Source organism: Carassius auratus, unplaced genomic scaffold, assembly GCF_003368295.1.
Source record: "Carassius auratus strain Wakin unplaced genomic scaffold, ASM336829v1 scaf_tig00216160, whole genome shotgun sequence".
Taxonomy (NCBI): domain Eukaryota; kingdom Metazoa; phylum Chordata; class Actinopteri; order Cypriniformes; family Cyprinidae; genus Carassius; species Carassius auratus.
Genome location: NW_020528434.1, coordinates 326,106 through 398,194, shown reverse-complemented (window position 1 = coordinate 398,194; position 72,089 = coordinate 326,106). Strand labels below are relative to the sequence as shown.

General features: G+C 40.9%; 1 pseudogene; it reads left to right on the top strand.

Annotated features, from left to right (window-relative positions):
* Window positions 1-15,809: 15,809 nt before the first annotated feature.
* On the top strand, window positions 15,810-46,708 carry LOC113097234 (cytosolic sulfotransferase 3-like; annotated as a pseudogene).
* The last annotated feature ends 25,381 nt before the right edge of the window (window positions 46,709-72,089 follow it).

Sequence of the window (72,089 nt, the reverse complement as noted above, 5' to 3'; positions counted from 1 at the left end):
TTGTTGGTTTAGATGATTTAACAAGTTTATACAATACTTCCTCTCCTATAGTACAGAATGAGTGTAACGTTTCCTCAGGGGGTCTATAGTGCACTGATGCGATACTGTAGCTGACGGCTGAATGGTTACAATTTTATCTCTAATAGTATTTATTTTTGAAGTAAAGTAGTTCATAAAGTCATTACTGCTGTGATGTTGGGAAATGTCAACACTTGTTGAGGCTTTATTTTTCGTTAATTAAGCCACTGCATTGAATAAATACCTGCGGTTATGTTTGTTTTCTTCTAAAAGAGAAGAAAAGTAATTGGATCTAGCAGTTTTCAAGCAATACAAAATGCCTGTATTATTGTTTTCCTCCAGCTGCCCTCCATTTTTCGGGCTGCTGTCTTTTGGGTGTGAGTATGCTCATCATACCATGGTTAAAAAGCATGGTGGAAGTGATGGTTCTACCATACTTGTAACAAAAAGTAGAGTTTACAATTTTGGCTATATGAAGTTTGCACAAAACTAAATCTGAGATCTAAGATATCATCACTTGGCTGCATAATTTCAGCACTATCAACATTAATTCCATGTGACAGGAGAGCATAAGTCTAGGAGAGAGTCTAAGTGGATGTCCATGACATGCGGAGTCCCACAAGGCTCAATTCTTGCACCGCTCTTGTTTAGCATGTATATGCTCCCAATAAGTCAAATAATGAGAAAGAACCAAATTGCCATGCAGCTTTGCTGATGAGACCCAGATTTACCTTGCCTTATCTCCAAATGACTACAGCCCCATTGACTCCCTATGCCAATGTATTGGTGAAATAAATAGTTGGATGTGCCAGAAATTTCTTCAGTTAAACCAGGAAAAAACTGAAGTTATTGCATTTGGAAACAAAGATGAAGTTTTCAAGGTGAATGCATACCTTGACTCTAGGGGTCAAACAACTAAAATTAAGTCAGGAATCTTGGTGTGATTCTAGAGACAGACCTTAGTTTCAGTTGTCATGTCAAAGCAGTAACCAAATCAGCATACTATTATCTAAAAAACATTGCAAGAATTAGATGCTTTGTTTCCAGTCAATATTTGGAGAAACTTGTTCATGCCTTTATCACTGGCAAGGTGAACTACTTTAATGGGCCCCTCAACCGCCTTCCCAAAAAGATCATTAGAAAGCTGCAGCTCATCCAGAATGCTGCTGCCAGGATTTTGACAATAACCAGAAAATCTGAGCATATCACACCAGTCCTCAGGTCCTTCGACTGACTTCAAGTTACATTTAGGATTGATTTTAAAGTACTTTTACTCGTTTATAAATCACTCAATGACCTAGGACCGAAATATATTGCAGATATGTTCACTGAATATAAACCGACCACTCAGATCATTAGGATCGAGTCAGTTAGAAATAACGAGGGTTCACACAAAACAAGGGGAGTCTGCCTTTAGTAACTATGCCACCCGCAATTGGAATCAGCTTCCAGAAGAGATCAGATGTGCTAAAACATTAGTCACATTTAAATCTAGACTCAAAACTCACCTGTTTAGCTGTGCATTGTCACAGTGTCTGGTCGCAGAGGAGTGAGTGGACAAGAGGAGATTCAGCATTGCTCTCCACCATGGCCCCCTTTCGACCCGGGGCTCGTGTGGGACGGAGAAGGGAGAGGAAGCGCACGTCGGCCGAGCCAGCACCACTGCCCATGATGGTTGCAAATCCTGCGCCACTGCACAAGATGGCCGACAGCCCAGCGCCATGAGGCAAGATGGACGCCAGCCCAGCGCCACAGCACAAGATGGCCACCAGCCCAGAGCCACTGCGCAGAATGGCCGCCGGCCCAGCGCCGCTGCCCAAGATGGCCCCCAGCCCAGCACCACTGCCCATGATGGCCGCAGGTCCAGCGACACTGCACAAGATGGCCGCCAGCCCAGCGCCACGAGGCAAGATGGACGCCAGCACAGCGCCACAGCACAGAGTGGGCGCCAGCCCAGCACCACTGCAGAGGATGGCAGCTATTGTTGACTTTCCAGAGTCGAGTCAGGTCCTCGTGGACCCTCCGGAGTCGAGTCAGGTTCCCGTTGACCCTCTAGAGTCGAGTCAGGTGCTTGGGGACCCTCCAGAGTCAGGGTTAGTCACCGGTAACCTTCCAGAGTCAGGGCTAGTCAAAGTTGACCTTCCAGAGTCAAGGCTAGTCAACGTTGACCCTCCAGAGTCAGGGCTAGTCATCAATGAGCTTCCAGAGTCAGGGCTAGTCACCATTGACCTTCCAGAGTCAGGGCTAGTCACCATTGACCTTCCTGAGTCAGGGCTAGTCACCGTCGACACTCCAGAGTCAAGCCAAGTCACCGGTGAATTTCATGAACGAAGGCAAGTCACCATTGATCTTCATGAACAAATGCAGGTCACCTATGATCTTCATGAACAAAGGCAAGTCGCCATTGATCTTCATGAACAAATGCAAGTCACCAATGATCTTCATGAACAAAGGCAAGTCGCCCTTGATCTTCATGAACAAATGCAAGTCACCAATGATCTTCATGAACAAATGCAAGTTACCAATGATTGATGACCAGTGACCGCTGAGTGCAATGATTAGACAGAGATCATGGGGAATGTTGTTCAGGAAGTGACAGACACCGTGGGGAAGGAGGACATCTAGTGGTTAACCAGGGGACACAAACCAGACACTGTGACATGCATTTACTGAATGAGCTCTGTGCGATGTCCAAACCGATTGCACTGTATTTTACATATCCACTGTATTTCATGTAAAATCATTTTCTATTTTTAACTTTTAAATTAATTGTAAATAAGTCAATTTTTAAAACATTTCCAAAGTTTTAAAATTGCTTGTTTTTATTTAATTTTTTATTCATGATTATTTTACTTTATTTTATGTTAAGCACTTTGAATTACCATTGTGTACGAAATGTGCTATATAAATAAACTTCAGAGCAGGGGGAAAGATATCTCAAGACTGTTCCTGGAGGTAGCTCATTACACCAGCTACTGGGATGATGCGCTCTGCATGTTCTACAATGCACACCAGCCTTAACACTGTGTGCAGAGTGCCGTCGTCCGAAGATGGCCCTTAGATGAATTCTGACCATCACCCCAATGCAAGCAGCCAAGCCTGAGCCCACCACAGAAGAAGAGGCTATGGTCGCTCTGACCAATGAGCCAACACCCACAGGAGCGACAGAGCTGAGGATCGCCCTGGAGTCAGAGCCTCCAGTGACATCTGACTAGGTAATGAAGCCCTCCATTGAGGATTCCACAGTGGAGCGCGAGAGCACTTTGGAAAACCCTGCCCACTGCACCTCTGCTGAGGGTGAGCTGCTGCTGGACTCAGAGGACTTCATACTGGGAGGCAGATAAATATGTGGACATGCCCATCCTCCTCCCACCTTCCTCTAACTTGCCAGTCTGCCCTGAACTGACTGCCAGCCCTGTTGTCCCCCTGTCTGAAGTGCACCCAGTGCTGGGAGTCATGATTTGGTGTGTGGGGGCAGTGCACACCAGCCCTGAGAGCCCAGAAGGTCAAAAATTACCACCCACCCTCCTGCTCATGCCTCCTCCACTGTTGTTGTCTGGCAGCCCCTCTGCTCACCCTCATCCCTCCATCTTTGCGGTGGAATCACTGCGGGTCTGCCATTCACCATCATCAGTAATGGATGGAAAATCCCTTGCCTCCGCATCCAGCTTCTGCCTTAGGCTCCTCATTGTCAGCCCTTCCTCCACCATGGCTCCTCCCTCCGTTGGCTCTACCATGGGTCGCCTTCATGGCTGTGGCCTGGGTCCCGCCTGGCTCCACCTGCTCCAATTCCTTCATGTCTCCGTCCTGGCCTCCATATTCTCTCCCCTGGGCTCAGTGTCTCATTCTCCTCACGGTTGTCCGTTCTCCTCCTGAATTTCCACCAGTTTTCTTTGCCAGATTTCCTGCCAGTCCTTTGGCATCCCCTGTTTCCATCCCACTTCCACTCCTTTGTCCCCCTCTTAAGTCCCCCACCATCCCACCCTTTGTTGTTTCTGTGGCCAGAGGATGCACCTTCTGGGAGGGGGGTGAACTGTCCCTAGTATGGACGTTTGGTTGTGTTTTCTTGACCCACGTGCTCTGTGTGACCTATTTTCTGTTGATTGTGTCATGTGATTCAAGTTTCGTTAATTTCCCCGTTTACCTATGTACTTAGGTTCTAGTTTGTTCAGTTTGTGTTTGTCGGGTCTACTAATTGTCATGTTCATGTATCACCCACTTATACCTTGTGTTTGGATAAGACTGTTGTTTGATCCACATCTCTGCATCATTCCCTCAGCCACAGTTCATGACAAAACCACTTTGATCTCAATATTTTTTTTTTTTGTAAATTAATAACAGGATTATATTGTTTATCTGGACAAAGTGAGCTTTAGTAATACTTTATTGCACATAGTCAAGTATTAACATTGTGTAGGACTCACAACTGAAGAGTTGATTCATAATTATAAAGCATGCATGGCTCTATCTATCAGAAAATCTCAAAAACAGTCTACTCAAAACGATTTGACAATGCACTATTTAAAATAGGACTTCTTAAGAATAATAATGTCAGTCACTGTCAGTCACCAGTGACAAAAATCATCAGCCAGAGAAAGGGTTCAAAGAGGGCAGTTTTTGTTGTAGTTATTTACTATTCAGTAGGAATAATTAGTTTAGAATTAATTACGAAAGTACATAGTACATAGGGCTGTCTATCATTGGAAGAACTGTATGACTGCTGTTTGTACAGTGTATCAGTAACACTGCAGTAAGGTTCCTTACACACTGATTTTTGTTAACATGAACTAAGACTGAACATTTGTCAGGAACACAACTGGACACAGATGCAGGTTACAGTGTGAGAATTTATTCAAAAAGTCAAAAAAAAAAAAAAAAAAAACTCCCTCCAACGAACAGAAACAGGCCGGAAAATAAGGGAAAAGGGTCCAACAGAAAAATAAGAGACTTCAATGTCCTTGCGTAAACACCTGGCAGGGGGCGCCCGACGGCGCGGCCGCGTAGAGAGTGGAGGGGGGAGGAAGACACGAGAGAGCCGGTAACGGAGCAAACCAAAAACACTGAGGAATGCAGGTGCCCAGTCTAGGAAATGAGGGAGGGGAAAAAATCAAAAACAAAACAAAACCAGTTGCAGCAGACTATGGCACGACATAACAGGACTAGAGAGAATGGCTACACATGGGCTATAATCGAACAACGATCTGGCACCGATTGGTGCGACAGACGTGAATAAATAGAGCAAGAGATGAACAGACATTGAATTCAGGTGAGTGGAGTCAAACAATTAGAAGCGGAAACTATAGTAATGAAGGGGAGGGAGGAACACCACAGATAGGTGCAAAACGAACGATCAAAACCAAAACAAAACACCATGTGCACACGAAATGCAGACATAAACAAAAGCACGCATACACCGAAGAACTGGGTGATCAGACAGCGGACATGACAGTACCCCCCCCCCCCCTGACGGACGCCACCAGGCGCCGCAGGAAGGGGCTCACCTCGTTGCCGGTAGAAGTCCTCGACCAGTGTCCGATCCAGTCCACAAGATATTGTAAGCCCGTCGGACATCTAGCAATTTCCGCACCGTATAGACCAGGGAGCCATCCACTAGACAGGGGGGAGGGGGTTTTGGGGCAGATGGAACAAGAGGGGAATGGAACACAGGTTTAACCCTGGAAACATGGAAAACAGGGGGCACCCGACCAAGCATGGTAGGGAGCTTGAGCTGTACCGCCACCGGACTCAGGACCTTGGTGATCCGGTATGGGCCAATGAACCTGGGTGCCAACTTACGTGAGGCTACCCTGAGAGGCAGGTCCTTGGTGGAGAGCCATACCCTTTGACCACACACATAGCGGGGAGCAGGAGTCCGGTGACATTCAGCCGCTGCTTTAGTCCGCTTATTAGCCTGGGCCAAGGCCGACCCTCTTCCAGGTGCGTCGACACCGGACAAAAGCCAAAGCAGACGGGACCGCAAATGTTGACCGGAAGACCATGACTCTGGAATACGTGAGCAACAATCACCTGAGCAGTCTCTTTGGCTGAGGGGAGCTTGGGAAGGGGAATGAAATGGGCCACCTTAGAGAAACAGTCCACCACCATAAGAATGACGGTGTTACCCTTAGATTCTGGGAGGCCAGTGACAAAATCAAGGGCAAATGTGACCAGGGGCGAGAAGGGATGGGCAAAGGGTGGAGCAGACCAATGGGAGGCGCATTGGAAGTCTTGTTCTGAGCGCACACCGAGCAGGCAGCCACGAACTGCCTGACATTCTTGGCCATGGATGGCCACCAGAATCGCTGACGGATGGCAGCCAGCGACCTCCGGACTCCTGGATGACAGACCAGCCTGGACGAGTGACCCCACTGGATGACTTCAGAGCGCATCTTGGTGGGAACAAACAGATTACCCACTGGAGCCCCCTTCAGCACAGGCCCCTTCAGTAGGGCCTCCTCTACTCATCCTCGATGTCCCAAGAGAGGGATGCCACCACCACCCCTTTGGGCAAGATGGTGTCTTCTGACTCCTCCCCCCCAGGAGCCTTGAAGAGACGAGAAAGAGCATTGGGCTTAACATTTTTGGACCCGGGCCTGTAAGATCGCATGAAATTGAACTGGCCAAAGAAGAGGGCCCAGTGAGCCTGTCGGGAGCTCAGCCTCCAGGCCGAACGGATATACTCAAGGTTTTTGTGATCCGTCCAGACCAGGAAAGGCAGAGCTGCGCCCTCCAACCAGTGACGCCACTCCCCCAAAGCCAGCCTGACCGCCAACAACTCCCGATTACCTATTTCATAATTCCGTTCTGGGGGACTCAGGCGGTGAGAGAAGAAGGCACAGGGATGCACCTTTCCATCCTCGTGCGACCGCTTAGATAGGACCGTGCCCACACCCACATCGGAGGCATCCACCTCAACAATGAATTGACGTTCAGGGACTGGAATAGACAAGACAGGAGCAGAGATTAAACGGGACTTTAATTTATCAAAGGCCTCCTGTGCCCCAGTATTCCACTTGAACCTTAGGAGAGGTGAGTGCCGTTAAAGGTGCAGCAATCTGACCAAAGTTCCGGATGAACCGCCGATAGAAGTTGGCAAACCTCAGGAATCGCTGCAGAGATTTACGAGAGTCAGGAGCTGCCCACTCGGCAACGGCCCTTACCTTACAGGGGTCCGCTTAGATCTCCCCTGAAGAAACAACGAACCCCAGGAACGGAACCGACTGGGCATGGAAGACGCACTTCTCCACCTAGAGCTGGTTCTCCAGCAGCCATTGTAACACCTGGCGAACATGCTGAGTGTGTAACTGCAGAGATGGGGAAAATATCAAGATATCATCAAGATACACGAAGACTCAAAGTGTCCCGTGGGTGTGTTGAAAGCGGTCTTCCACTCATCCCCCTCACGTATGCAAATTAGGTGATAGGCATTCCGAAGGTCTAGCTTGGTGAAGACCTTGGCTCCCTGTAATAGCTCAAAGGCAGACGACATAAGAGGCCAGGGTTACCTGTTTTTAATAGTGATCTCATTCAGGCCTCGATAATCTATACAAGGGCACAAGGAACCGTCCTTCTTCTTGACAAAGAAAAACCCAGCACCTGCAGGAGATGAAGAGGGTCGGATGAGACTGGCTTTGAGGGAGTCATTAATATATTTGTCCATGGCCTCTCTTTCAGGGCCTTAAAGGGAAAACAAGTGACTCTTGGGTGGAGAAGTGCCTGGCAGGAGCTCAATGGCACAATCATAAGGGCGATGTGGAGGTAAGGAGGTGGCCCGGGACTTACTAAACACCTGGCACAGGTCGTGGTACTCCACCGGGACCCCCTTCAAATCAGCAGCCTCCACCTGCAAGACAGGACACACAGACACAGGTAAAGAGGCAGCACCCAAACAAGAGGCAAGACAAAACTTACTCCAAGACAAGACAGAGTTGCTGGACCAATCCACGTGAGGGCCATGTTGCACCAACCACGGGTGTCCCAGAACTATGGGAGCACTCGGGGATTCAAGAAGGTACAGCGTGGTCACCTCACGGTGATTGCCTGAGACTATAAGATTGACAGGAGGAGTAGCATAGGAGACAGTGGTGATCAAAGTGCCATTCAATCAACAGGCAGGAATAGGTTCAGGAAGAGGAATGGAAGGAATTCCCCAACGGATGACTAGAGAGAGGTCCATAAAGTTGCCCTCAGCTCCCGAGTCAACCAGTGCTGTACAGGAGTTAAGGACATCACCAAACTGAATGGAGACAGGAAGGAGAGTGCGAGAGGAGGGGGGATGCAATAAAGGGGTAGCGCTCACCAGGATCCCCCTCTTTACTGGTGAGCCTTGACTTTTAGCAGACAGCCTGCTGCGAAGTGACCTGATTTGCCGCTATACAAACATAGCCCTAGGGCGAGGCATTGCTGCTTCTGTTGAGGAGTGAACCGAAGGTGCCCCACCTGCATAGGCTCAGGCTCAGTGGTTTCTGTGGGGGAAAAAGATGACGACTCCTCAGTCCTCCAGGGTGCACGAACTGCCAGGCGTTGACGATGACGGTGAAGGCGACCCTCGATCCGCAACGCCATGTTAACAAGATCGTCAAAGTCACGTGGCAGGTCCTGAGTGGCCAGCTCATCCTGGATATCATCCTCTAGCCCAGCACGGAACATAGGCAGACAGGCCTCCTCATTCCAATCACAGGTAACTGCCAGAGACCTGAAATGAATTGCATAGTCCGTCACTGAGCGACCCGCTTGATGGAGCCGTGCTAGCTGGTCAGCCGCTTCTTGACCTCTGGCAGAGCGGTCAAATAGTCTCTCCATCTCCTGCAACCTTAGATCTCCCCCTAGTGGACACTCCAAAAGTACACTTAAATCATATATTGATTTTAACCTGTTTTTCCTTCTCTTTTTTACAATCGAATCACATTGATTCCATCATTTGTATGATCATTTTGATCTTTACTCTTTTTAACCTCTACACACTCCCCCTCAAAATTTAGATGTCGTCCCGACATCTTGTAAATGCAGTTCCTTTCCCTTCAACATGAGCTATTCTGCTCTCACTATATCAGTGTTTTCTTATCCTGCATTATGCCACAGTCTATATTTGATATCTGTACATAAGATATGGGTAGGGATTATAAAATGGCACTGAACTTGGCCATGGTGGAAGTGCTTGCTGTCCAAGGTAAGACATATTCTGATACTGCTGAACTTCACCACTACATCTTGTATTATAGCAGGTAGGGTTTCCGAGGTGGTCATAAGTGAACAGGCGAGGGGCTCGTCTTTCTCTCTGTGGTCTTGGATGTCTCCCATCTACTGTAGAATCATTGCATGGCTCAAGTGATACTGTGTGCTCAACGTCAATCTGTTCCTCTACATGGTGCCCTGCAACTAATTGGTCCTCTACTTGAATCAGCTCTTCATCACCGTCTTCACCTGGGCATTCTTCACGTGAAAGCTCAACAGTGTCCACTCTCTCTCCTAACTCCTCACCATCCTTGGTCTGCCCGACCAGTCCACTTGTCTCCCTTTCTAACTCATTAGGATCTCCCTCACTCCCTTCTCCATAGTATTGCTGCTGGTTTGGTGAGTAATAAAAACAGAACTCGTCCTCATCCTCTTCTTCATCTTCATTAAGTTTTACAATATATTTTCTCTTTTGCTTTGTCATCTTTTCTGTTAAATAAGCAGCTGTGTCAGATTGCCCTTCCATTGGCAGGAGATCACATGACAGCAAGAGGTTACGATGCAGGATCCTAGACCTTCCTTTTCCTACCTCTAGCTTCACTTCATAAATTGGGAGATCTTCTTTCATTTGCCTCACAACCGTATGGATTGTCTCCTCCCAGTGGTTGCGCAATTTGCCCGTGCCTCCTCTTGGTGTCAAGTTTCTAACAAGTACACGGTCGCCCGGATATAAGGTTGTACTTCTCAATTTTCTATCGTAGTTTTTTTTACTTCGCACTGCAGCTTTTCCCGCATTCTCTCTGGCTATTTTGTGTGCTTCCTGCATCTGTTCTCTCCATCTCTGCAGGTATTCCTGGTGGCCCACTGTTCCAGTGCTTTCTTCCAACCCAAAAAGTAGATCCACTGGTAGTCTGGGATGCCGGCCATATAGAAGATAAAAAGGTGAGAATCCTGTTACCTCACATTTGGTGCTATTATATGCAAATATCAGTTTATTCAGGGATTCCTTCCAGTTCGTCTTCTGCTTGTCTGTCAGGGTTTTGAGCATTTGAAGCAAGGTCCTGTTGAATCGTTCCGTCTGACCATTCCCTTGTGGGTGGTACGGTGTTGTTCTGGAACTAAGGACACCACAATTCTTTGTCAGCTGGGCTAGAAGCTGGTTTTCAAATTCACCACCTTGATCGTGGTGAATTCGTCTAGGGAATCCAAATCGCAGAGCATAGTCATTAAACAGGCGATCAGATACTGTTTTAGCAGACTTTGATGTTGTGGGATATGCCTGCGCAAACCGTGTAAAATGGTCAACTATGACTAATATGTATTCGTATCCCCCCTTGCATTTATCTAAATGCAGGAAGTCAACAGAAACAAGCTCAAAAGGCTGCGTTGTAATGATATTAATGAGAGGTGCCCTTGTCTCCCTACAAGGCTTCTTTTGCTTCAAACAATGACAGCTTTTTGCAACATAATGTTCAATCTCTTGTTGCATATGGGGCCAAAAGAAACGGTCTCTGATCAGCGATGTCGTGCGATCAACTCCTTGGTGACCCATCTCATTGTGCAACTTCTTCATTACCACTGCCTTGTATCTTTCAGGTAGGACCAGCTGGTGCCTATTAGCAGTCTTCCGCTTTAGGATGCCATTCTCATCCAAGTGAAGCTTCTCCCATTCACGAAGAAGACATCGGCTCTGAGGGGTAAGAGACTTCATTTGTTTGGGGCAAGGTCTCGTATCTGTCAATTTATATTTTATTACAGGCCCGATGTGTGGGTCCTCCCTTTGACTCTGTTGTATTTCCGCCACAAGAAGAGGTTCACTGTCACTCATGTCATGTGAATATGGAGGCGAGTGAGATACTACCCAAGGTGAGGTATCTTCCTGGACTTCTACAGCTTGTGCAGTGGCTGCAATGCAGTCTGATGACATTTCCTCCGTACATTGTTCTATCATCCCTTCAATGTCTAGAGGCAATCTTGATAAACTGTCAGCATCTGCATTCTCTCGGCCAGGGCGGTACTTTATTGAAAAGTGGAAGTCGGCTAACTCTGCTACCCACCTACAGCCAGTGGCATTGAGTTTTGCGCTGGATAGTACATACGTGAGAGGGTTATTATCGCTAAAGACTGTGAATGTAGGTGCGTAGTATAAATAGTCTCTAAATTTCTCCGTTATTGACCACTTGAGGGCGAGAAACTCTAATTTACCCGAATGGAGGTGGTAATTTCGTTCAACGGCTGTAAGGGTCCGAGATCCATATGCTATTACACGGAGCTTACCCCCCTGCTTTTGGTACAATACTGCCCCCAGGCCTTGGTTTGAGGCGTCTGTATGAAGAATAAAAGGCAGTGAAAAGTCTGGAAATCCAAGGATAGGTGGTTCGACCAGATGGTTTATCAGTTTTTCCAAGATCTCTTGGTGCTCTTCCTTCCAAACTATTGGTTGGTTTGAAGGCACTCCTCTATTCTTTACTTTACTTTGTCTGGAATTTTGGCAAGTGTTTTCCACTCCTGGGGTGCTCTTGAGTAAATCATACAGTGGTCCAGCAATCTTTGAAAAATCCTTAATATATTGTCGGTAGTAACTTAAGAGGCCCATCACAGTTCGCAGCTGCCCGACAGTACTTGGTCTCTTTTCCTTCCAAGCTCCCACAGCCTCTGTGTCAGCTGGATCCACTTTGCTACCTTCAGCCGATACAATTCTTCCAAGATAACGGATTTCCCTCTTGAACATTCCACATATGCTCGGCTTCAATTTTATTCCATACTGTCTAAGCTGCTGCAATACCTCCTGCACATGGTGGACATGGTCTTCAAAGGACTTGCTGTATACTAAGATATCATCAAGGTATGGCACACATATCCGGTCTCTCAAACTCTCCAAGCATTCCTCCATACACCTCTGAAAGGCAGCGGGAGCATTCATCAAGCCAAAAGGGATTCGTATCCACTCATACAACCCCCACGGGGTTACAAAAGCAGTCAGGGGCCTACTCTCCTTTGCCATAAAGCCCTGATGATATGCTTTGCCCTGATCTAACAGTGAAAACCATGAATTCCCACCCAGGTTGTCAAGGATATCTTGGACTCTGGGAATTGGCTGACGATCAGGATTGGTCTTCTTATTCAGCTCCCTGTAATCCACACAAAGACGGAGGCTTCCATCCCTTTTCCTAACACAGACAACAGGTGATGCATAAGATGATGTTGATTTTGATATCCAACCCTGAGCAATAAGGTCATGAAGGTAATCTTTTACTTCCCTATAGAGTGGTTTCGGCACAGAGATGTATGAACGTGCAACAGGAACTGTGTCTTTAAGGGATATTTTCAGAGTTAGATTTTCTATGCACCCGATGTCATCATCTGACTTTGAGAATGACGCACATTCCTTTCGTAACATCTTACGTACTACTTCCTGTTCAGGCTGACTCAGATGACCCAAATCGACTGGAGGGTCCCAGGTATCACTGGCAAACTCAGCGCTGCTTGTTTGGATGGGATTCACTGAAGCAGGTATGGACTGAATTGACTGATAGAATGACATGGACGGATAAACAGCTTGTACCCTATGTGCTGCTCCTATTAATGTTTTTCCACACAGGACAATGTCATGGTCCGTAGGATTCCGAGCATCAAGTATGATGTAGGGGGGAACCCCCTTCTTAACCTTTAAAAGTGTCTCCTGGAACTCTAGCCCTTCCGCCCATTTGGGATCAAGATCAGGTTCAAACATCAAAGTAGTGTCCTCCTTCAATGGGTTCATCTTTATTCGGCACTCAACCTGCAAAGAAGTACGCTTAGGAATTAATATTTTTTCTCTGGGAGTTCTCACCACATACTCATGTGACTTTTCAGCCTTTAGAAGTGCTATAAAAGCTTGAATGTGATTTATCTCTAATCTTGGGAGTGTCACATTCACTAATCTCTTTAACTGTTCATCACATGCTGAGTCTGCACTTTCGCCTGTATTGTCTGTCACTATGAACTCAATAGCATTGTAACCAATGATGGGATGGGAGAGATGTTTCCCCTTTGTTACCAGCATGGGAATGACAGGATCTACTCGGTCATTGTTTCCTCTTAGCAGCTGAAATGTGACTTCTATCCACCCAACATAAGGAATACCTTGTCCGTTTGCTGCTACTATTTGAAGTGTGTCCGGTGCATCAATTATTTCTGAAAGAAGCCTTAACCTCACATCAGGTAACATTTCATTTTTCCACCACTCATCGATGATACAAACTTGAGATCCAGTATCCCACAATGCTGTTGTTTTAACTCCCTGGATATAACAGTCAACGAGACACTGTTTTCCCACTAAAGTGGCCATGCTCAGTGATTTGTTTGAATTTGTTCTCATTGTGGCACTTAATTCTTTGACATCTTTATGCCCTTTCTGCTGGCAGTCTTTCTTGTGTCTACTCCAGTGACGAGCCTGACATAACTTGGAGCAATAGAAAGCTTTGCGACAAGATGTGCATACTCGTAAATTGTGGTCACCTCCCTTCATCCCACACCCCCAGCATTGTTGATGGGACTCTAATATCTGGCAGGTTACTCCCTGTCCCGTGGAAGTAACCCTCTCTCGTTTAAATAAGCATCCCTGGATGAGTTTCCTGCCCTTGCTCTACAGCCTGCAAAGAAATGCTCACTGCTTCCACATCTATAGCAGTGGGTGCAATAACTTTCAGTGTCACTCTGCTGACAGTTGAAGCATCTTCTTCGTTGACTTCTTGTCTGGGTGGAAAGACGGTGTGGTGCAAATCCTTGCTGGAACTGAGCTGTTCTCCCTCTCTGCCCTGTATTGTAATTGGGCCAGTACCCTGGGAATGGGCATTCCGGGTGAGCAGCTGGGCCATAATTTCGGAAACCTGGCGAGGACAAACCCTCCACAGCTGTCTGGGGTAATTGAATCGACTCTCTAATCTGTGACACTTCAGCGCTGAGGTTCTTTAATAGTGCCATGTCTGATTTTATTTCTCTGAGTTCATTTAGCAAATCAGGGTTATGCTTATTTTTATTTTCCTGAAGCAATGTTTTCCCTTTCTTTTCTGCAGGTGCTGGGATATCATTGCATTCGGCCGAATGCACCACGACTGGACGATGCTGGACTGCAGCTTTCTTTTTGTTTTGTCTCTCTGTTTCAGTCATACATGCAATGTTTAATTTCTCTAACAACAGCTCGTCAATCACATCTGTTTGTTGCAAGTATGGCTTCAGATCCCCTCTGATATAGTCATTTTGCAGACCAGTAAGAACTGAATGCAGAAACATATTTTGCACCAGAATGGGATCATATTTGAGACTAGACTCTGCTTCCTGTGATGCAAATAAAATCTTCTGCCTAAGATCTAAAATACGAATTAAAAAGTTCTGGGGTGTCTCCTTACTGTCTTGGACTTCTGACATCAGCTGCTTGTACAGCTCTGTGGCTCCCCTTTCCTGGTAATGTGAGCGAAGGATCCTTCTCAGGTTAGGCAGTGTTAAGTTTGCTTTGCCCTCTAGATAACTGCGTAGCTGCATGCCAGGGACGATGGCTTTAATTACTGCATGGACTATTTCATGTTCCGCGACATTCTTATTTTTCCCGTTCTCGATTTGATGGGCCAAGCTGGAAAAACTAAGTTTATCCTTCTGCCCTGGTTCCCCAATCTGACCAGATATTTTGAACTCCCTTTGCCACATAAGTGATTGGGTAAGGTCTTTTGTTGAGACACCGCCCTGAAATGTCTGTTCTTTTTGACTCACTGTCTGTACTTCCTGTTTTGATTCACCCTCTTTTGGCTGCAATGATAACTGTAACGCTAATTGGAGTGCTTCAATCTGTTTTTGCAATTTTTCTTGCTCTGACATCTGAGTTACATGCAATTCCTTTTGCTGTGACTCTAGTGTGTTTCGGTTTGACAACTGAATTTCAGTAATTTTGTCTTTAAGGTCAAGGAGAAAAGACATACCCTGGTCTTCAAGTTCATCTACCTCATTTCTTTCAATATACTTTACAATAGGTGCAATTAGAAATGAGCGACTTTTACCCAAAACATTCTCTCGTTGCATACCAGCAATATCTAAAAAGTCACATACTGCAATCAGATGATCACTGTTGAGTGAGTAAAGTGTCCCCACTACTTCAAGTCTTAAGTCCTCCAATGTGTTCATGTTGTTTGTGAATAAGTGGCCGGTGTCAGTGTAATGCTGAAATGCTGTAATGCAGTGTAAAGTGCCCTTAGGACCCATATAAGGAAATTCCGCTCCATCTAACGTCACACAGACCCATATTCGAAAAAAACTTTCCGAAACTTGTGACAAACCGGACAAACTTGTGACAAAACGTTTGAAGGAGTATTTTTGTTCCAAAAATACTCCTTCAAACGTACAACTTAATTTTTGAAACTTTGTCCATGTTTAGCATGGGAATCCAACTCTTTAACAGTGTAAAAAACTCAGTATGCATGAAATAGCATTTCACCCCCCCCCCCTTAATTATTATTTACTTTAATAATTGTAATATTTATCAATTGATTATCTGAAATCTTGCTTGTTTTCTCATTGACTGTTATTAGCCAACATTGATTTTCTAATGAACATTAATTGCTGTGTAGCTTTCAGCATTAATCTGACACATTTCGCTATTACAGTTGAAACTAACTAGTCGACCTGAGCTGTTTGCTTTTGAAGGAATTTCTATGACCCACTACTTCACTGACAACTGGGAAAAGGTGAAAAATTTTCAGGCAAGACCTGAAATACTATTTTATTTTATTTTTTAAACCTGTAAAGTGCTCTCACCTGCTTTAGGGTAAGTGGCAATTAGAATGTCAATTCTAATTGCCACTTACCCTAAAGCAGGTGAGAGCACTTTACAGGTTTAAAAAATAAAATAAAATAGTCAGCATGTGATATGTGACCATGTGATATGATCACTTCACTGTATTTTAAGTCTTAAAGTTAGTTATTCTTGTGTTTAGGAATAATATTGCTTCTCTAATGCTTCTCTAATGCTCCTTTTATATTACTTCATGTTGACATATGTGTCAGTCCACATGAAAACATATATGTTTTAATATAGGTTTTGATATAGGTTTTTAATATTTGTGACGTATATAAAGTTGGCCATTTTCCTATATTATATGTACATATATGTACATATATGCACACATATATATGTACACACACACACATATATATATATATATATATATATATATATATATATATATATATATATATATATATATATATATATATATATATATATATATATATATATATATATATATACACACATATATGCTGCATATATGCACATATATATTTACACATATGTGTAAATATATGTACTCATATATATGTGCATACATATACCTATATAGGTACATATATGCATGTATATATGCACCTATATGTTCACCTATAATATTAAAATTAAAATCTATAGCTGCTAGGCAACATGAATAAAATTCCAAAATGTAGAAATGTACATTATTTATTTACTCAAGATCAATCAAATAGTACAAAACAAAAAATATGAGATATGCACCATATATGATAGTCAAAAATGAGATATGAGCAACAAAATGACCAGATCCTGCCATTAGCTATATAGAAGACATACCTTGTATGTATAGGGCTTATATGTGGATATGAAGAAGCAATACAGGAGACCTATATTTCCTGTATATGCACATATATGCACCTAAATTTTGCCTATATGTGGCATATATACGCATAAAATATGCCTATATGTGGCATATATACGCATAAAATCCTGTAGCTCAACTGGTAGAGCATTGCGCTAGCAAGCAAGCAAGCGCAAGGTTGGGGGTTCGATTCCCCGGGAACACATGATATGTAAAAATTGATAGCCTGAATGCACTGTAAGTCGCTTTGGATAAAAGTGTCTGCTAAATGCATACATTTATTTAAATGTATTTGCTAGAATGCATGATGTCATCTATCTGAACAAGATGTCGAGCAGCTTCAACAGAAAAATAGGCCTATGGCATTACATATACAGCAGTGTATTTAATTGTACACATGTGATTCTTTCTACCCCTGTGTGCACCAACCACATCTTGAGTGTTTGCTGCTAAAAAGCGCTTTTCTTTTTCATCTCATTTGACCTTAAAACCCAGGCCCATGTGAAGGTCCAATCGTGTCTCACAGCGGAGTATGCCGGAGTGTTTTTTTTTTTTTTTTCTTGAAACCCCCCAAACAACATATGGTAATGTATGTGCTGTGTGATATTTTTTTTAGGCTTTTCTGAACTTTTTTTTCTGAAATTCTCCAAGCTGTGATCCTTGTAGAGACTTTGGGCACTATAATAACTTATAGCACTTATATACCATTGCTCTTTTTGTTGTTTTTGATTGCTTCCACTGTTTTCATCTGTAAGTCGCTTTGGATAAAAGCGTCTGCTAAATGAATAAATGTAAATGTAAATGTATAATGATCTCTTTGTCTTGCTTTAAGACAATATACACCCAGTAGTGAAGACTAATGGTTAGAGAGTGAGACTTGTAAACCAGAAGGTTGCAGGTTTGAGTCTCAGTAACAGCGGGAAATGTAGGTGGGGGGAGTGAATCAACAACACTCTCTTCCACCCGTTACCCACATTTGAGCTGCCCCTTAGCAAGGTGCTGAACCCTAAATTGCTCCCCAAATCAGGCAAGTATGAATGGGAATATACTTTAGAGATATTTTACTCAAAAATATCTAGGCCATTTTGTGGCCATGGTGCATTGAAGAAAAATATTTCATAATGTGATTTTTTTTCCCCCCACTTTCACTTGGTTAAGGAAAATAACTTTCTTTCTGTACAATATTACTCAGAGCTTGTAGCAAAAATCTGCATGATAATGGACTCCAGTTATGATCAAACTATGAACAACCTCAAGTGTGATACAACCCTTATGAAACAAAAATATATTGCAGTATATTGGAAAAAATCATGTAATATATTAGGCATATATTCTTATATATATTTATTTTTTCCAATATATTGCAATATATTGAAAGCGGCAATCATTTGTATATTTTGCAATATATTATATAATATATGTATCATCAATATATTATTAAATGTATTCAAATATATAAAATATTAGAAAATAAAAAGGGAAAATAATATATTACAATATATCACAGTATATTTTAAGAAATATATTGGTAAATATATTTTCCTTTCGTAAGGGAAGTAAGACTTTATTAACTACATAAACACTTAAACTAGTTTAACACACACACAGGGCATAGGAAAAAGGGTCAAAGCTTAAAGGGATAGTTCACCCAAAAATTAAAATTAGATGTTTATCTGCTTACCCCCAGGGCATCCAAGATGTAGGTGACTTTGTTTCTTCATTAGAACACTGTTACAAGCCCTTTTGGTAACACTTTAGAATAAGGTTCCATTAGTTAATATTAGTTAACTACTTTCGTTAACATGAACTAAGCAAGAACAATCCTTCTACAGCATTTATAAGTCTTAGTTCATGTTAATTTCAACATTTACTAATGCATTATTTAAATCAAAAGTTGTGCTTGTTAACATTAGTTAATGCACTGTGAATTACCATGAACTAACAATGAATAACTGTATTTTCATTAACTAACATTAACAAAGATGAATAAATACAGTAATAAATGAATTATTCATTGTTTGTTCATGTTAATTAATACATTAACTAACATTAACTAATGGAACCTTATTCTAAAGTGTTACCGCCCTTTTGAATTCTAGAAGAAAAATAAACGGGTGTAACATTAAAAAAAACTGAACATGTACTGAAAAAAAAAAAAAAAAAAAAAACAACGACACAACCCGTTCTAAATTTGGCAAGTGTCTATTTATTACAGTGATGAAGCAAAACAACATATTAACCCAGAATATTTACATAACTTTAAAAATTATATACACTTTGTAACCAAGCAAAAATATGAAAACCAAGCAAAAATATGAAAATATGAAAAATATGAAAAGAGAGAGGAGCAAGACAGTGCCAAACAAACAAAGAAACAAAACATAACCAGCTGTCACACACCAATCTTAATAAAAAAACCAAAAAGAAAATTCTAATCCAACTCAACCATCAATATTCACAAACAAACCCCTATATAGAATAAAAGAAAAATCTAAAGCGTGAAAGACACCCTAAATAAACTACTCTAGCTACCAGCCAAACAAAACATACTATGAGGTGGCATGTGTCACTAAACTGGTGTTCTATACACAATTGAAACCTCAGTGTGGCACATGTATTTCAGGTGATATCGTATCTGTTCTTTTCCATTTTGACAACCAGGTAACAAACTGTGAAAACCTCAGAGAGAAGAAAGATCGAATGGGCCATTTTTCATTTTTGAGTTATCAAAGAACACAGATTTTACCACGAATGGTATCCAAACAACAAGATAGTACAGGGGCCTGTTTCACAAATGAGGTTAAGTGAAAACTCTGAGTATGTTAACCCTGAAATGAGGGAAACTCTAGGTTTTCTGTTTCAGAATGGGAGATCTGTCAAACCTGAGAATGCAGGGTAAGTCAAGCCTGTTTCTGAAAGAGAGCTAACTTATACTCAGAGTCAGTTATCCATGGTAACTTACTCTATGAACCTAACCTGGTCAGGGGCAGGTTTTCTTCAGTACACCCAAAGTTTCTTTCGGTCTCCTCCCCCTTTTTAAACACTTCATTGATGCAGGTTGGAAAAATAAAATAAAAAATTGATTCTCTATATAAGAAAATGATATAAGGTACTTAGTCTTGTTTCCTGGGGGGGATCTAAATTAAGTGCATTTTGCTTAAGTAAAATTATATGCCAGTGTGGTAATGAAAATAATCTTAATGCAAATGTTAATGTATAACAATACTGAGGTGCAAATGGGCCTAGTATGTATTAGAGCTGTAATCAGGCCTTAAAAGTTAGGCCCGACAGGACCCGAGCCCGACAGGTTCCGTCCTGAGGCGGACAAGTACATTTTGATTGACAGCTTTTTAAAAGCCTGAACCCGTTTACAGCCCAACATTATTCAAATGTGTGCGCACACACAGCTTTTTTGCCTTTTGTCAAGTATGAGTCATTTATACATGTTTTAACATAATTTATTCATAACTAACGTAGACTAGACCACGTTATTCACTCATTATTCTCATTATAAACATGGTCAAAACTTTTCCACACCTCAAACTTTGCTTTAGTTGCTGGTGCAACCAAAGCGTAATCGCCAGAGGCAAGTCTCCGCATTTTTCATGCGCTAATCGAAACACATCACATGACCGCTGGTTTACATCGCAAACCGGAGCACAAACCCGAGCCCGCGTAAGATTATATAAATTAAGCCCGAAGCCGACCGAACACGTCAGGTCCCATCGGGTCCCGTCGGGTTCGGGCAAAGATCTTCAGCTCTAGTATGTATCTGCCAGTATAAAGTATAACTAGCATCCAATTACTATTGACACTTAGCCTGTTGCAAATAACTGCTACTTTTACATGGTAAATAGAATATATCATGAATTTCACTGTACATTTTTTTCTGTAAATAGCATCTAGAGCTACTTGCACTTAGCCTACTATAAATAGAATCTATCGCTAAGAAAGTATGTTAATTCCACTTAGTGTAAATAGCCACTGCCGTATTTTTCTTACTCTATTGGCAGATCATTTGTAAAATAAAAAATGCACATAAAATATTATTATTAATATTAATATTTTATATATTTTTTTTGCCCATGAGATACCATAAAATGATTACCCATTAGTTAATTAATCTAACGTTCTGCCAGTTTTCACATGTGATATTACACCTGTGATATTATAACACTCAGTCAATGTAGAGTTAGTCAATGTACAGTTGACTAAACCAACTCATTTCAGCTGTTCTGTAACCGAAAACTCAGAGTTTCACATCTCAGGATAAGTCAACTCAGAGTTCAAGTTTAAACTCAGAGTTGGTTGAACCTCCTTAGTGAAACAGGCCCCAGGACAAAAACAAACCAAGCACCCAAATGCTATCGTAACAGAATGAGTGCTCTAGCGTGCGAGAGAACACCCGTTTCCTGCACAGGTGCAGCCTTTAATCATATAGCACACCCTCATTAGTGAAGCCATGCGTTGTCGTCACTTAGAATTTTCCTTGATGATTGACAGAATTAGACAACTCCAGTACCCGCATCGCCCTGCTGAATTACAAAGTAAAGACAGAGGGAAAAAAAATGAATGGGAGGGAGACACAAACATAATACACAAAACACATCATAATTATAACATGGGATGTAACAAACACAAATTATGACTTTTAGCTAGTTGTAGTCTCTCAGCAGTACAATGTATGGCAAATGGTAACAGAATCTATGGGAGTAAAAAACAAAAACAAAAAAGAACAGACAAATCCATATTAAACCCTGTGGCTCGTGTCAATACATTGATGTGTAAAGACATGAAACGATCGGTTTGTGCAAGAAACAATATTTATATTGTTTTTTTGTTTTGTTTTTTTACCTCTGATTCATGCAATGTCTAAACTGTTAGAACTCTTGTGAACGTGCTTCACAGCAGCAAGCACGTGAGGCATTCTTCTTTTTTCTTTTCTTTTTTTTGCATTATGGCAGGTCGCAGACTTATAAGTGCATTTCTGCAACCTATCTCTCAAATGGACCATTGACACTCTATCTTCATTCTCAGTTAGGAGTGTCAATGGTCCACTCCACTCAGGATGGGCTTGTCCAATGAGAAAGGCAGAAATTCTTGGAAATACTGTTTGTATTGGAGCTGAAATGGAGTTTTATGAGCCTTTGTCTGAGAGCATGGCAGTTTGCAAATGTAACATAAGTTTATATACAAGTTAATATACAATATATAATTCTGAATCAGAAGTTAATAAACAAACTAGTAAAGATTCTTAGACAACATTAATATGTTGCATATGTATCAAAATATAATATACACTTTCGTTTAGATCATCAGAAAACTATTTGATAGAGACCAAACATGGTATAAGTGAGGTGATATTAATTCAATTCAAGTTTTCAATTCAATTCCAAGTTTATTTGTATAGCGCTTTTTACAAATCAAATCATTACAAAGCAACTTTACAGAAAATTACGTTTCTACAATATTTAGTAGTAGCTTATATGTGGTGACTGTCAGTGTCAGGACATATAAGGACCCAAGAGACAGAGACAGGATTTGTGCTACTAATAAATTCTATGGTTTATTAAGGATACGACAGTTCCTGGGACTGCTATAATCCTATACTGAGAGGGAAGATGGTGAGGGTTGGGGTGAGAGAGAGAGTTATTTGAAAGTCACTTTACACTGACACCTATCTAAAGCCCCTTTCACACTGCACGTCGGACCTGGTATATTGCTGGAACATTGCCGGGTCGCCTTCTGTGTGAAAGCAAATGTCCTATGATTGATTCCAGCATTGAACCTGGGTCGGGGACCTAGTAACTTTGCGGCATCAACCAGGGACGAGCGATGTGTGAACAAAAGCCAGATCTAATGCCGTGTTGAAGTGATGACACGCGTTATCGCGTGACTCTTTTACCGGCTGTTTTGAAGGAAGATCAATGTTTGTGACGAATAAATATGTGCAAACTGTAATGAAGCAGAGATCAGTTTGTTCCTCAATTTCTGCGCTGACGCTGAGATCGTTAACTTTCTTCAGTGAACGTATAATGTGCCTAACGTTTTCGACTCGTACATTACATGTCACGCCCTGATGTCACGTGTCGTTACGGGATCTTTACGGGTTGTGTGTGAAAGCACGCACATATCCCGGGTAACCACTGGCAGTGTGAAAGTGCAGCCTGTATGACTGCTAAAGAGTTAGAGCATTGGCTACACACATGTCTTTGTTTGCACAAAGGTCTGTGAACTGGGTGCTGTTATAAGATTAACCAGAAAGAGTCTGCTCATACTTCCATGGTCACGTGATGCTAAGAGACTAATGCAAGCTCACATCATGCAATCGGGAAACTCAAGTGGTGCATAACAGTCAGTTATGATGTTTCGCATTCAACTTCATTCACAAATCAAAACAGCACATTCACTTCACAGGCAATAGTGAGGTCATTGTTAGATACTCTAGAATAACATCATTAATTTGAAGTGAATGATTCACATGAGTGGATCAATGTCAATACAATTATACGTAACACATAATAAGGCCTTACATCAGGGAAATGAGGAGCATTGCTCAGATCACCTATAACAGTGCTAAAAGTGGGTATTTCTTCACCCAAGATCAAACTGATTTATTCTGGTCCCATTTTTATGGACTGCTTATCTGAGATTCTTCTCCAGAAAAGGCATACCCTCTACTAACAACAGAAATTAGGGTTTCTTCGCAAAAACCTGTTTAGTTTCTTATCGTATGATTTTAAACACATTATAGCACTGAAAACTTTCAACTACATGGAGTAAGGCACATTCAACCTAGTTTCATCTGATTTTGATCAGAAACTGGTACATGCACATATAAGAAGTTACTAAAACTTCTGAGACAAACACATAAGATTGATTAATGTGTCTGCTTGCAAGCAATGGTGAGTACTGGGATGTGTCTGGCTAGCTTGTCAAGGTCTCTGGGGGTTCACAGTATAAAAAGTCCCTTTCCCAGGTCATTTCTGGCTGCCTTTTCTAGCTGATCTTGTTGTTCAGCAGCTGTCAGAGGCTTTTGAAGTCTGTTGGTTTCCTCCTGTAACTCCATTCTGTGGGGTCCTTGTGGGATCTGTGAGATCCTTGATCCGTTGCTTAAAGTGAAAGTCACCTTTATTTATATTGCGCTTTAAACAAAATACATTGCGTCAAAGCAACTGAACAACATAAGATCATTTACCTCCTATTTCAGACCCATGAGGACATTGACCAGCAAGATGATGATCTTGGTGATCTCTTTGTAGTCATAACTCTGGCTTGAGTCATGACTCATTCAGTTGCTTTCGACTCTGCAGTAGGTTGTTGGCAGCCCTACATTGAAGGGTGTTCCTCACACCTGGCCAGTCCTTTTTATCTGACGTCTGGGTAGTCTGCAACATTTTGTCAAACTCATGTTGAAAGTAAGGGCCATAGATAATGCAAGATCAAACCGAATGTGGTGCTAGGTTTTACAGCTAGGTTTTGCCAGGTGTGGTTAGCTGGTAAAGTATTCTGTTATTATCTTAGCAGTGGACGGCAGAATGCTAAGATAGGTTTGGGTCAGCATATGTTTTCTGAAAGTGGAGTAAGCAGAGTTCTAATTGACGACTTAAAACTGTTCTTATTGTGAAGTTATCACTCAGAACTTACTGATAGTTCACAACAGGCTCGATCTCTGAGGAAGTGAGGTAGAGGAGGTTAACGGAAGAAAAGAGCATTCCTATTCAGATTATGCTTAATACTTGGTGCTCAGGACTATAGTTGTGCCCTAGTATTGATCTAGATGACTTGTGTAATAGGGTCATAAGATTAGAGCACATGTTGAAAATAAACAAATCAAACATAAAAGGGAGAACATAATAAAGATTGGTGGGAATCTAACTTGTAGAACGTCTTCTGTATCATCAACATAAGGAAGACACAAGTGTAACAAAAAGGAATTTTATAAAGAAAAGATAGACAAAAGTAATCAAAAATTACTAAATGAATGCCATAAATGAAATGGGAATAAAGTGCATAAGAGGCATATAATGCAAGAGATTATGTTGGGTGTTGCACAAATACATAAAAGATTTGCTATTAACTGTAATCAGCTATATAATATCTAATGTAAATTAGACAAATAATATACTGATAATAACGAACAATGCCAAGGTCTCTGAAAGAGGTTTGTATAAGTGTTATTTACTTTCTGTGGTTGAGTGAACCGTCCGGTAGTGGTGACTTCATTCACTGGTTGTGCTGGTACCAATGCAGTGGAAAATGGAGCAGGAATCTGTTTCGACAGCCTTGACCATTAAGCGCTGGAGGACACTGATCTCCTGGACCAAAAGCTCCTAAAATTTGGAACATGTAGATGTGGCCCTGGAGAAGGTGCAGAAGGTCCTTAGCCTGGAACACACAAGCAAAGTTACCTTGGAATGAAGGTTGGCTCGCCGGAGCATAACCTTGTTTAAGATGTCTGTGTGTCTTCTGCCTCTCTGGGCTAGAGAGTCAGAACTTGGTCAAATCGCTTTGTCTCTCTAGGCTGGAGACTCGGGACGTGCTACATCTGTTGTTGTCTCATTGGACAAAGACTTTGAATGAAGCCTGAATGTAGATTATCTCTTTCTTCGCAGACTGGAGGCTCAGAACATGGTTGTATCTGTTGCTGCCTCGAAGCTGTAGACTTAGGACTTGGTATCTGTTATTGCCTCTTCCCTCACGGGCCTGAGGCTCAAAATATTGGTAATCTGTTGTAGTCCTTTCCTTGACAGGACTCAGACTCAGAACAGAGGTTGATCTGTTGCAATCTCACCTTCATAAGCCAGAGACTCATAATGTTTGATGATCTCTTAGTGACTGCTTGATGTGTCAGAGACTCAGAACTTGCTCTGTTAGTGTCTCTCACTGACATGATTCAGACTCAGAACCAGTTAGTGGTTATTGCCTCGTCCCTCACAGGACTCAGTACAAAGAGTGTCTTTTGGCAAGGAACATTTATCTCTTTTCGATGAGGAGGAGATTGCAATCTGGCAATTCTCCATTTCCAGGCTGTTATTGGCTGTTTCCATCAGAGTGGGGGACACAGTGCGGCCCCCTCTTCTTTCCTCCTGTGCAACTTAATTGCATAGTCCAAACACACATTAGTGTCACATTATGTATAAACATGATGGGAAAAATTTAACTGTCATGCATTCATTCATTTGTCCATTAACATGTGTGTTTGCGTAAGATTCTGCACTACACAACTAGTTAATTACAGATGATCTTAAATATCCCTTTTCTGCCCAAGATACTAGAAAAGATAGTAATCCTCACAATTATATTCCTTCTTAGAGATCAATGGTATCTGTGAGAATTTCTAGTCAAGATTTAGACCATATCAAAGTTTAAATAAAGATTAAATACCTATGTCTTTAACCTGTTTTACACATAACACACTTATACGCTTCTAATACCCATATCCGTTAAAGGATTTTTAGGCTGCATTCATTAGGTAAACCGGAAGTGGGATCACTTCCCATAACACCTGATGTACTTGCTACAATTTTAGAAGAATGGCATCTACGCTAAAATTAGTTTCTCTCTTATTCAGAGGTCACTATAGCCATCCAGTCTGTATCCAGATCAGAGGGTCACTGCAGTCATCCGGATCCAAAACCTGCAGCCCAGATTGTGGATCAGCACCTAGAAAGGATCTCTACAGCCTTGAAAGACAGTGGAGACCAGGACAACTATATTGCCCCAGATACAGATCCCCTGTAAAGACTTTGTCTCAGACAACCACCGGGACAATTCCACAAGACCACAGGAAACAGATTATTTTTCTGCAAATCTGACTTTGCTGCAGCCTGGAATTGAACTGCTGGTTTCTTCTGGCCAGAGGAGAACTGGCCCCCTGACTGAGCCTGGTTTTTTCTCCATTCTGTCTCCAATAGAGTTTTGGTTCCTTGCTGCTATCACCTCTGGTTTGCTTAGTTAGTTGGGGATTCTTCATTTAAAGTTATATCGTTGACTTGATTACAAATGATTGCACATATACTATTAAACTGAACTGAGCTGAATGATGGCATCACTGAATCCAATCATTTTGCATTATTGACACACTGTTTTCCTAATTAATGTTGTTCAGTTGCTTTGACACAATCTTTTTTGTTTAAAGCGCTATATAAATAAAGATGACTTGACGAGTGTGTCTTTGGCTACCATGGAACCAAAGGCCTGTTGGCCTTTTTGAGGTGTAAGTTGCATTTTGGGGAAAGGGTCCATAGACCCTTTGGTAAGGTGAGTGGGGTAAGATATTATTTAACAAATAGTTACATGTCTGATTGGTTCATATATATATATATATATATATATATATATATATATATATATATATATATATATATATATATATATATATATATATATATATAAAGACAGGTCTAATGCTTAAGATTTAAGACCATGCACAATATTTACAGTGCTTATAATGTTTTCATAATTTTTTTGTTTGAGAGTTGTTATGTTTCTAACACTGTCTAGGTACCACATGGGTTTCTTATATACTTGACCTTCTGTACTTTGGTAATGATGCTCCAGAGCGCCAGAATTCCCAGCCTATCTATATGAGAGTGCCATTCTTGGAGTGCTGTATTCAAGGGATACCTTCAGGTCAGACACCACAGTACAATGAGTGTTTACTAATTAATCATATATATATATATATATATATATGTGTGTGTGTGTGTGTGTGTGTGTGTGTGTCCATAGCAATCAATGTATGCACAGTCCACAGTGCATGCAAATCTCTGGTCCATATTAAACACAACAGCAGAAAACATTTTCTCTTTATAGTAATATATAATTTGATTGGCTGGTTTACGTCTGAAAGTAAAGACACACTGTTGATTTGAATAGGAACGAGTTTAAATAGGCACACAATAATATGTAATAAAGACGAGATAGTCAGATTCAAGTCTCATGGAATCAAAAGCCATATGTACTTGGTGTTGCTCCTCAGGCCTGTCCAGACTGGTTAGAACAATCCACATAAATCCTAAGAGACCGGACGACTGAAACAGCAGAGAGAAAAAGCCTCGAAGCATAAAAAGGTAGTAGAAGAAGGCACATTAAGAATATAGTCAGGTCTAGGATGCAGGAATTTTTTTTAGTAGTCCAGGGGCAAAATGTAAGCCGAAGTTCACTGTTCAAATTTGAGAAATAATGATTGAATGTTAGAATCTTGAACCGGTATGTTCTCAGATGTAAAGGGAATCTTCACTATGGCCCCTCTTTCTAGAAGTGACTTTGTGTTCTAGAAATGGGGCCTCCGTAATGTTTAGTGTGGAGAGGACACTGTTTCCTGAGAAACTAAATTCTTTTAACCTTTTTCCACAGTCTGAAGAACCCAAGGTGATAAATTTGCTAGAACCAAACATGCCAGACCAGCCGTTACAGACAGCTTTGTTCAAAGTTGATTTTGCATGCTAATTTGAGTGATAAAACCACACTGTTATTCTGGAGTTGACTTAATTTTGCAGGTAGAATTTTTGGTCAAATTGTCTGATTCATGGGCAATAGACTTTTGAATTGTATGAACTTAATTTAACAAAGCTGGATAAGGCACAATCAGTACAAGAGGAGGTGATTCCAAGTGATTCCAACATAGTTTGTTATAGCTGTGGTGTGGACCCTGATATTCTTTAATATTGATAATGATTTTTAGAACTTTATCTTCATCGTCATCTTTATATTTATCATCCTTGGTGAACAGCTCTTTATTGGTTGCCCAAGTAAATTCTCTTTGTTGTCTGAGGTTGCCCCGCATATACTTTATATCAGTATCAGTACCACTGGTTTGTGGATTGTCAGCAAAAGAAATGACATCAACAACAAAAAAATTATTAACATTTTTCTGATGCGAGACTTTTATTTTAAAAGATAAAAGCCAAAGCATATGAAGAGTTGTTCGACTGTCTGAAGGGAGCAGGACTCAATGTAAATTCTCAATGCCCTAACTGGTCAGAGAATGTTAAACTCCTGGTCCACCTCAGAAGGAGGATGTACAGAGGGAGTAATAGCTTGGGCTCTAAATGGCACTATAGGGACATAGCCATTTCTTGGCTTTAGGATGACCTTGGATGTCATTGGGCCCAAACTCAAGACATGCAGGGATTATCCAGAGAGCCTGCAAGTCACCTACTCACTTAACGATGCTAGTGCCAGCAGCAGAGCATTCTTCAGCGACAGTATTTTTAAGCTTGCAGACTGGAGTGGCTCAAAGGGGGAGCCCATGAGGGCCAGGGTGGATGGCGCCTCCTGTACCCCCTTAGAAAAATGACATCAAGGTTGTTCCTACCCACTGACTGTCCGGCTATAGAAGTGTGAGACTGTCAGAGTGTCTTGTTTGGATTCCCTGGGTAATCACTATATGTCCTCCTTCCCCACGGTGTCTGTCACTTCATTAACCACATTCCCCACGATCTCTGTTTAATCATTGCACTCAGCTGTCACTGGTCATTAATCATTGCACTCAGTCAATTCCCCATTAGCGTTTGTCATCTCCCTGTGTATTTATACCCTGTCTGTCTTAGTATGTGGCACGGAGTCCTTGTTTAATTATCACATCCATTTCAAGTCTTGTTCTCGTTTTGTGTCCTTGTCATTTTATGTTGTTTGGATTGATCTTTGGTTTTGACCCCTGCATGGACTGTTTTCTCTTTGGATTACCCCTAATAAATGACATACCCGCATTTGGATCTCTCTCCGTGTGTCCCTGTATCCCGGCCGTGACAGAGACACTGCTATAGCTCCTACATAGACTTTGAGCATGGAAGGGGAGCAGCCCTTGTGGAACAGCTCTTGTACGTAGGTCAATATTACCGATATGTCACATGTTATTGGGTCTTTGCTGTGGGTTTCACACCAGGCGGAGAAGATCGACCATTTAAGGGCATATAGGCATCTTATTGACAGGGCTCTAGATTGTGAGATTGTATGCATGATGCTCTCTGTGAGATCTACTGATTCCCGTTGAGAGCCCATATGTGCAGTGCCCTCAGCTCAGGCTGAGGATGCCAAATCATTCTGTTCGACTGAGAGAAGAGGTCCTGCCTCAGGGGAATGGGCCATGGAGCTGCCGTAAGCACTTGAGATGGCTCTGAAAATTGGTTCTTCCAGAGCGGGGGCCACTAGAAGCACTATGTGCTTGTGCTCCCTGACTCGCTTGATTGCCTGGGGGATAAGGGTGATTGGGGAAAAGCATACAGGAGGAGGTTGGACCATTCGTGGGGCCTGCCTTTGCACAGAGCTCCCCAACCTGTTTTGGCTGCATCTGTCAAGACCACTTTCCTTCTGTAAACCAATCTCATAGTCACACCCTGCTTAAACCACTGTGGGTCCTTCCAAGGGGCCAGGGCCATCAAGCAGGCCTGTTCCACCTTGATGCGGATGCGTCCATGATGCCAAGCATTGGGTGGAATTCGATATTTTAACTATTACTGAAGGGTTCTCATTCTGAGCAGGCCCAACTGAAGTACTGGTGATGAAGAGGCCATGAGGCCCAGCATCCTTTGAAACCTCTTGAGGTATAGGAGTCTCCAATTTTTAAGGAAGCCGCGAGCCGTGAGCTGCTGTATAGCAAGAGCACAGTCTGCCATGACTATCGCCCTCATGTGGAGTGAGTTGAAAACTGCCCCCAGGAATGAAGTCCACTCGCTGGCAGACAGAGCGCTCTTGGCAAAGTTGATCCCGAGGACCAGTTGCTAAGTGGCTGAGAAGGAGGGACCTGTGGGCTATCAGCTTGGCCTCTGACTGTGCTAAAACAAGCCAGTCATCAAGGAAATTAAGGATACGGATTCCCATCTGTCTCAGAGGGGAAAGGGCCACATCCTTGCACTTCATAAAAGTGCAGGGATCCAGAGACAGCCCGAAGGGAAGGACCGTGTAATAAGCGACTCCTTCGAAGGCGAATCTCAATAATCATCTATGCTGAGGAAAGTATCTTGATGTGAAAGTAAGTATATTTCAGATACAGTGAAAATAACCAGTCCCTTGGGCAGATTTGTGAGAGGATCTGCTTCAGTGTAGTCATTCTGAACGGCCGTTTCATGAGGGCACTGTTCATGTGTCTGAGATTGAGGATGGTCTTGTGACCACCTAGAGTCAATGATCTTGGCAGACGACAAAGGGGTGGGGTTGGCAATGGAGTGCAAAATCTCTTCCGCTTCTGATGCTATTAGAGCATCTACTAACCTTTTCTCTGTTGGACCAAATGAAACCATGTCACCTGCGTGAGCTGAGGGACGCTGGTCTATGTGCTGAAAAAGTATGGGAGAATCCTCTCTGCTTGGCGGGGGCGAGGTGCACAGGTCTGGAGCACTTAGTCCCTTTGTATTGCTGTTTTTTCCTAACAGATCCGTGGGAGGAAGAAAATGTGATGGCGTGAAGGGAGGATTAGCTCTCAAAGAAGAAAGCGATCTGAGCGTGCAGAGTTGCGAGACTCATGTTCACACAATGTGAACAATCCATCTTGGTCATAGCAGCTTCCGCATGGGGCTTACCCAAGAAGGAAGTACACTCTGAGTGGCTATAATCATCGTGTAGAGACATAATGCAGGATGTAAAAGCATTTGAAATAACATTGTGAATTTGCTCTTTTAGAGAAATTAGCTTTTTTAGGCTTTGCCGGATGTCAGCAGGGGACGAGCTGGCATCTCCGCTGGTCTCTGAAAAGCTCGAAGAGTATGCGGCCCTGAGATCAGCGAAGGGATATCCTCGTCACTGAAGGAGAACTGATCTGAGATCCTATGGCGAAATGCCCTCTTATATAGCCAGATGCCAAAACTAAGATCATCTTCAGGAACTCGAACTGCGTCAAAAACACTATGGGGAACGTGTTTAGCATGGGCGACTCTGAATATCATGTGTAATCTGTCTCATGGAACAGTGTGACGTCAAAGCGACAAGGACGCTATAAAAGTACATGAGTCTTTGCAGCTGGTCTTGTCAGTCTTGTCAATCTTATTTATTGCTGTTTGTCACTATTAGCTACTCAAAGAGTAAGCAATAGTCAAAGAGCAAAGCTAAGACGAAACTTCTGAAAGGCGAATCCAGATCGCGTTTCAGATTGTGTGTTCCTCCCGGCCCTCGCTACATCACGAGTGGGGATAATCACAGTCTGTGCGTGGTCTGCTTGGGATCAAAGTATGCTGTTTAAGCTCTTGAGGGAGCCGACTACCTACACTGTGTACGAGCCAGTGTGGACGCTTCGATCCCGAAGGGCTCTCCTCGAGAGGGAGTCTTTGCCAGCATTCCTCGCAATGTCTGTCCCACTTTCGCCAAAAAAGTGCACTTTCTCCAGTTCAGAGAACCACCTATCTAGGCGTAGTGTGGGACACGATGCAGGCACGTCTGTCTCCTGCTAGTATTGAGTCGATCCTCACGTCATTCAAGAGAGTCAAAGAAGGCCAGTCACTCACTGTCAAACAGTTTTAGAGACTGCAGGGTCTGATGGCAGCTGCGTCAAACGTGAAACCTGTTGGCCTGCTATACATGAGACCAAGACCAAGGGATTTTCCCGGAGGGGGACCCCACTTCGGAATATCAAGGTCACACAGCGATGCATCCGTGCCTTAGACACGTGAAAGAAACCTTGGTACTTTAATTAGGGCCTGGTGTTGGGAGCTCCTTGTCACCATGTAATGCAAGCGACAGACGCGTCCCTCACCGGCTGGGGTGCGGTCATGAGTGGTCACCTTGCCCACGGTCTGTGGAGCGGTCGCCATCTGACATGGCATATCAGTTGGCTAGAGAAGCTAGCTGTGCATTGAGCATTAAAATATTTCCTCCCAGACCTGAGAGGTCACCATGTGTTGGTGCGCACTGACAACACATCGGTGGTCTCTTATATCAACCACATGTTCATGCCCCTTGTGCTAGCTTTGCATTGAGCATTAAAATATTTAATGCACAGTTTTCGCATAGCGTTTTCAATGCAGCTCGAATTCCTGAAGAGGAACGTCTCTAGGTTACGCATGTAACCATGGCTCCTCGAGGGAACGAGACGCTGCATCTCGATGCCATATCCCCAGCCCCCCTGCCGGCGCATGCTGGTACTCAAAGCTGATGCCAGCTGCGCGGCATGGGCTTTTATAGCTTCCTGGGTGCTCACATCACCCCGCCCGTGAGTTCTGACACATACCTTTGGGGAAGTCGTGGGAAGTCTTGGCCTAATAGTTAGAGAGTCGGACTCCCAATCGAAAGGTTGTGAGTTCGAGTCCCGGGCCAGCAGGAATTGTAGGGAGGGGGAGTGCATGTACAGTTCTCTCTCTACCTTCAATACCATGACTTAGGTATTATTCTGCTTGAATAATGCATGTACAGTTCTCTCTCTACCTTCAATACCATGACTTAGGTATTATTCTGCGTGAATGCTGGAATCTGTTAACATGGGTGCGTAAAAAAAATATGAAACGCATACGCACTGCAAACGGATTATGTGTAAAACAGGCTTAAGGTTGTTTGCACCTTGTGCAATGTGGAATTCGTTTACATCTTTCTCAAGCAGTTTTTGATGCATTTTGGAAACAGGAGATGAGCCCCTGGTCTAATGCACCACCTGGCTTGAGAAACCCGTTCTCAAAGACTTAATGTTACTTTTAGTCATTATTTTATTTGGGTAGCACACATATTCTGAATGCCTTCGGCAGAATTCAAATGTATTCAAATAGATTAACCTAGATTTAAAAAAAAAAAAATCTATGCCCACCACTAATATATATGTATATGTATATATAACCAGTTTATATAACCAGTTTATATGATACTTATCTGTATGTTGTGGCTTCACTGGAATGACCACTAGAACATTTCATTTAGAACATTAAATTTTTCACTTACAGGGACAGAACTGGCTGATGATCTGCCCACCTCTCCTCGCCTCATCAAAACTCATTTACCTGTTCAGCTTGTGCCCAAATCCTTCTGGGAGCAAAACTCAAAGGTAAAGTATATGGGGCTTTATTTCATTTAGTGATGCAGTAGGTGTCATGCCATTAAACCACCACAGTTTATGATCATCCTATACATTTGTTTTAAAGAATTTAGCATTTTTACATTCTTTGCTTAAAATAAGTTGGAAATTCAACTTAGTTAAATACAAAGTGATATTTGAACTGATATCGAACATCCATGTTACCGAGAGTGACATTTAGATGTAAATATGTGCTGTGACCTTTCCTCTTAATAACAAAATAAGCACAAAAATAACAGGAGTGAGTAACCAGCAGAATGATGTGGATATGTTTGCATAAGCTCTGCAATTTAGATGGATCATGTTGACAGTTTTGGTAATAAAAATTACAGTGCAATAATTTTATGTTTTTATAATTCAATGACAAAAAAGTGTCTCATAATTAAAAAGAAAGAGAGAGACAAGTTCACAGATTGAAAGTTGAAAGTGTATGTTTTTGTGAATGGTGTTTTAAAATAGGGGGCAAAGGTTTTTTTTATTTATTTTTTTATCAAATATGTAAATTCATGTCCCAGTCACATTTTCTTGGATAAATAAACATCACTTACACACACACACACACACACACATACAGAGAGAGAGAGAGAGAGAGAAACAATTCTATTTTAGATTTCTACATTAATTTTAACAATATAATCAATATTCTGTCAATTATGAATCTCATTAAGTGGATGTCTTTAACAATTTTACATTTAGGCCTATTCCAAAATAATAACTCAAGGCAGTAACAATTTAAACTATATGTTTTATTTGATAACTTATTCAGGTATTCTTTTTAATAGCTAACTTTTAACTATTTTTGAATTATTTTGGATCAAACCTGGGTAAATATTGGTCACAGGCACATAGATTTGCCTTAAATTTCACCAAGCTGATTACTCAGTAAAATGTTTTCAGGTTTTCAGGAATTGATATTCCAGAGATTATCTTTAAGGGAATTTAGTCATTGACTGGGGCTCTAAGAATAGAGGCCTCAGTATGATGACTCTCTAAAGCAAGAGGAGGCATAACTACATTCAACAATTAGAAAAAGTAAGAGACAGTCTAGCTACATTCTACTATTGTCAAGGAGGCCTATGAATGGGGCTAGCAACCAGGCGGAGCTCGGGGGAGTGGAGACCTTAGCAGAACAACTTTCTTTAGTGAAAGAAGGCCTAACAACCCAGGAATACCAAGAAAGCACAAAGAGAACCTGCAACTCAGTATCACTGCCTAACTGAGCTCTAAGAATGAAGGCCTCAGTATGACAAATCTCTAAAGTGAGACAAAGTCCTCTCTAAAATGAGAGGACACTCTGATGTCCTATTCAGGCGGAGCTCTTAGGAGGGGAGGCCTCAAAATCAATCAATCAATCAATCGCCTTTATTTATATAGTGCTTTAAACAAAATACATTGCGTCAAAGCACTGAACAACATTCATTTGGAAAACAGTGTCTCAATAATGCAAAATGATAGTTAAAGGCAGTTCATCATTGAATTCAGTTATGTCATCTCTGTTCAGTTTAAATAGTGTCTGTGCATTTATTTGCAATCAAGTCAATGATATCGCTGTAGATGAAGTGACCCCAACTAAGCAAGCCAGAGGCGACAGCGGCAAGGAACCGAAACTCCATCGGTGACAGAATGGAGAAAAAAACCTTGGGAGAAACCAGGCTCAGTTGGGGGGTCAGTTCTCCTCTGACCAGTCCTGGTGGTCCTCTGAGACAAGGTCTTTACAGGGGATCTGTATCTGGGGCTCTAGTTGTCCTGGTCTCCGCTGTCTTTCAGGGCAGTAGAGGTCCTTTCTAGGTGCTTATCCACCATCATGTCTGGATACGTACTGGATCCGGGCGACTGCAGTGACCCTCTGATCTGGATACAGACTGGATCTCGTGGCCACGGTGACCTCGGAACAAGAGAGAAACAGACAAATATTAGCGTAGATGCCATTCTTCTAATGATGTAGAAAGTACGGTGTTATGTGAAGTGTTTCCGGTTCCGGTTTACCTAATTAATGCAGCCTAAAAATCCTTTAACGGATTTGGATATTAAAAGCATATTAGTATGTTATGTGTATGCCAGGTTAAAGAGATGGGTCTTTAATCTAGATTTAAACTGCAAGAGTGTGTCTGCCTCCCGAACAATGTTAGGTAGGTTATTCCAGAGTTTAGGCGCCAAATAGGAAAAGGATCTGCCGCCCGCAGTTGATTTTGATATTCTAGGTATTATCAAATTGCCTGAGTTTTGAGAACGTAGCGGACGTAGAGGAGTATAATGTAAAAGGAGCTCATTCAAATACTGAGGTGCTAAACCATTCAGGGCTTTATAAGTAATAAGCAATATTTTAAAATCTATACGATGTTTGATATGGAGCCAGTGCAGTGTGGACAGGACCGGGCTAATATGGTCACACTTCCTGGTTCTAGTAAGACCTCTTGCTGCTGCATTTTGGACTAGCTGTAGTTTGTTTACCAAGCGTGCAGAACAACCACCCAATAAAGCATTACAATAGTCTAACCTTGAAGTCATAAATGCATGGATTAACATTTCTGCATTTGACATTGAGAGCATTGGCCGTAATTTAGATATATTTTTGAAAAATGCAGTTTTACAAATGCTAGAAACGTGGCTTTCTAAGGAAAGATTGCGATCAAGTAGCACACCTAGGTTCCTAACTGATGACGAAGAATTGACAGAGCAACCATCAAGTCTTAGACAGTGTTCTAGGTTATTACAAGCAGAGATTTTAGGCCCTATGATTAACACCTCTGTTTTTTCTGAATTTAGCAGTAAGAAATTACTCGTCATCCAATTTTTTATATCGACTATGCATTCCATTAGTTTTTCAAATTGGTGTGTTTCACCGGGCTGCGAGGAAATATAGAGCTGCGTATCATCAGCGTAACAGTGAAAGCTAACACCATGTTTCCTGATGATATCTCCCAAGGGTAACATATAAAGCGTGAAGAGTAGCGGCCCTAGTACTGAGCCTTGAGGTACTCCATACTGCACTTGTGATCGATATGATACATCTTCATTCACTGCTACGAACTGATGGCGGTCATATAAGTACGATTTAAACCATGCTAATGCACTTCCACTGATGCCAACAAAGTGTTCAAGTCTATGCAAAAGAATGTTGTGGTCAATTGTGTCAAACGCAGCACTAAGATCCAATAAAACTAATAGAGAGATACACCCACGATCAGATGATAAGAGCAGATCATTTGTAACTCTAAGGAGAGCAGTCTCAGTACTATGATACGGTCTAAATCCTGACTGGAAATCCTCACATATACCATTATTCTCTAAGAAGGAATATAATTGTGAGGATACCACATTTCTAGTATCTTGGACAGAAAAGGGAGATTCGAGATTGGTCTATAATTAACAAGTTCTCTGGGGTCAAGTTGTGGCTTTTTTATGAGAGGCTTAATAACAGCCAGTTTGAAGGTTTTGGGGACATATCCTAATGACAATGAGGAATTAATAATAGTCAGAAGAGGACCTATGACTTCTGGAAGCACCTCTTTTAAGAGCTTAGATGGTATAGGGTCTAACATACATGTTGTTGGTTTAGATGATTTAACAAGTTTATACAATTCTTCCTCTCCTATAGTAGAGAATGAGTGGAACTGTTCCTCAGGGGGTCTATAGTGCACTGTCTGATGTGATACGGTAGCTGACGGCTGAATGGTTGCAATTTTATCTCTAATAGTATCGATTTTAGAAGTAAAGTAGTTCATAAAGTCATTACTGTTGTGGTGTTGGGAAATGTCAACACTTGTTGAGGCTTTATTTTTCGTTAATTTAGCCACTGTATTGAATAAATACCTGGGGTTATGTTTGTTTTCTTCTAAAAGAGAAGAAAAGTAATCAGATCTAGCAGTTTTTAATGCTTTTCTATAGGATATGCCATTTTCCCGCCAAGCAATACGAAATACCTCTAGTTTTGTTTTCCTCCAGCTGCGCTCCATTTTTCGGGCTGCTCTCTTTAGGGTGCGAGTATGCTCATTATACCATGGTGTCAAACTGTTTTCCTTAACCTTCCTTAAGCGTAAAGGAGCAACTGTATTTAAAGTGCTAGAAAATAGAGAGTCCATAGTTTCTGTTACATCATCAAGTTGTTCTGAGGTTTTGGATATGCTAAGGAATTCAGATACATCAGGAAGATAACTTAAAAAGCAGTCTTTTGTGGTAGAAGTGATGGTTCTTCGATACTTGTAACAAGAAGTAGAATTTACAATTTTGGCTATATGAAGTTTACACAGAACTAAATAATGATCTGAGATATCATCACTTGGCTGAATAATTTCAACACTATCAACATCAATTCCATGTGACAGTATTAAATCTAGAGTATGATTTTGACAATGAGTAGGTCCTGAAACATGTTGTCTAACACCAATAGAGTTCAGAATGTCTATAAATGCTGATCCCAATGCATCTTTATCATTATCGACATGGATATTAAAATCACCAAGTATTAAGACTTTATCTGCAGCCAGAACTAACTCGGATGTAAAATCACCAAACTCTTTAATAAAGTCTGTATGGTGCCCTGGTGGCCTGTATACAGTAGCCAGTAGAAACATAACAGGGGATTTATCATTAACATTGGTTTCTCTGGATAATGTTATATGAAGCACCATTACTTCAAACGAGTTATACTTGAAGCCTGCCCTCTGAGAAATCCTGAAAACGTTGTTATAAATTGAAGCAACTCCTCCCCCTTTGCCTTTTAGATGCGGCTCGTGTTTATAACAATAATCTTGGGGGGTGGACTCATTTAAAATAATGTAATCATCAGGTTTTAGCCAAGTTTCTGTCAAACAGAGCACATCTATATTATGATCAGTTATCATATTATTTACAAAAAGTGTTTTCGTAGAAATGGATCTAATATTCAATAAGCCAATCTTTATCATTTGTTTATCCATATTGCATTTGTTTTTTATTTGTTGAACCTCAATTAAATTGTTAACCTTAACTTGGTTTGGACGTTTTTGGTATTTTCTAGTTCGGGGAACAGACACAGTCTCTATAGTGTGATATCTAGGGGAAAGAGTCTCTATGTGCTGAGAATTAACTGACCTCTGTGACGGGAGGCAGCTAGCAGACGGTCGGTTTAGCCAGTCTGTCTGCTTCCTGACCTGGGCCCCAGTTAGTCAAGTATAAACACTAAGACTATATGCCATATTTCTAGACAGAAGAGCAGCACCACCCCAGGAGGGATGAAGACCATCTCTTTTAAACAGGTCAGGTCTGCCCCAAAAGCTCGTCCAATTGTCTATGAAACCTATGTTATTCTGTGGGCACCACTTAGACATCCAGCCATTGAGTGATGACAATCTGCTATGCATCTCGTCACCACGGTAAGCAGGCAGGGGACCAGAGCATATTACAGTGTCTGACATCGTGCTTGCAAGTTCACACACCTCTTTAAAGTTATTTTTAGTGATCTCCGACTGGCGAAGTCGAACATCATTAGCGCCGGCATGAATAACAATCTTACTGTATTTACGCTTAGCATTAGCCAGCACTTTTAAATTTGCCAAGATGTCAGGCGCTCTGGCTCCTGGTAAACATTTGACTATGGTGGCTGGTGTCTCTATATTCACGTTCCGTACAATAGAATCACCAATAACTAGAGCACTTTCATCAGGTTTCTCAGTGGGTGCATCACTGAGTGGGGAGAACCTGTTTAATGTTTTGATCGGAACAGAAGAGCGGTGTTTTGACCCACGACTACGCTGCCTCACCGTCACCCAGTTGCCCTGCTGCAGGGGCTCTGCTGGAACCGGACAATGTACAGGAGTCCCTGAGCTAGACGCATCCAAAGCCATATCTAGAGCCCTAACATTCTTACTGTCCTCAATTAAAGTCTGGATGCGTGTCTCTAATTCTGAAATCTTCTCTGTCAGCCTAACTATTTCCCTGCATTTATCACATGTGAATCCCTCATCAGCGACAGAGATAGATAAACTGTACATGTGGCAAGAGGTGCAAATAACAATTGTAGGAGAAGCCATTGCTCACCGTGCTTGATGAAATATTCTTACTGCGGTAGTTTGATGAACTTGTGGAAAACTGCCAAAAGGATTACTCTAATAGTGAGGGGAGGCCTAATAAACTGTCTTAATTAAGGGCAGTAACCAGGGAAGCCCCAGAGAGAATAACAACCTAGCACAACCCTTATTCGGGCTCCAAGGAAAGTGGCCTTAACATGACAACTGAAGTGAGAGGAGGCCTAACTATGAGCGCCTAGATCATGAATCAGAAGTGAACCTGTGTTCCTGTCCTGAAAATATAATAAAAAATAGTTTGTTACAAAACTGTTTCTTTACTGAATCAAGAAATCAATACATGATACTATGAGTTGGTAATGATCACCGACACCCACAGTCGCCTTGGAAAGTGTTAAACCACCTAGAGCTGTGTACTGGACTTGGAATATTGATTGTGAATGGAGAATGTTTAAAGAAGATTTAAGCTGTACCTGCAAGCAGTGGGCCTTGATAATGTGTCAGATTGCACTGCTACTCACTGTTGTGGGACTTCAATCTATAGAGATGTTTAACATGCTTGTGTTTGAACAGGCCAAATACAAAGGCAAATGTGACGTGGTAATTGAGAAGTTTGATTCAAATTGCTTGCCAAAAAAAAAACACTTTTGAAAGTTATGCTTTGTTTCTCATATTTAGCAACAAGGAGAGACAGTTTATTAATGGATTTAAAGTTGAAAGCAAGGACATGCAATTTCGGACTGTTGCGAGATCCGAGTCTTGACCAAACTGTGTTTGTCATCAGTGATGAAAAAGCGAGGGAGAGGCACTAGAGAGAGACTGAGCTTACTTTGAATGAAGCTGTGTGGATATGTCATGCCAGTGAGATAGCTCTTCAGCTCTGTTTATGAAAACGCCAAGATGAGTGGAAGTGAGAGTTCAGCTGTGACTGAAGTAACAGACAAGATGCAGGAATGCAGAATGGGTAAATTGAAACAACAAAGTAGAAGGAACTGTTTAACTGTAAGAGATGTGACAGAAAAAAAAAAAAAACACCAAAGCAATGCCCAGCGACGCATTCTTTGTTGGAATGGTGGCACAGGCCGATTCCAGTCCGGAAAGAACAGAACATACTGATGGAAAGAAATTCAATAATTGTGTCATTCAAGCAAAAGTCAGCCTGATTTCAGAGGATAATTTCAGAGCAATGACAATCAAGCCATGTATAAAACAGAAAATGGTGCAACTCAAAGCCTATAATGGCCAGAATACCCAACAAAAGGAACATGCTGACTCAAGACAAAAACAAATAACAAAATAAAGAATATCACCTCATGTTATGATATTCTGGTTGTTTCAGGTGGACATGATTTGGTGTTGGGAGACAAGTAATGTGAAGACCTAGGTCTAGTGAAAAGAATATAAATCATAAATAATGGAGAAACATTGTGGAAAATATAGTGAAGCAGTTTCCTGACATTTCTGATGGGTTCAGAGAATTACCATTCATCTACAAAATACAGTTAAAAAAAAAGATACACAGCCCCAAGATGGCTTCTGGAACTTTTTTCTGAAAAGCTTAGGTAAGAGCTGGAAAGAATTACATCAATGAGAGTCATAAAAAAGTGGATGAGCCTACAGATTGGGTCAATTCAATGGTGTGCATGAAAAAAGCAAATAGTGATCTACATGTGTGGAACCAAAGGACTTAAAATGAAAACTTTAAGTGAGAACATTATCAAACTCTGACGCAAGAAGAAATCATAAGCAAGATGGCATATGCAAAGTTCTTTATGAAGATGGATGCATCTCAGAGCTTTTGGCTAAATAACGGCAGCACAGGGTATTGCACATTTAACACACCCTTCAGTTGATATTGCTTCTTGAGTATGGCCATGGACCATACAATTAGGTATGGCATCAAGGGTGTGCGTGTTTATGAAGATGATATTATGTTGTAGGGACCCAGAATTGAAAAGCACAACAAAAGGTTCATGGTAGTTCTTACAGCAAGTAAGGAAGTATGGCCTGAAATTGAATAAGGACAAATGTCAGTTTGAAGTTAAGGAAATAATGTTTCTTGGAGACAAGCTGATGGAAGGGGGAGTGGAACCAGATAAGAGTAAAGTATAAGCAATACTCTAAATGTCCAGTCCCACAGAAAGAAAAGCTGTACTAAGAGTCATGGGGATGATCAGGTTTGTTGGAAAGTTTGTACCAAACTTTTCTTTAAAAACAGTGTGCTTGAGAGCATGGGCATCAGAAGCAACAAAAATGTGGGTGGGTCCAACATAGTGTAAATGTAACTGTTATTCAGTGCTGCAAAAAAGACTATATGATGCCTTTAAAAGCAACAGGCGAACAAATAATGAGCATTCAGTTAAATAGCAGCTTGTTTAGTGACAGTAGCCTATTTGAACACACAGCCAGACTAACCTGAGCGGCAAAGATGCTTTGTTTGATCTGATGTTTTGTTTATCTTACTGTGTAGCGAGAGTACTGAAGTACTGAAAACACGGACTGGAGTTTAATTTATATGGACTCTGAATCAGCCAAGTGGAATGGATTTGAGGAAGCAGCAGCGTGGAAGTCAAGGCTGTGGCTAAAATGTGAAATGCCCTAAATTTATAAAGTTTATAAAGTGGAATAGATTTGACTGATGGCACTCTGAAAAGTGAACAGACATAGATTGCATAGCTATATGTATGGTTTACCGACATTTGTGGCAGAGACTGATCACAAACCATAAAAAGCCATAATAATAATATAGTCTTAAGAACTTAAATCAAATGTCTCCAAGAATTCAACGACTAATGATGTGTCTGCCGAGGTATGACATGGAGCCATTTTATACTCAAGGGAAGTACATTGCTCTGGCAGATGCTCCATAGCTGCAGTATGGAGTGGAAAGCATGCTGAAATCTCAAAAGATGTTGAGGTGACTCAGCATGAAAATATGGTAGCTGAAACTCTTCCGGTCATAGACACGAAGCTCGATCTAATTGCAGTGGAGACTGAGAAAGACAGATATCTGCAACAGGTCTTTATACATCTGAATTAGCTGGGCTTGAAGAAAATGTTCTCAGTACTACAACATCAGAACAGAGCTGAGTGTGATCAAGGGACTTTTTATCTGAGTTAGTGCTGGATGCAGATAATATCTTAATTTTAATACTCATGTAAATAATGAAAAAGATGCATTTGGATCAGTATTTATAGACATTCTAAACTCTACTGAGGTTAGACAACACATGTCAGGACCTACTCATTGTCATAATAATACTTTAGAATTAATACTATCATATGGAATTGATGTTAATGGTGTTGAAATTCTGCAATAGAGCAATAATATCTCAGATTATTATCTAGTCAGCAATAAGACTCTTATAGTCAGAGGAAGCTTTGAAAAACTCCTCTGCAGATGTAACTAGCCAAGGAGGCTCACAGAGAGCCTGATAGCTTGGCATTACTGCCTGACTGAGCTCAAAGGATGGAGGCCTAAGCGTGACAACTCTCTGAAACAAGATGAGGTATGACCACATCCAACAAACATGACAGCTATCAATGAGACTTACAGAGAGCCTAACAACTGCTGTCCAGGTGGGGCTCTAGGGAACAGAGGCCTCAGCAGGAAGACTCTCTATAGTGAAAGGAAGCCTAATAATACACCTATCTAAAGGCAGCTAACGAAGAGACTCTAAGGTAGCCTAACAACCTGGCAACACTGCATGATTTGGCTCTAAGGATGAAGGCATCAGCATGATGGATATACTAAAGTGAGAGGAGGCCTATATTCAAGATAGCTATGAAGGAGGCTCATGGAGAGCCTAACAACTATACATAAATCAGAGGTAGACAAACGCTAAACAAAGGCAATTTTTCTTTGACAAAGGTAATTTTCAGAAAAGTGTAAACTGTTAATTAATATTAAACTGCTAATTATGGTGGGCTTAATTAGCAGTTTACTACAGCACATAATTGAACTTTGCTCTTGAAACAGGCAAGTCAGTTTGACTTGGAAAATGACTGTCTCAGAACAGCATTAGAAACTTCATAAAAAAATAAAGTTATGGTCTGTATTGCAGGCGAATTTTGACTACATCTGATTGGGACAGCAATAGTTGCGTTATTAGCTGAATATAATGAATATCTTGTTTCTTGTCTTTTTTTTTTTTTTTTTTTGCACTCATTCAGATTGTGTATGTAGCACGGAATGCAAAAGACAATGCAGTTTCCTATTTTCATTTTGATCGGATGAACATGGCGCAGCCTGAACCACGAGACTGGAACACGTACTTACAGACATTTATGGAAGGAAAGAGTAAGTAGAATATTTGAAAAGTTAAATAATGAAACAACATCGTATTGTTCAACAATAATGTGGATATTACTAAACTTACTTTTCAGCCTTTTTGCTTTTTAACTTGAGCACCACTCAACATTGAATCACCCTGCTTACATTTAGGGAAAATATTAATTAATACAATATTTATTCTGATTTCATAGCATGACAGTGGAAAAAGAAAGGGCATCCTTTCTATTTCATGCCAAGCTGGGGCGGATATTTTTTCAAAATCTGAATAAAAATGTTTTCAATCATCAGGACAAAAAGTGTTTAGCAAGATTTTGGTAAAATGCCTTACAGAACCATTATAATATAGATCATAAATAATTTTTACATAAACATACAATCATGGGTGATATTTGACTCTTGTGTCAAGGGGGCAAAAAAAAAAAAATAAAGAAAAAAAATATATAATTAAAAGCAAAGTATTTTTTTTTTCTGATGTAAGCATCAAAACAATGTCATATTGCATTGCAACACATTAAAGCAGTCAATACAACACAGTCAATAATAACTTAAAGAGGTTTCAACCATTAAGTAAACTGTGGAGCTTTGACTCTTGCTGCTGACTTGAATGGCAATGCTTCCCGTTTGTCAGTTGATGGCCTTTAATTTTAAACGAGAAATGTGCACGCTGCTTTTCTGATGTTCACTGAAGTTTTCTGTGTATTTTTCCCACGTCAAGGAAAAAAATAAAAGAGCAGTTTTGGGACAATATTCTGTCATAAGTCGCATATCATTCATTGCTGAACTTTCTTCTGTCCATGACTGGAAACTCAATTAAATAACTGGTTGCTATGTCCTGATCTCAGTAAAGTTTGCACACTCTTTTGGTCCATGAATTAGATCTTGCTCATGTCGCGAACTGTTTTAATGGTGAGTGAATTCTGACAAAACGTTTCTGATTGGCCACTGCATTCAAGAGACCAACAGATATGTCTGTGATAGGCTACATTACTCAACGCTACAAAAACATGCTGAGAGTATTTAGCACTTGGCTAAGCACTACAATTGCACCAATTCCATAACTAACAATTTACTAACTTGCCGCCCCCCCAACCCCCATAAAATCTATATTCTGCAATACATAAACATTAAGAGAGTAAAGTGATTTGATTGCTCTATTATGTGCGTGGCCTAATGGTTAGAGAGTTGGATTCACAATCCAAGGGAATGAGTTCGAGTCTTGGGCCGGCAGGAATTGAGGTGGGGGGAGTGCATGTACAGGCACTGAACCCCCAACTGCTCCCCGGGCACCACAGCATAAATGGATGCCCACTGCTACGGGTGTGTGTTTACGTTGTGTGCGTGTATTCAGTGCTGTGTGTGTGCGCCGCAGCATAAATGGCAGCCCACTGCTCAGGGTGTGTGTTCACTGCTGTGTGGGTGCACTTTGGACGGGTTAAAAGCAAAGCACGAATTCTGAGTATGGGTCACCATACTTGGCTGTATTTCATTTATCATTAAATGTTTCACTAAAGAATTTGTTTTAACATCCACAATTACCCTATAGATGTGTTTGGTCCTTGGTACGACCATGTCAGTGGATGGTGGGAGAAAGAACAGACTTATTCTAACCTAATATACATGTTCTATGAGGATTTGGTTGAAGTAAGTTCATTATATAAAAAAAACATTTTATTAAATATATTAGCATAAAATCTGTAAAGTATGTCAGATGTGCATGTCTTCCTTAGGACACAGGACGTGAGGTGGAACGTTTGTGTTCCTTCTTGGGTTTGTCCATTCCAGCTGAACAGAGGGAGAAAATAACTAAAGGGGTTCAGTTTGATGCCATGAAACAGAACAAGATGACCAACTATTCCACTCTCCCAGTCATGGATTTCAAGATCTCACCCTTCATGCGGAAAGGTTAACAAACCACAAAATCAAATTAATTTAGTCCTTCTGAATTGAGTTATTTCACTTGCTATAATCTTCTTTTGGTTTTCTTTCCAAAAGGTAAAGTTGGAGACTGGAAAAATCTTTTCACCGTAGCACAAAATGAACAGTTTGATGAGGTCTACAAAGTAAAAATGAAGAACACTACTGTCAAGTTCCGCACTGAGATTTAATACTAGATCTAGGTCTTCTGCCAGAATAATAATAAAATAATCAAGTCTGACAAAAGCCTAATTAAGACTTCTCTGTTTTGACTTAGAGAATATTTAATATTACAAATATTTTTCCCAGTGTAATACTGTATGCAGAAACAACTATTACTATGCCATTCACAGGCTGATTTGTTTATATAAAACCAGTGGAAACACTTCACATTGACTTTCATTAATAAATCATTGTAAAACGTTATATAATGCTTAACAGATTGTTAGTTAATAAATATTCACATAGCTATGATACAATGTGCTTGTTAATGTTTACTACCTTGACAATCAAAACCACGGGAACCAGACAAGTCCTCAGCACAGCCAGTCTGAAATTAAACCATACCATTCTGGTTTCCTCTGGCCCTTTGAACTTCTACTGGAAGAGAGCTGAACTGGATGATGACGACACTAAATCATCAATTAACTGATTCTGGCTATAGAAAAAATACAAATAAATAAATTTGACTGTTATAGTCCTCTTGTATTATTGACAAATTATTTTCCTGTTTGACTTTGACTAAAACTTCAAGGACACAATCAGTACTGTATAACATGACTAATGAACTTATATTACATACTGATTAACACACAATTATTATTGTATAATGTAAACTGAAATGCTTACAATTGTCATTAAACTTTCAATTCATATGATCATATACTTCGAAAATCTTCAATTTAATTTGACATTTACAATGACAAAAAGCTTCATTAATGAAGCATAAACAAACATTGCAAAATGATTAACAGATCATTGATGTAAACAAAATACTTATAGATGTCATTAAACTTCCAATTTATACGATTATGTTATTCAATGAGGAAAAACTAACAAATGTCATTAACATTTACATTTACATTTAATCATTTAGCAGACTCTTTTATCCATAGCAACTTACAAACGAGAACAATAGACGCAATCAGATCAACAAGAGAACAGCAACAGAATACCATGTGCCATGACAAGTCTCAGTTAGTCTAGTACAGAAAAAATTGACCGTTTTTTTTTTTTTTTCGTTTTTTTTTTTTTTTACATTTACATTTACATTTAATCATTTAGCAGATGCTTTTATCCAAAGCGACTTACAAATGAGAACAATAGAAGCAGTCTGGTCAACAAGAGAACAACAACAGTATACAAGTGCCATGACAAGTCTCAGTTAGTCTAGTATAGAATGCATAGCCAGGTTTATATATATATATATATATATATATATATATATATATATATATATATATATATATATATATATATATATATATATATATATATATATATGAAAAGACAATAAAAGGAAAAGTGCTAGTATTAGCTGTTTAAGTGCAGGCGAAAAAGATGAGTCTTTAGATGTTTCTTCAAAATGAGTAAAGACTCAGCTGTACGAATTGAGATTGGGAGGTCCTTCCACCAGCTGGGCACAGTCCAGGAAAAGGTCCGTGAAAGTGATTTTGAACTTCTTTGGGATGGCACCACAAGACGTCATTCACTTGCAGAGCGCAAACTTCTGGAGGGCACATAAGATTTAACCAGTGAGTTTAAGGTATGTTGGTGCCGTGCCAGTGGTCGACTTGTAGGCAAGCATCAGTACCTTGAATTTGATGCGAGCGGCTACTGGTAGCCAGTGTCACCTGATGAGGAGACGAGTAACATGAGCTTTTTTTGGCTCATTGAAGACAACCCTCACTGCTGCATTCTTGATCAATTGCAGAAGCTTGACAGTACATGCAGGAAGGCCCGCCAGGAGAGCATTACAATATTCCAGTCTGGAGAGAACAAGAGCTTGGACAAGAAGTTGGGTTGCTTGCTCTGACAGGAAGGGTCTAATCTTCCTAATGTTGTAGAAGGCAAACCTGCAGGATGGGGTCGTTGTAGCAATGTGGTCTGTGAAGCTTAACTGATGATCAATCACAACTCCTAGGTTTCTGGCTGTTTTCGAAGGAGTAATGGTTGATGAGCCCAGCAGTATAGAGAAGCTGTGATGAAGCAATGGGTTAGCTGGAATCACCAGGAATTCTGTCTTGGTAAGGTTAAGCTGAAGGTGATGGTCATTCATCCAGCTAGAAATGTCACTCAGACAGGCTGAAATGCGAGCAGCTACCGTCGGGTCATCTGGCTGGAATGAGAAGTAGAGTTGGGTGTCATCAGCGTAGCAGTGATAAGAAAAGCCATGCTTCTGAATGATGGAGAAGAGAAGTGGTCCAAGAACTGAGCCTTGAGGAACCCCACTAGCAAGGTGGTGTGACTTTGAAACATCACCTCTCCAAGACACACTGAAGGACCTGTCAGAGAGGTAGGACTTAACCCACAGGAGTGCAGTTCCAGAGATACCCATTTTTCTGAGGGTGGATAGGAGAATCTGGTGATTAAAAGTGTCAAAAGCAGCAGACAGGTCCAGTAAGATGAATCCCGAGGATTTTGAAGCTGCTCTTGCTAGTCACAGGGCTTCAGTAACCGAGAGCAGAGCAGTCTCAGTTGAGAGGTCACTTTTGAAGCCAGAATGGTTGCTGTCCAGGAGGTTGTTCTGTACAAGGAACATAGAAAGCAGGTTGAACACAGCTCCCTCAAGTGTCTTTGCAATGAGTGGAAAAAGGGATACCGGTCTGCGGTTTTCAAGAAGCGCTGGATTCAGAGATGGTTTCTGGAGCAGTGGGCTTACCCGAGCCTGCTTGAATGCTGAGGGAAATGTTCCAGAGTGAAGAGAAGAGTTGATAATGTGAGTAAGCGAAGGTATGACTGAAGAAGAGATCGCTTGAAGGAGGTGAGTGGGGATCAGATCAAGTGGACAAGTAGTAGGATGATTGGACAGGAGACTTCTGGAGTAAGTGCTAGGTTAGTAGTAATGAGGAAGTGGTCTGAGGTGTGCAGTGGAGCAACTGAAGAATTGTCCACAGAGCAACAGCGCGTGTAGATGAGGTCCAGTTGGTTAAGCAAGAACCTCTGCAGTTTATTGATGGTAGTGGGTTTTGGCCATTTGCTGATTGCCTTACCTTTGGATTCATCCATTTCTACACCTTTATGGCTGATGTTATACCCCAGAAATATATATTTTTTTAATGTGGAACTCACATTTCTCTGCTTTGACAAAGAGTTGATTCTCGAGGAGATGTGAAAGAACCATCTTGATGTGTTGGATGTGCTCTGTTTCTGACTTGTAATAGATTAAGATGTCATCGATATGAGCAATCACATGTTGATTTAACAAATCATGAAGTATCTCATTAATGAATGACTGGTCAAGTCGTCACCTTCATTCCTATAGTGCTTTAAACAGAATACATTGCGTCAAAGCATCTGAACAACATTCAATAATGCAAAATGACAGTTAAAGGCAGTTAATCATTGAATTCAGTCATGTCATCTCTGTTCAGTTTAAATAGTGTCTGTGCATTAATTTGCAATCAAGTCAACGATATCACTGTAGATGAAGTGACCCCAGGTTAGCAAGCCAGAGGCAACAGCGGCAAGGAACCAAAACTCCATTGGTGACAGAATGGAGAAAAAACCTTGGGAGAAACCAGGTTCAGTTGGGGGGCCAGTTCTCCTCTGACCAGACGAAACCAGCAGTTCAATTCCAGGCTGCAGCAAAGTCAGAAGAATCACCTGCTTCCTGTGGTCTTGATCTGGTGGTCGTCTGAACAAGGTCTTTACAGATGATCTGTATCTGGGGCTCTAGTTGTCCTGGTCTCCGCTGTCTTTCAGGGCTGTAGAGGTCCTTTCTAGGTGTCAATCCACCCTCTGATCTGGATACAGACTGGATCCTTGTTCTACTTTTTTCTCTTCTTCTTCTTCTTGGTGTTTAATGGCAGATAGCATACAACTTTTAGGTGCATTACTGCCACTTACTGATTAGGAGTGTGGATCAGGAGCATAATCTTCCCTAAATTATATTATGTAATCATGTGTCCTTTAAATAATGCATTAAACATTGAACGTTTTTATCCCCTGATTTATTCCCCCAAATGTTCATTAAATTAAGTTTTTCTTTATTTTCCTTGAGTCAAACAATCAGAATCTTTCTTTCCTTTCTGTATCGTGGACACTTAATTATAACATGCTCTACATTTTCCTTCATATTACAATACTCACATGTCTCCCCATTTTCTTCAAACTGTTATTAAGAGCAGTGTGACCAAATCTAAGCCTTGGGATTATATTTTCCTCCTGTCTATTTCTTCCTGTTACTCTGAACTTGCCAACAATTCTTTTAATGCTATAAAACCATCTCCTTGTTCTTTCTTCTTCCCAATATTTATGCCATCTATTCCTTATATGTTGCCTGATAAAACACTTCATTTCACTCTTACCATCATTTTTCTGCATATCTGTCTACTTTCTGTGTTGCTTCCTTTGCATATTGGTAACTCATTTCCTTTTACTCCAACATGTGCTGGTACCCAACAGAAAGCTACATAAATTCCCATCATCTGGATTCTATTTATTGTTTGAAGAATCACAATCATTAAATCTACTCTGCTCTCTGAATGACATGTTTTAATTGTAATTAGTTTAATTGTAAAATATAAACTTAAATCAGAACATATTTGTGTCTGCATTGGCCCTATTTTCCTCCACGAATTGGAATGCCAGTAAAATTGCAATTATTTCGCCAGTGTACACTGACAAATTATCTGTGATTCTTTTACTGATTTTGACATTAAATTCTGGGGTACTGAATGCCACACCTACTTTGTCTTCCATATTTGTTGATGCATCAGAATATATTTAAACATAACCATAATAATTTTCATGAATGAACTTATGTATTACCTGAATATTTGATTTGAACTTATCCTTATTTTCCTTACTTAACAATGTCATATCCACCGTAGGTTGATACAGTATATTAACCACAGAGGGATTTGTTGACAATGGAACTGTGGGGCTTATTAGAGTTTCTCCTAATTCTATATCTTTTACCACTCTAGGCACTTCCCATCCAAAACGTTTGATTTCTTTCTTTCCTTTTTCCCATAAAGGTTTTAGAACTACCCTAGCTGGGTGTTCTTGACCATGTCCCATTATATTGACCCAGTATCTTAGTGACAGTTCAAGTCTTCAAAGATCTAAAGGCATTTCTCCCATTTCAACCTGCAAGGCTGCAGCTGGTGTAGTATGGAGCCATTATTATGACAAAATGATTTGAATTTGAATTGTGTAAACTTGAATTATTTGCAAGTGTAATCTAACAAAATTGAATTTTAGGTGGTAGTTTAAATAGTTCTGGATTTGATTTTTTTTAAACGAATATTGAACATTTGAAATTTAACAAACTGAAATGTTTTTATGGCTGAATTTTATAGACATGTATTTTCAAACAGCTAGTTTTTTTTGTTCTGAATTGTTACACTGCAAATATTCATTTAAAAAAAATTCAGATTCAAGTTTTCAAGATGATGAAATTCGGAACTTCAAATTCAGTTTTCTAAAATTCAATGTCAAAAATTCAAACTCAAAAATTCAGATCTTACAGAAAGTAGGTCACAGGTCATCCTCAGGGAAGAGTAGATGATCTCAGAAAAGTCGAACAGAGCATTTTGGCCAATTTGAGACTGCGGAAGTTTTCCAGCGCGAACGTGGTGGTGGTTCAAAAGGTTGCCACTCTCTGACTCTGAACATGAATCACCCGGTGTTGTGTTATATTCGGTTCCGTGGAAAACTGTTCCCGTGGGTGGAGTTAACATGAATATTCATTAGTTCCCTTATTGTGAGCGTGTCCTTGAAACAATGTGCAAACGAATGGAACTGAAAATATCAGTGCACGCTCGTCAAATCTCTATTTGATTTAATGGATTGTTTTGAACAGGTAACGAAGTGTCAATGTTAAGTGTTCATTAGAATTAACTGCAACAGTGCCAAAACAATGGATAGTTTGTGTAATATGATAAATTGTCCTCCATGTTTTGCTTGATTGATTGATTACAGGCACACAGAAAAACAATCAATAAGCTAATTTGACCTGTCTTACCTAATATAGTTTTTACTGTTTGGTGTATTTCGCTTTTTATATATTTCATTTGTGGGGCTTTTTTTTTAATAATAGTTTGCTTTTTTGACCTGAAACCTGAAACAAACCACTACAAATGTATCTGTGTCTTAATAAAATCGGTGTGAGCATCCTGTGTCATGCATTCTTTAATCTTTTTTTTTATAACCAGTTTTTACCAGCCTTCACAGCCCCATCGGTGTATTTATTATTATAAATGCAAATTTACTTCTTTCACATATTTAATCCTATTACTAAGATTTTAAAGTCATGCAACAGTGAAACAACATGTGAGTTATTTTTTATAGTTCAATGAACAGTCTTTTTAAAATGGACATTTTATTTATTGCATTGAGTTAACAGTCAAATACAGAGCTCAACGGTTTAGACAATCTGATAAAGAACTACTACTAATAAATATAATAATAATGTATATCATAAGCATACATTGTATCTGTTCTTTGACCATAGCACTGAAAAACAACCTCATCATGTCATGTTTAAGAATAGTGAATAGTGATCCATAGTGTAAATAATGTTTAACATTTGAAAATCTTATTCAAAATTGTTTTTCACATTTTACAACTATTACATACAATGAAACCCAAATGTTTCTTTGTCAGCCAAACTCTTGAAAATTAATATCCTCTGACATATATTAAAGTTAATATTTCAATAAACTAACAACACTCTTTAATGTTGAAAGTTCTCTGATGTGTATTAATAGTATCATGGCATTCAGGTTAACAAATAAAATGTTATCTTTAAGTATGTTTACTGTTTAAAATTATACTCAAAAAATGATATTGTAGATCACATAAATATTACATTCATTAAATGTTACTATGACAAGTACATAAATAATTGCTTTATGTATTTAACTCAAATTGAAAAGACAAGGAATGTTGTGTGAAAGTAAGCATGGAATGAAGCAATGGAAAATTAGGTGAGTGTCTGGGATATTTATTGTCTCTCGATGAGAACAGCCTCCATGTCCAGTTCATAAAATGATCAGCTACTGTACCACTTCAGCTCTCTCATCCAGTCTGAAACAGACAGTGACTTTACATGATGATCAATGTATGTGGAAACATCACAAAAGCAAATCAAAGCCATATTATAACATTGGTGATGATGAGACACATGATTTATTATCCAAATGTAAAAATAATATTCTTGGAGTAGTTGCTGACCTATGTCCAAGAAGACTGCATCAGAACACTACTTTAAGGTTTATAAACCGTTTTAAATTACAAATTAGATTCATTACAATATTTACATTTTCACTGCAAGAAACACTGGCTACATACAAACTAAAACTTTTTATAAGTGACTCAGGATAGCTAGCCTATAGCTTTATTAGGCGGCATATATATTTGTTTCAAGCATTGTCATGAATACATTGCAGCAATTGTCACCAGTAGCCTAACTTAGCTAATCATACTATTCAAACAGCAATTAATCCCCCACAAATGAAATGTATAAAAAGCTAAACACATAAAAAAATAAGATTAAGAAACTATATATCCCAAGGTTAGCATAGGTTATTCGCTTTTTGTTTTTCTGTGTGCCTGCAATCAATCAATCAATCAAATCCACTTACAGACGATTAATATTACACAGACTGCATTGTTTTGACACTGTTACAGTCACTGTTCAGTGCTTAAGATAGACACTTCGTTACTGTACTGTTCCCGCTGAGGTGTAACAACTCCAACTAAACAGTGAGATAAACTCTCTCTATTCATGAACATGAAGAAATCCGGAGTTCTTTTTTATGCAGATTTATTTTCTTCACATTGAACTGAATCCATACACATGAGATGACTGATGAAAAACGAGAGAGTGAAACTAGAAAACAAACAGCAAAATACTGTAATTAGCTGAGCCATTTAGCTTCCATGAACATTACTTTTACAGCACAAAATCAAATGCTTATAAGTTAACTTAGTCAGAACAAAGATTATATAAATACAAGCGATGCTTCTGCTGAGGAATCAACATGCAGGATGAATTTTCTCTGAAGAAATTACTGTTTTAATTTTTTATCCAGTCTGCCGTTTCTATTGCGTTCTTTCATGCGTTTTTTTTACTTCCGGTTTTGCAAATAATTCAAGTTTACACAATTCAAATTCAAATAATTTTGTCATAATAATGGCTCCATAGTGTAGATCTCATAGCCCCCGTACATTATATTAATGCCTTGAACTGGATTTTGTAAGCCTGTTTTAACCCAGTATTAGCAGCAGATTGATACACTATACTCCCATAGTCCAATACAGATCGTATCAAACCCGTATATATACTTCTTAGAGCCATCCTCTCACCCCGAATAACGAATAACATTCATTACCCTTTTACATTTATCAACAATGTTTAATGTTTAATGTGTATTTTAAACCTGATTTTTTCATCAAACCATGTATCCAAAAATGTAAAACATGATACTCTTTCTATATCTTGACCATATGATTTCAATTTGAACTCTTTACTAATCCTACATTTTGAAAATAGTTTTAGTTTTTTTCAACAATCTAAAACCCCACTTATATGACCACCTTTCTACTTCTGTCATTGCTTCTTGTACTTTCTTTACAACAAACTTTAAGTTCCATTGCACCATCATCTGCATAAAGAGAAATTCCTATTCCTTGTTCAACACCTAAAAACACATCATTAACCATAATAGAAAATAATAAAGGACTAATTATACTCCCTTGTGGTGTTCCATTTTCTTCCTATATCATGTCAAGGTTGGTAAACCGTGATCTCAGGATTTTGCACTTTGTGGGTGAAGTCTGTGTGTTACATGCAGCACTGATTAGTTTGTGGGCGTCTCCATTTATTGTCATCAGCAACAGCTGTCACTCATTACTCATCTCTATATATTGGCTTGTCTAGCGTCTTATGTTTGTGAGAGCGTTGTTTCATGTTTGTGACCTATGCTTTGCTTTCTTGTGTGCTTTTGCGTTGGATGTCCGTGTCTCCCCGGAACCCCATCCACTCTATGCCACCCACTACCAAGCAACATCACTAACCTTCGGCTTGCTTCCCCGCAGTTCCTGTGTCACCCTCTCCTGCTGCCAACTCACCTCCGCCTTCCGGATTCGTCACTCGTCACCACCATCCTGCACTGTGTCTTCCTCCCAGCGTTATTTGTGTATCAGTATTGTCTTGTATCATTGTCTTCATTAAATTACATTAACATCGCACTTGCTTCCTGCCACTCCTTCACCCAGTCATTACAGAACGCTCTCACCTCAACATGGAAGCAGCGAGCACCACTTCTCTGTCTGAATTCATTCATCACAGCGTCAACCGCATGGATCAGCAGCAGGAGAGCATCGTGAACATCGGACCAAGTGCTGGTGACACAGGTGTCCGAGGTCACCCAGCAGATCCATCAACTCACCTCTCCCACTGCGCCCACCGTACTGCCTGAACCGCCCGTCCCCCGGGAGACCTACCAGGACCATTTCCGGCCAGAGCCGCGACTTCCGGCGCCAGAGAGCTACTCCGGTGAGCCTAACTTTTGCAAGACTTTCCTTAACAAATTTTCCATGCATTTTGCATTGCAGCCCCGCACCTTCGCGACAGAAGAGTCCAAGGTTGTGTTTGCTCTTACCCTACTCTCTGGCAGGGCCGCCTTATGGGGGACGGCAATGTGGGAGAATCAACATCCCTGTTGCGCCTCATTCCACACCCTCTCCGAAGAGATGAAGCGAGTGTGCGATCGAGCCGCAGCCAGCAGGGAGGCCGCTCAACAACTCTCGGACCTCCGACAAGGGAAATCATCGGTGGTGGATTATTCCATTCAGTACCGCACCCTGGCGGCCTAATGCCAGTGGAACGAGGCGGCACAGTGGGATCGATTCCTGCATGGGCTGGCTGACCATGTTCAGAAGGAGATCTATTCCATTCCATTGGGTGGGATCTCCTCCGGGAAGTCCTTAACCACATCTTCGACCCTCCTTCCGGTGAAACTGCGGTAGGAGAACCACACTCACGACTGTCACGCCCTTCTGGACTCTGGGGCCGAAGGTAATTTCATTGACTCTGTCCTTGCACGTCACTCGAACCTTCCTGTCCTTCCTGTGTCTCATCCCATCCATGTCACCGCACTCAATGGCCAGGAACTGCCTCACATCACCCACTACACTGAACCCATAACTCTGCTCACCTCAGGCAACCACAGTGAAACCATATGCTTTTACATCATGGACTCCCCTGTAGCTTCCATTGTTTTAGGTCACCCCTGGTTAATCAAACATAATCCATGAGTGGACTGGGGTTCCAACACAGTCACCCTGTGCAGTGAAAGTTGTCATGAGTCTTGTCTGGTTTCTGCTTGTCCTGTTGTGCCTGTTTCTGGCTTTCAGAATGAGACTATACTGGTTATCAAACGTGCCCGCAGAGTACTTGGACCTGAAGGAGGTGTTCAGTAAGTCCCGCTTCTCTTACTCCACATCGTCCCTATGACTGTGCTTTAGATTTAGTTCCAGGTAAGTCTCCGCCTAAAGGCAAGCTGACTCTCTTTCTATTCCGGAGAGGGAGGCATCGAGGTTCCTTGGCATCGAGGTTCATCCGCCCTTCCTCTTCTCCAGCGGGGGCGGGATTCTTTTTTTGTGGGTAGGAAGGATGGTTCTCTGCGACCTTGTATTGACTACCGAGAGATGAACAACATCACGATAAAGAACACCTATCTGTTGCCATTGATGTCTTCAACTTTCTGGAGGTTACAGGGAGCATCCGTATTCACAAAATTGGATTTACGTAATGCTTATCATTTGGTCCGCATCAGGAAGTGGGATGAATGGAAAACGGCCTTTAACACCCCTAGAGGGCACTTTGAATATTTGGTGATGCCGTTCGGGCTGTCAGTACTATGGGTTGTGGCGTAACAGAGGGAACTTTAGGAACATAACCCGCTCGAGGGTATAAAAATGCTTTGGCCATACCAGGGGCAAAGTCTAAGTAGGTAGGGGCCACCGAGGGGGCCTGAAGGTCTCCAACTCTCTTTAGAGAAGTAATAGCCAGTAATAGTCATGAATCGGCTCAAATGGAGCTTTACAAAGAGCCTCTAACACCACAACTAAGTCCCAGGGGGGAACACGGGACCGTACTGGAGGTCTCAGCCTCAGTGCACCGTGGAGGAAACGTGTAACAAGGGGGTGTCTACCCACTGACTGACCATTGAAAGGGACGTGGTAAGCATTTATGGCGCGATGTACACCTTTAACCCCTTTGCGTGCAAACATCGCTGACGGCCCCAGTTTATTATTGTTTCACTTTCACAGCACATTAAACATCACTGTCTTACTTCATCTGGACAAACTGTGCATCAATGGAAAGTTTAAAGACTCAAGCTTCGATATTTGACCAATATTTTGATAAAACATTGTTGCAGTGACAGATATTTAGTGATTTATGTCAGGAGTGCAAAATAATAAATCCGTATTATGCCACATTTTGAATAGAAATTCACAACTCCCTCATATTCAGTCACGTCAAGAGCGGTTTATTTGTGTTCACATAGACTCACTGAACAGCGTCAATAAGGATTTACAGACCAAAGATGCATATCTGCGGAGATATATGGATATATTTACTGATGTTTACTTCATATTTCTTCAGACAGAATCGTCATTTCTATTCATTTTCCACGGATTTACGCGATCAGATGATAAACAGCCTCTCCCAGCGATCTCTGTGTGCGTGCAGTAGTCACAGCTCGTGCGGTGTGTGACTCAGACTCTGATTGGGTCTTTCAAACGTCAATCTTACAGTTTCATATCTGGACACCGCCCCATCGTGTCACATGCTTCCTGCACACTTCCTGGTAGTTATCTGGCCAAAACAACACTGAAACACCTCTGTACACACAAAATATCCGAATAATAAACCCGCGATTACGATAGTAAAGCTTGGTATGAGAATTTCTTGAGATCTGGGGCGTTTTTATAAAAAAAAATCGAAAATGTACATCGGAAATGCTAACTTGTGCAGCGATGAAAAAGGCTACAAATAACATATTTTTACAACAGTAAACGACCAAATTCCACCCCTGATCGCTAAAGGAAGTTATTATAAACACTCGATCGGGGTTTAAAGTGAGTTTTGAGTAAAAGTGTACTAATAATTTCATAAATTGTCAGATGTAGCTTGATGCTAACGTTAGCACCAATGCTACTAATAGCAGGTGCTTTTCTTCTTCATAATGCATTTTTGTCTCAATAATTCACGTAAGGTCGTAAGAAAATGTTTTGTATTTTTATAGTAAGACTTTTGATAAATAAGGGCTAAATGCAAAGAGAGACTGAAGTGAGATCGCTGCTTTGTTGCTTTGTAAAGCCTGAAAAACCACAATCAAGGCTAATAAAGGTGGAATAAAAACAAAAGAATAATGATAAAAGAATAATGCGGATAATGTGTCATACTTGGCGGAGGTGTGAAAGAACCGTTTGGTGAGAACAATACAATCATGATTCGGGCAGTTTTCAACAGTGAAACATACACAAAGAGCACAGGAAAGTTTACATGTGAGATCTTACAGAGATGACAAGGGCCATAAATCAATCTGATTAGCCTTCTCTAAAAACACACATGACATGGCCTTAGAAAATATTTCATAAAATTCACAGTTTTACAGATTCGATTATGAAATTTTTTATGAAGTCTTGGAAGACTTGTGGCCTTAGCTACACTGTGTTTTCAAACTCATTTCCTACATCAACATTTTTTTAAATACATTTAAAACATATGTTTTTAATATTTTTATTTTTGTTTTTATGTTTGAGCTTATATATCTCTATTATCATAACAGTCTGAGTGATTCTGATTCCTGAACAGTAAACTTTAAAGTGTCAGCTTTGTGAACAAAGGTTGATTATGTATCTAGTCAGAAAGAATCATGAGCAGAAACCTTTTTATTTTGGGTATGTAATTTCGGTCTCCATGCCAAAAAAGGGGGGTTACTAGTAAGGGGTTAAGGTGGAGTGAGTTAACCCCGCAGAGAGCCTAGCTTGGAGAAACTCCAGAACTGTACCAACTGGGCAGTTAACAGGGTCAAGCTGGCGGTCTCTGCACCATGAGGAGAAGAGTTTCAACCTCAGGGCGAACAGTAGAGGGAGCGCTGAATTGGAGGGGGGGGGGTCTCAACAACCTCAGTTGAGAGACCGGAAGCTATGAGCTGTGCCCCCTCAGGGGCCACACAGACAACTTCCACAACTCCGGGCGAGGGTGAATTATTTCTGCACCTGAGAGAGTAGATCTGTCCTGATCGGAATCTCCCATGGAGAGCCGTCGAGGAGAGAGATTAGATCTGCGAGCCATACTGGGCCCGGACAGAACGGGGCTACTAATAGAAGACGGGCCCCATCCCAGCATACTCTCGCCAGAGCTCCCGGGAGCAGAGTGATAGGTGGAAAGGCGTACAGACAAAGCCTCAGCCTGGTCTGTACCATAGCATCCAGTACCAGAGGAGCTGGATGAACTAGAGAGAAACAGAGGGGACATTGCTATACCTATTGAGTCACAAAGAGGTCCAAAATCTCTCCATATCTACTTCACCACCTCGGGGTGAAGCCCCCCGGGCCTCGGCCCCTGTCTCAACAGTATGTCTGCTCCCACAGTCAATCTCCCAGGAATTTACACTGCTCTGAACAAGAGGAGTTTGTCCTGGGACCACAGAAGGATCTGGTGTGCCAGCTTGTACAAGGGGCACGAATGCAGATCTCTCTGGTGACTGATATAAGAGATCGCCAATGTGTTGTTGGTGCGCACCAACACATGGTGGCCTCTCAGGTCTGGGAGGAAATATTTCAATGCTTGATGCACAGCTAGCATCTCTAGACAACTGGTATGCCATGTCAGATGGCGACCGCTCCACAGATCGTGGGCAGGGTGGCCACTCATGACTGCACCCCAACCAACCGGTGAGGGATGCGTCTGTCACCATGGGTACACGGCGACCAAGAGCTCCCAGCACCGAGCCATGATTCAAAAACCAAGGTTTCTTTTACATGTCTAAGGCACGAAGGCATCGCGCATGACCTTGATAGTTCATAATGGATTCCCCCTCGGGGAAAATCCCTTGGTCTTTAGCCACCACTGTAGGGGTCTTATGTGCAGGAGGCCAAAAGGTATCCCGTTGGACGCAGCTGCCATAAGCCCTAACAGTCTCTGAAACTGCTTGACAGTGAAGGACTGGCCTTCTCTGACTCTCTTGACTGAGGTAAGGATTGACTCGATCCGAGCAGGAGACAAATGTGCCTGCATCGTGGTCGAATCCCACACTACGCCTAGATAGATGGTTCTCTGAACTGGAGAAAATACACTCTTCTGGGCGTTCGGTCTCAGACCTGGCTCCCCCATATGTGCGAGAACGACATCTCGATGTCGAACTGTCAATTGCTCTGATTGAGCTTAAATCGGCGATATAGTTCAGAATGCGGATGCCCTGCATATGGAGGGATACCAGAGCCGCATCTACACATTTCGTGAACGTGCGGGGTGAGAGTGCAAGGCGAAGGGAAGTACTCGATGTTGGTAGGCTTTGCCCCCGAAAGCGAACCTCAGAGACTTCCTGTGTTGTTGAAGGATGGATATATGGAAGTATGCGTCTTTGAGATGTATTGTGACAAACCAGTCCTCAGATCTGATTTGAGCTACAACCTGTTTGAAAGTGAGCATTTTGAACTTGAGGAGATAAGGACGTGCCCGTCTCCATTCCCTCCATCTGATAGATCTGCTAACCCAAAGAATGATGGCGCCTTTCCGCCTCGGTGAAAGCGGGACCGTATCGCGAGGAACGCTGGCGAAGGCTCCCTCCTCGAAGAGAGCCCTCCGGGAGCATACATAACTCCCTCGAGAGCCGACTCAGCGTGCTTTGATCCCAGGCAAACCATGCATAGACTTTGTATGTTACGCATAGACGCATAGACCGTGATGTTGCATGGGCAGGGAGGAACAAACAATCCATAGCGCAATCTGGAATCGCCCTTCTAATGTCGTGTCTTTTCAGATGAGAGCAAGTTTTGTATTTCATTTGGACAACAAAGGTCCTGCGAAAAAGCCTGCGATGTGGATGCGATATTACTCAGTCTGTTCCAGAGCATGAGTGGCAGTCTTACTAACCAACAGATTGAGCGCACCTCTGTTCTCCCCAATCAGCACTGCTCTAGCCAACTGCGTAAACACCCACCATTTAAAAAAAAAAAAACAAAGTGGGAGAGAATCAGCGTGTGATTATGTAAGATCAATAGTTAGGCAAATTAAATAAAAATGAATAGTAAAGATATATGTAATGTGAGATATTACTTCGGCTTTGATATGACATGCAACAGCTATGTCACATCACATATAAAGAGCTCCCTTATCAGTTCTGTTTTCAGTACTGGAGAATAAAAGATACATTCTTAGCAGGGGCGGATCTACCAGGGTGGAAACTGCCACCCTAAGAAAAAGCTGTGCAATCCCAGATTTATTGCAGAATAAAATGTCAATGTAAGCAGTGTTTCATGCACTACTTTTCAGACGTGGCGATGACTTTTAATAAACTGTGCACAGTGGTTGCATGTGCACACAGTGTGCAAGTGTAGTCGGCTTCATTAACAAATGAGTGTTTTTTGAGTCAAAATGTATGTCAGACCATAAAACCCAAAAAACTATGTATGGGGATTTGCTTTGATGTTGCAACCCCTCATAGAACTCATACCCCCAATTTGAAGAATGTCGTAATAGTATACAGCCATATACGTATGTAAACGTCAGACATCAGATGTCAGACTTATGTCATGATTTGTCATACTACTTCAGTGCATGCCCTTTTTGCTTGTTTTGCTTAACTTTAGCTAGAGCCTCTAATTGCTAATGGTAATCCTGATAATAGTTTTTAACGGTAGAAACATAATATATTTTCAACACAGGAACACAAGTTTTAACAAATTTTTATTCCACTAAAATTAATTTTGCTCGACAGACTGGCCTCCTTCAACACTGCAGAGATAACAAACCCACAGCCCACTCACAGAACCATTTCACAGGGGCTAAGTGTGTCTACAGAGAATAAAACTCAACTTCAGATGTGCAGGTTACCCTTGCGGTGTACCAGACCCAGGTTTTGGAGTTGTCCCCGGAAATGTCCCTATTTTACAGCATGTTCAAGACAAACTGCAAATACAATGGAAAAGCCCGACCAATTAATCCAGCTGACTATCATATGATTGCAACAGTTTTCACCAACAGAGGGTGCTGAGAGATTATTACTTCGCCATAACTTGCAAGCTGCTACTTTAGCCATGAAAAGCTTGGAGGAGAGCAGAACGTTGTTATTATCAAAAGATACTGCGTTATATGCATATTTAAAAAAGAAATAATTTTTGTGTGCAGTGTATAACAAGACATGTAGGTTGCGGGTTGCACACAATATAGTCCTAATAAACATTCCTGAAACTCCGCGTCACAACTCTGAAGTCTCTGATATTAATGATATAAAATATAACAAAGTAATCAGTTACACTTACACAATTAAATTTGCAGAAAACAAATTGTAGTAAATATGAGCCTAAAATGCTAAATATTAACCCTAGAAAAGATCCATTTCCAGAAGCATATTTTGATGAAATGTAAAAAAAAAAAAAAAATTTGAAAGGTATATAGCCTACACACGGTTGTGAAAGTGATAGACACAGTTAGAAAATAATATATTAGTTTTATTTATCATATGTTGTCATATTTATTGTTTTATTTTAACGTCTTTTTTAAGCCATAATTTTGTTTTGTACAGCCTGTTTTGAGATGTTTGCAGAAAATGAAGTTGGGTTTGGTTGAAGAAAATGGTTCACCGGTTCTTTTGTGCTCTAATGACTTCATTTGCGATGATTGCCCTTGATTCAAGCCTTCGGTTTACCTGGGCTCATAACATTACCACAGAATAAGTTCAGAATCAATCATCAAAAGAATCAGTTCGGTTCAGATGCTCTGTGTGTCATTCTGCTTCACGCTGAATCACAAGAGAACGAGTCAATCTTTTGTTCGTTATCTGGTTTGGCTCGATATTCATATTCAGTTCTCTCTTCACAGCAGTTCAGTCAGTGTACTGTTTGAGTACAATAATTACTCTGGGATATTGGTTTGTTTTATCTCAGAGGAAGTGTCAGCCACATTAAAAAAGTTAACAGCTTAAGTCATTTGCGGATTAATGTTCATTGGAGACGCAAACCGTTTTAAATGATTCAGTTCGATTTGGTGAACTGGTTCAAGAAGATCCGGTTACATCGGATGATTCTTTCGCGAACCGGATATCAATACACTGCAGAGTTTTGAACTCTCTCACAACAGACACAGAAGAGAAGACTGATGAATAAAGTCATAGTTTTTAGAGAGACAAAAGTAGAAACAAAAACAATTTATATGCACACACACACTGTAGTTATTCTGTTCTGAACATCAAATTATTTGTTTTTCAATCAAATGTAGTTGATTAGTTTATTTGACTGAGGGTATTTTAGCCAAATCGTGGGTGTAAAATGCCCCCTTGGTACAAATTAAATTTTTGTTAAAAATCTAATAACATGAAAACTCTGGACATTTTTCATACTTTGTTTATAACTTACGTCATTGTCACTAAAACTTTTAACTTTTCTTAATATATTTAACTGATTTCACAGAAAAAAATTGGAGTCCTTAAGGGGGGCGTTTTGCCCTTGCAAATAAATAAAATGTAGTAGCCTACTAATATTTGAATGCGTGTAGAAAAAATAGCCTATTAAGATCACGCAGTGCAGGTCAGGAATTAATAGGGGGAGGACTAAAGTTTAAATGTAAACTGCATTATAGGCTTTTTCTCATGGCTGCTGCATGGTATTGACAAAAAAAAAATTAAATAAATAAAAACTATTCATAACCAGTAAAACGGCATTTAAATTTTCCTGTGTTTGATATAATACGACGTGGAATAAAACATGATGTATGCCGTTGGTTGACTTTAGCCTAGTCATTTTATTCTAAACATGTTTAAGAAAAACCTCACAGGTAACATTTTCATTTTCTATTACAAAAAACTTTTAAAAACTTTTAGCTGCAAGATCATTCCTCAATTTGGTGTAATACTCCTTTTTTGCCCTCTTTTCAGCTTGATTGAAAGCTGCTCTTGCATTGAGGAACTTCCGTTTCATAGCCGGGTCATCGGAGGTCCGTATGTTGTGATAAAGCTTTCTTTTTCTCATGGCTAATCTTCTGCACTCTGCGTTGAACCAGGCTTTATCCCGGGCTTTTTGGTGATGGTCTTGTTGGGAATATATAATGCCATGGCATCTCGCAGTATGGAGGTAAAGTTTGTGCAGATGATTTCAGGATCTTCGTCCTTGAGAATGCTGGGCCAGTTAATATTAGTAAGGTAACCTCTCATTTCCCAGAAGTGAGCCTTGTCGTATCACCATACTGTTCTCTTGTATGGCTCATCTCTGAAGACTGGGATTTGTAGCTGTATTAGAACTGGGTTGTGGTCAGAGGATCCCATTTATGCTAAGGTGGTAGTGGTTGCTGGTGTGTCTGAGAGAACTAGATCTAGAATATTATCTCCTCTAGTTGGTTCCCTGACAATATGATTTAGCCCCAGACAGTTGGCGAGTTGTAAGGCTTGCCGTCCAGCAGTGTCTGTTATATTACTGCCCAGCCACTCATGGTGGTGTACATTGAAGTCGCCTATGATCATTACAGACTGTGCTCTATATTCGTCCATCACTGAGAATGTGAACTTGTCAAGGTAGTCCAAGATTTCACAGGAGGAACTTTGGGGGCGGTATATAGCACCTATCAGGAATGTCCTGGTTTTCAGAGCAACAGTGAACCACATGAGCTCAAAGTAATCAGGATCTCTAGCTGGATTATGATAGATGGATATTCCTTCTAGACAGTATACTGCTATACCACCACCATTTTTTCCAGTGCGGTCTCTGTGACAGTTGAGCGAGTAGCCAGGGATCTGGATGGAATCAGTCCTGTCTGGAATGGTGGAGTCAAGGAAGGTTTCAACTATGATGACTATAGAGGGTTTCTTCACTAAGCAACAGTTGGCAAGATCCCCAATATTGGACCGTAGTCCTCTGATGTTCACTTCAAGGATAGTCAGTTCGGATTCGCTAATTCGTAGTCGTGGTCCGTGCAGTGGTCGGCATTGGGTAATCCGATTGTTTTAAGGCTTTCTTTCTAGTTTTGTAGCAGAGGTTTGTCGGCAAAGGGGGAGCTAACCCCTGTGCCCACTGGTACACACCTGAGCAGTGCGGTAGGAATCAGTGCATACATGGCCTGATCCGAAAGCATCATGCCTAAGCAGAGGACTCATAACGGATCGGGCCCCAGGAGGAGCCACTTGGCCAGTGACGGGGTGATCGCACTATTAGAGATCCCTACTACCCCAAAGTGTTCAGTGTTCTGAGTTGTGGTGACAATAAATGGATTATTCCCACATAGGTCTCTAAACAGAGGCTTGGTAGTGGGTGTGTTATCAACTGGAAAATTCACATAAAAGGAAAAGAGCTACTACTAGTCATTTATTTTTACAAGAACTTTAGGACTATGACGATAATCTCTTGGAATTACCTTTGAGAAATGTGCAGACTGCAGATTTCACAGCTTTCTGAAAAGCAGCAAGAGACTCTTTATGCATGTTGAAGGATATTTGCAGTTTGTGGCATAGGTGGGGGTGGTGGAATATACCTAAACAATTTTTTTTTGTATTTCCCCATTCCATGTAGGCATTCATATACCTCCTGTTTTTGAAGGACATGAAATCTTGTCTCAGCTGAACCACAATAAAACTAGGATACTTTTACTTTTAAAGTATTTTTAGGCTGCATTAATTAGGAAATCCGGAACCTGGAACACTTCCAAATGATGGAACAAATGATGTACTTGCTACATTGTTAGAATCCATTAAGTTTCCACCCCAGTTGGTGAATCAGAACCTAGAGAGGGTCTCTACAGCCCTGAATGTCAGCGGAGACCAGGAAAATTAGATGAGCCCCAGAGACAGATCCACAGTCAGGACCATGTCTGCTAGAGGGGCATTGGGACAAGACCACAGAATTGCTGGTTTTGTCTGGCCAGAGGAGAATTGGCCCCCCGACTGAGCCTGGTTTCTCCTAAGGTTTTTTTCTCCATTCTGTCACCGATGGAGTTTTGGTTCCTTGCCACTGTTGCCTCTGGCTCGCTTAGTTGGGGACACTTAATTTCCAGTGATTTCGTTGATTTGATTTCATAGTTACTATTTAAACTGAACTGAGCAGGATGATGACTGCCTTTCTGCTTTACTGACACACTATTTTCCTATTTAATGCTGTTCAGTTGCTTTGTTGCAATCTATATTAGTTAATACGCTATATAAATAAAGGTGATTTGACTTGTGATGATACATTGATGTGTAAAGACACGAAATGTTCGGTCTGTGCAAGAAACTGAACAATAGCATTTCCACTAACTATCTCTCAAGTGGACCATTGACACTCCTAATTGAGATTGTAGATAGAGTGTCAATGGTCCATTTGAGAGATAGGTGGCAGTAATGTACTTATAAGTCTGTGATCTGCACTGCACTTGCTCCCTATCAAACATCGTATAGATTTTAAAATATTGCTTATTACTTATAAAGCCCTGAATGGTGTAGCACCTCAGTATTTGAATGAGATCCTATTACATTATAATCCTCTACGTCCGCTATGTTCTCAAAACAGATAATACCTAGAATATCAAAATCAACTGCGGGCAGCAGATCCTTTTCCTATTTGGCTCATAAACTCTAGAATAACTTACCTAACATTGTTCGGGAGGCAGACACACTCTTGCAGTTTAAATCTAGATTAAAGACCCATCTCTTTTACCTGGCTTACACATAACATACTAATATGCTTTTACAGTTTTTCTCAATTGCTAAAACACAATTTCTGAAACCTTGCTCCATTTTCTGAAAACACTGAACACAAAACCTCATCTTCAAGCACTATTTACAAAACCTCTGACTCCTCTTGCAAAATGAAACTTTCGCCTCAAACGAGTTTTACCTCTGTTCAAAATCAAACACTGCTCTCAAATCATAAACAAAGTGATCAAAATGATATACACTATCAAGCAGTCAGTAAACAATACACTAACGAATAAAAAATACATTGTTCAAAACATAGTTCTCAAGGAGAAGTAAATTTTTAATCTCAAAACAAAGTTCATATTATTCCGTCATTTGTCTTTTGATGAACAAAAACATGTTCTATCATAGTAGCTCAAAATTGATCAGAAATTACTACTCTGCTTTGCTCTTTGCATGTTTTTTTTTGGTTCTTCCTCCTTCTACCCCTTTTTTTACAGTACTGTACCCTGCATCTCATAAACTTGTGCTTGGTCTCTGTGATAGTGTAATTATTGTTATTTGTTGATATGAACCTGCAACCATTCATAATCTATTGAGCAGTCAGTACTGTTCACAAATGGAAAGCACAATGTTCAGGACCAAACAATTTGTTTATTGTACAGTATACAGCCTACAATGTACTGTAATATAAAATCAGAGGAGTAAACATGTGATGATCAATGTGCTTCTTGTCTTTGGGCTGGGTCAGGACAGAGCACTTCATCGACGTCACAAGCAATATTGTCCCTTAATATTGGCAACGGGGGAAGAAGCCTCTCGTGTGCCGTATCCAGCCCTGACATGATTCCTCACCTATATCACCACAGGCTAAATTCATGGCTTGCAGCAGATTTACTCTTGTGTAGGGTTGTCTATCATAAACTTTCCATCTCCAAGAGGAGAAAAACTCCTCAATCGGATTCAGGAAAGGCGAGTATGGAGGGAGGTACAGGTTCATAAACTGCCCATTGATGTTAAACCATTCCCTTACCTGAGCAGCTCGGTGAAAACTGACATTGTCCCACACTATCACATAGGTGGGAATGTGATTGTCATTTAGCTCTTGACCCTGCTGCTCTTGAACCTGCTGCTCAAATAAAATATCTCTTAGATTTGCAACAAATCTTAGAAGAAGCTGGGTATTATATGGCCCGAGTGTAACATGGTGATGCAGAACACCATGGTTGCTGATAGCAGCACAGATTGTGACATTGCCACCTCGTTGACCAGGGACTTCAACAATGGCCCCCTGTCCAATCATGTTTCGGCCTCTCCTTCTCCTCTTCGTTAGATTGAAGCCTGCTTCATCGACAAAGATGAACTCATGGGGTCTGTCCAAGGATTCCAAGTCAAATATTGTCTGTGTAGAAATACAATATACTGTATTTAGAAGTTTGTAAGTTGTACAGAGACAGTGCTATACTGTAGGGTACAATTAGGCCTACTGTATGCACTTCTGATTCACATACATTGTATGTACTGAAGAGTAATGTCATTCACATAGTATGTGTTAGTACTGTAGACAATCTGAATTACAGTAAATGTTTCTTACAGTAATGTACACTTACTTGCACATACTGAGCTCGCAGTTCTTTCACCCTTGGTGAGTTGCGCTCAAAATGTACTCTGTATACTTGTTTCATTCGCATCCTGTTTCGATGGAGGACACGGTCAATTGTGGAAATGCTCACACTGTCGATTCCCTGGAAGTGTGTGTTGTCTTGTATCACTCGTTCCTGGATTTCTCTGAGTTGTATTAGATTATCTTGAAGGACCATGCCCACTATAACGGCCTCTTGCTCCCGAGTGAATATAAGTGTCCTTCCACCTGCATGTGGCAGCCTTGCAATTCTACAAAAAGTAGATGTGCAGTTACAAAAAAATATTCATGCAGTACTATATACAGTGATGAACTTTACAAATGTCTATTGAAACAGCTGCATATAGTGTAGTACAGTAAATTTGCAATTACAAAAATAAAGTAGTATACTGTACCTGTTCTCTTCTCTGAATGTCCTTACTATGGTGGACACAGAAAATCGGCTCAAATTGGGTTGCACTCTAAGTCCTGCTTCCCTCATTGTCAGTCCATGGACAAGAACATGGTCGATGACTGTTGCTCGAATTTCATCAGATATTTCCACTCTTTGTCTTCCTCTTCCTCTTTGTCCTTCTGGTCCTCTTTCTTGCCCTCCTCCTCCTCCTCCTCCTCCTCTTCCTCTTTCTTGCCCTCCTCCTCTTCCTCGCCCTCCTCCTCTTCCTCTTTCTTGCCCTCCTCCTCCTCATCTTCCTCTTTCTTGCCCTCCTCCTCCTCCTCCTCTTCCTCTTCCTCACCTTCCTCCTCCTCTTTATTGCCCTCCTCCTCCTCTTCCTCTTTCTTGCCCTCCTCCTCCTCCTCTTTCTTGCCCTCCTCCTCGTTGCCCACCTCGCATACGAACTCGTCCCCTCACATTGTTTCTTCTATCCATTTTCAGACTTTCTCCTTCCCACCTTCAACAACCTGTTTGCTTATATTGGTTGTGTCACATCATTTGAAACAGGTTAAATCAATTTTGAGTGGTTGTGTTCAATCAATGACACATGTTCTCTATTTGTATTTGATTGTTGCCACTTGTGTTTACCAGTATGGATGACATGTGCATTAGAGTGCAGAATGTGTTTTGAGAATGAGAATGTGTTTAGCGTTTTGCTGAAGAGTCTAAGTGAGATCTGCAAATTGTGTTTTACCATGTGAAATGGTTTAAGGTATTGACAACAGACTGCACAATTAGCTAAATAAGTTCAGGCAACTGAGAACTTTGTTCAGCCAATGGGTTTTAGTGTTTTGGCAATTGAGAAAAACTGTAATATCCAAATCCGTTAAAGGATTTTTAGGCTGCATTAATTAGGTAAACTGGAACCAGGAACACTTCCCAAAACACCCAGTGTACTTGCTACATCATTAGAAGAATGGCATCTACGCTAATATTAATCTGTTTCTCTCTTATTCCGAGGTCACCGTAGCCACCAGACCCAGTCTGTATCTAGATCAGAGGGTCACTGCAGTCACCCGGATCCAGTACGTATCCAGACCAGATGGTGGATCAGCACCTAGAAAGGACCTCTAAATCCCTGAAAGACAGCGGAGACCAGGACAACTAGCGCCCCAGATACAGATCCCCTGTAAAGACCTTGTCTCAGAGGACCACCAGGACAAGACCACAGGAAACAGATGGTTCTTCTGCACAATCTGACTTTGCTGCAACCTGGAATTGAACTACTGGTTTCATCTGGTCAGAGGAGAACTGGCGCCCAACTGAGCCTGGTTTCTCCCAAAGATTTTTTCTCCATTCTGCCATCAATGCAGTTTCGGTTCCTTGCTGCCGTCACCTCTGGCTTGCTTAGTTGGGGTCACTTCATCTACAGAGATATCATTGACACTATGACACTATTTAAACTGAACAGAGATGACATCACTGAATTGAATGATGAACTGCCTTTAACTATCATTTTCCATTATTGACACACTATTTTCCTAATGAATGTTGTTCAGTAGCTTTGACGCGATGCATTTTGTTTAAAGCGCTATATAAATAAAGGTAACTTGACTTGACTTGATCTGCCTTAAAGCAAGACGAAGACAAAGATGCATCATGCACCGGCTAAAGAAGACGCAAATGTGCTCAGGACAGTTCAGACATTGTGGTGAATCAGAGGTAAAAAACAATATAAATACTGTTCAGTTCCTTGCACAGGCCGATCGATTCGTGTCTATTTACACATCAATGTGTCATCACAAGCTGCAAGGTTTAATTTGGTTTTGTCTGTGTATGTTTTTTTGACTCTCAAATTCACATTATCTTCATTTCAGACAAGACCACTTTGGCAAGTTACTTGAGTTTATTGAACACAATTTATCTTTGGCGGAGTGGTTCCTCATGGGGGTTCTTGTTCCTAAATTAATTAACATTAACCTCCTGGAACCATCAGCTTGGAAATTACAATTTAAACACTTAATGAATGTCTTTAAAGCAAACAGTGATTATCGTGTAGATGTGGCAGTGGGACGTCTATCCTGTAGCTTGGTTATGAGGATGAGTGTCTCTCAGTGGACCTCAGTGAGGTCCTTGCCAACCGGAACTTGAAAGCCTTTGTGATCTGAAACAAAGAGATGACAACCAGAAGGTGCACGGTAATATGCTCATGCTCATAATGGGGAGGGAGGGTTGCGAGACCTTTGAGCATACTTACCGAGCAGTAGTGCCACGTATATATATTTCCTGTGTTGTAAGGGAAACAGGTAAATTTAGCTCAAAGGGAATCATTTAAAATTTTAAAGGGAATTTGAACAGAATCACTGTTTCACGGCTGATCACTGAGATGCCCTGCGATTCACTGAACAAGCCGTTTAACATCAAATCTGCGCTGGATATTAATATCCAAAGTATAGTAAAAACAATATAAATTAGTACAGTAACAAGATCAGCAGTTTAAGGCATTAACTTGTAAGCACAAAACACAAGATACTTCTCTTTTCAATATGAATAAGGCTTTATTAGATAAATATAAGACATAAACTAATCTAACATATAAACGCACACACTCACACATTCACACAAGTTGCAGGAAGAACGAAAGTTAGGGAAGAATGAGTTTAAGAGAATGGAAATGTGTAATCCAAAGTTTACAGCAATACGTTAAATTGCATAGACATGAACAATCATCAGTCACTCAATTAGCCCTCACATTGAGTTCTTCAATGAGGTTAAAATTATATTAGAAACACCAGTAAAGGTCACAGTCTGGAGGTAAAGTTACTTGCATCTCCTGTGTAAAGGGAGTCCCCTTTGTTGTTGTTGAAAGGGGGTTTTCCCGAATGTCGCTGATTGGCTGGAAGTTCAGTAGTCATCTTGGGAAGCCCGTGGTTGGGCGTTGGCTGAAGACGCGGAGTTGTGTGGCTGG